This window comes from Clupea harengus, chromosome 25 (assembly GCF_900700415.2).
Source record: "Clupea harengus chromosome 25, Ch_v2.0.2, whole genome shotgun sequence".
Lineage (NCBI taxonomy): Eukaryota > Metazoa > Chordata > Actinopteri > Clupeiformes > Clupeidae > Clupea > Clupea harengus.
This window is the reverse complement of record NC_045176.1, coordinates 7,430,930-7,503,018: the sequence shown is the minus strand read 5'-3', so window position 1 is coordinate 7,503,018 and position 72,089 is coordinate 7,430,930.

Below are 72,089 nucleotides of genomic sequence, written 5' to 3'. Positions count from 1 at the left end.
GTAGTGTGAAGTATAAAATGTTATGGCGCTGTGTTGATGTCACAGTTTGCACGCGCAATGACCAATGCGAAAAGCGTAATGGCGCCTTTACCGCATGCACAGGATGTGAGTCAATGTTTTAGATATGACAGTGACATTTTTCACTTAATAAAATACATGTGATGTCAGTGTTATTGGAAAGATGACTAATAAAGCAACAAAATAAAACGACCTGTCTCGCCCCATGATTAAATACTCATTTTGGGGCTTGTTGACTGCCATAGATAAGCTTGCGAACTTAACGCTATGTCACAAAAAAAATGGCCTTCTCCTGTGGCTTCTCCTCAGTCAAATGCAATCAATTTTTAATGGACTAGTTTAGTTTAGTTGGTGTTGATGTACAGAGAAATGCAGGGTATGGTGTTAATCACCTTCTTCTTGATCACAATGATCTTGGTGGATCATTTTGCCCTGACCTTTAGATCAAGTTTTAAAATCTGTGCCTAATCTTTCTTTTTGTTCCTGATGTGGCCACTGAGAAAGAAAAAAACTTGTTTGTAGGTGTGTTTGCATAGACACAGACAGAACACACACAGAATTACAAAAGTACAAAATCACTAATGCGCTTCTTTATAACTTTAATACTAAGTTACAACATATTGCTTAGAGCTGCAACCTGTATGCTCAGATTTCAATGTACTGTCTCAAACAACTGTATTCAAAACATTGGGCTGTTTGGACACATGGTGATGATCTTGTCCTGGATTTTCTCCAGACTGAGATGTGATACAAGCCCCTACTCTCCCTTTTTCAGACAGCATTAACATGACCTTGCCTTTTCATAATATGTTTTCATATCTGTTGTCACTACAGTAATGCCCAACTAAAGTTTTCAGTGCTTCTGATTTGACTATAAATGTTTTATTTCTGCTGAAAAGAGAACAACAAACATGTTGATGAAATGAAAAATGCTAACGATGGCAATGTTTTAAATTCCTGCCAGAAATTAACCCATCGTTAAGGATGGTTTCTTTTCAAATGCATAATATTCAGACGAGTCATTTTTGTTAATGTTTCTCAAAGGATTAGACAACATGGAAGGACTTGACGAGATCATTTGCAGAGGAGGATGTTACTTAGCGGTTTCGCGTCTCTCTCAGACCTCCGATAACATCACTTTATTGCTGTTTTCCTCTTTCCTCAAGAAGCCTGTAATGAGCATATATTTCCCTTGAGTGAGTGTTGCGCTGCACTTTACTTCAGGAAACTTTATTAAATGAATAAAAGGTTCCGCCCATTGGTTTGCATTCTGACAGCGAAGAAATACAATTAATGGCTCTATAACCATCTCGAAATGAAACCCATACCAATATATTTCTTTCAAAGTCTGAGGGAGGTTCAGCCTTCTCAGGGAAAAACGTACACCCATTTTCATGATGTGCCGTGGCTCAGAAATGTGTTTTTATCATACCAAAGCCTGTTCTCTCCATCGCTGGCTGTAGTGGTCAAAACATCTCCATGTGTTCCGTCTCCTTCCCAGCCACAGTTTAAAGCGTTTGGGAAAGCAGTTCCCCCTCAGGAGAGGAGAGTACCACAGCACTGCATTTATGGGCCATAGGAGGAAGCTCCACAGAACTCTACTCTACAAACTCACACACATACTTGCCCTTGAACAAGGAGTCTCTTGCCATGGTGTGTGTGTGTGTGTGTGTCTGTGTCTGTGTATGTGTGGGTCTGTGTGTGTGTGTGTGTGTGTGTGTGTGTGTGTGTGTGTGTGTGTGTGTGTGTGTGTGTGTGTGTGTGTGTATGAGAGAGAGAGAGCCTTTATTAGATTTGGTCTCCACCAGATAATCACCTCTCCCTTTGATAGAATGAAAGACTCACCGCTGTCAATTATTTATTTATCTTCCGAGACAAAATTCAATATGGAGCTGCAGAAATTAGAGGAGGTAGCCTCAAATGTGATAAATGTGTTGTCACAGGAAGTTATGGAGAACTTGTTCAACACCTGTCCTCAGGAGACCGTGATGGGATGAAGTTCCTCCGCAAGCTGATTACACAAGATGGCTCCTCGCACTGCCCCTCAGTGGGAGAGGGATTTCATCTATAGACAGCTATCGGAAATCGAATCAGCTATTAAAAAGGAGACTGCCACAGGTTTACATAAGAAGTGTGGTCAATGCTTCAAGCCTTTGAAACATGCATCAGACTGTCATATGTAATCTCCATGCAGGAAAAAAACATGAGGATGACATCTGCTCTTTAAAGACCAGAGGAGTCATTTGGCTAAAAGAAAAACACCCAAAAATACTTCCTCTTAGAGCCACCGTGTCCTGCCACCTTTATGTCAGTAATGACTGTTAACAGAAAGATAGATAGTAGTAACAAAGATGCGGTCAGCGCCCTAGTGGTGTTATCCTCTGAGCCCTGTTAGGGTGCAGTTTCCAAGGCAACTATTTTAGTTTACACGGCACGCAATCCATCATCACGCCTCACACTCCAGCCATGTACAAGACATTGCAATTCAACCGGCTTCCTACAAAACACACTCTGCCTCACTCATGCACACACTAACACGTACACAGACGAACACACAGACAGACAGACAGACAGACAGTGCACAGTCAGATATAGAGACAATTCTCAGACTAACCTACAACTTGAAGTTGTGGATTCTACAGAGACAAAGCCAGTAGCCATGTTCTTATGTGTGCTGTCCTCCACCATTGTGAAATGATTTACCTGATGGTCTGAATGCGACATCAGTGTCTTCCAGAGCTTTAATGAGAAAATTAAGAAGTGGGGTTGGGGCTGCTGCTGAGATACCAAAGCAACACGTGCGTACACGCACTCACACGCACACACACACACACACACACGCACGCGCACGTGCTCATGCGTACACGCACGTGCACACCCACACACGCACATGAACACACGCACGCACACACACACACACGCACCAAAGATGTGAAGAACGTGAAAAAAGGCAGCCTATTCTGAGGAGTTGAAGGACAGCAACAGCAAGGCCAATGCTGGGAGGTGAAGGCCGTGTGCTGTATGGGGGTGTCTGTCTGATGCCTGTGTAGTGTGTGAGCAGGTCATGGGTGAGACGGCTGAGAAGGAGACAAAGCAGTGTTCCAGTTCCCAGGGGAGTGACTTGGATTGGGCTGGGCTTACTGACTGAAAAGAGGCGGTGATTATTTCCTGTTTTCCAAATAAAAAGATGTTGTGTCCGCCCACCTCACCCCAGCACCCCTCTGCCTGAGCCCCCAGAGCCATCTGGGACCAGTACACTTCTCCCCTGAGACCTATGTGTGGGTGTGGCTCTCTCTCTGTGTTTGTGTGTGTGTGTGTCTGTGTGTGTGTGTGTGTGTCTGTGTGGGGGTCTAAAGCAATCAGGAAAGCTAAACACATTGAAATGGGTTCCCTGGATATGAGAGTATCTCTGTGATAAGTGGTGTATAACTAATATGAATGATGCATTTGCTGTCCATAGTTCATAATGGCATGTATTATAAAACAAGATGTAATCAGTATGCATCTAAGGTATTGTTTATGTAATATGTAATACCCTCACATGCTACATTAAGACAGTAGAGTAGATCAATGTAATGCATTTGACTCGATTTACATTTTTAAGAACAGGTGATCAATCCATGCCTTACAACACAATCTCCACATCCTTTGTTATTAGCAATTATAGTTTAATATCTAAGTGCCTAGACAGTAATCCATTGAGTAGTGAACAGGCATGTGTCAATATGAGTAATGTGTCTTCACCTGTCCCACAATAATAAAAACATAATACAATTATAATAAAATTCATTTCTGTGACAGTGATATTAAAAATGCATTTCAAATGGGGTGGCCGCAGTCATGAGCAAGCCCCTGCCAAAGCAAAGCTGTGCCATCAATCTGAAGACCACGGAGAGATCAACCTGGCTGAATGACCAAATCCATAAGACAGATTCAAACATGTATTTATCAAATTCGGTTTGAAGTGAAACAAACACTGAAACATTTATTGTGGATTTGTTTCACAGTATCGCAGTTGTCATGGACCACACTGGCAAGTGTCCATGATAAATGTCATTTCATTGTGAAACGTGTTGTCAAGCAACTCGCACGGATGACAGAGGCTCCTTTGTTAGGGTTTTTCTTGTCACACACACGTACCACATGGACATCCAATGGCACACACAGAACAACAAAAAATAAAACATTTGGGAAAGAAAGCTAGCTCTTTTGTATCAGTAATGTGTTTGGGGGGTATTGCATTTGTGGCCTCACCATTTCTAGGCCTGCTTTTCACTGACACAATATCTGACACAATGTTTACAATTATAGTGCTCCTCTCGCCTGGAAATATTCTTCCTTTGAAATGAGTATATCGCACGGTTGTTTGTATGTTGAAGGCATAGCAATAAACTCACATGGGTCTGGGTTTAATTAATATCTGGTCGGATGCTTTCGACTGTGCACTAGCATTGCATGCATTTACATATCATGAATTTCTACCTCTTCTTGTGCATAAAATTCATATAAAATGATTGACACGTGGCAATCTCCACATATCTGTTATTCCTTCAGGATGAATACGAATGGAGTGGTGTGGGGGGGGCGGTCAGTTTGTAAGAGCGGCTTGCTATTGACTGACCAGTGATATAGCGCTGACAGACCACACCGGTCTAACCGCAGTGACACTGACATGAGTGAGGGAGAGAGAGAGAGAGAGAGAGGGGAAGAGGAAGAGATGGGTGCGGTTGGGGTGAGCTGGCCGGCACAAACAGGGGTGAGGCGGCCTGATGTGTCAGTGTCTCTAGGGGAGGCTGGGGCCAGGGAGGGGCCCTCTGATGTGGCTTGAGTCAGGATGATGAATGGGCCTCTCCAAGCAGTTGAGGTGCTGTCATCCCCCTCGTCTTTATTGAGCTGTCTGCTGCCGCCCTGACCAAATACAGCCACATCCCAGACTAAATATAGACACATTTATTTAGATACATAAATATAATATAATAAACATATTTAATCGATTTTCCAATGTTTCCGATTCAATTTTGATCATGGTTGACAACATACCACTCTGCAGTTGATCATCATAGTGTAAAAAAAAAAAGAATGAAATCAGCCACCTTGGTGGCTCCTCAAATTCAATGTATAAGAAAATGAAAGCAATTTCAACAAATGCAACTGATGTAAAACTGAAGTAAAATAAACAACAAAACATCACTGCTGGGCATCCTTGAAGAAAGTGAAGCGTTTTCAGCTGACTGGCCATCAGGTGGAGAAAATCTCATTATTCCAGGTCCTGCTCCCGGGGCGATAGGCGGAATGGTAACGACGACTGAGACTGAATTAAAACTTTGACCCATGTGTTAATTGTGCATGGCAGAGCCTTGGCGAATGGCAGCGGAGCCCCTCGGGGGCTGCTTTGCCAGGCTTGACAAAGCCGCGAAACGGGGCTAGAGGGTGGTTTGACAATGCGATTGGTTCCGTGGCGCCAGGGTCAGGCCCCTGACTTGCCACATGCACTACTGCACATACTAAGGTACATTCAACAGCAAAGCTGCGGCTAACATACTAATGCTCAAGGTTGTTTGTTATTCCTGTTGTAGGGGAATTAATTGCTCACACCCTGTGCAACCTATAACACTGAAAATGACAACTACTCGTGATAAAGAAAAAAAATAACACAAATATCAAAGTGCAAGTATAATCAGTGTTTGATTTTTTTTATAATCAGTGTTTGATTTATTTATTTATTTTCAGACCCATCAGCCCAAGGTGAAAAATTGGCTTGGCAGCCACTGGCTCTCTACAGCGTTGCCTGACAAGCAGCCACTCCACCCCAGAGATTAGAGAGCAATAAAAGTTGATGAGCACACCGGAACGCGTTCAGGGCTTACTGGAAATCAATCCAGCCGTCAGAGACACTGTCCACAGGGCTTTGGGGAAGGGCAGCCGGAGTGAGTGTGAGGAGCCTGGGGGTGGGGGACGGGGGTGGTGGGGGTGGGGTGGTGGGTCCTCTAACAACTTTGGCTCAAAGAAATATCATTGAGTTCCCCTCAGCACCCGAGAGCCAGCTTCTGAAGTCTACTTACGGTTGTTTTCAGGACAAACTGCAGAGGGCTTTTAATATTTCATGTATTGATTCCAGTCTTTTTTTTCACCTTTCACCATTCTTTTTCCCCCATGTTTTACCACTGAAGGGCCCAACCTCTTTGTTCTGGTCCACTGAGTACTCAAGTCCTGACAGTGGGTCCTATTACGATGCTCTAATAGGTGTCAAGAACCAGAACAAATGTTTAAGTTTCACACTTAAAGATAATTTGTACGCCACCTTTTTTGATTACTGGGTTAATTGGGTTCATGAAATTCAATGTGACAGAAATGTTAGCCAATATGCTTAACACGGCATGACCCAAGAAATCAGAGGGTAACATGAGTCATGATTCTAGGCCATTCAGTTTAATAAATGTTTGCCCACATTTGCCCTTTTTGCCACACCAGATTTCATATAGTGGACTTGCAGAGATTACCCTAGGGCACCAATGGCGAGGAGAAAACAATAATAAAACCACGCATCAACGCAGCCTCCTTGCCTGTCGGAACTTGGATGAGTTTCATGTGCAGTATTAGTCATGAGGGAAATGGTTTGAGCCCTATAGCCAAGACAATGACACCCCAACTCACCCCCACACCACCTGTGAGCCCTCCACCGCCCCTCCTCACAGTCGCATGCATGCGTGCCTCCTGGGCTATGAGAAATGATTGACAAGCAGATCCTTAGATACCTAGTCTTTGTCCTTGATATTTGGCAACTGCTATATAGAATGTGGGGAGAATTTCACCAAATATTGTAAATATAACTACATGTTCATAGTGGAAATCGTTGAAGGTATAACTTCAAATGTGAGCTGTCCTTTGACAATAGGCCGCGGGTGTAGTGAAAGGAAGGGAATCGTCACATCACCCAGCCAATGTATTCAGGCTGGCAGCTGGCATAATTTTTTTTTTTTTTTCAATTTCTCTTTCTTTTATCACCAGCCAATTCCAGTGAACAAAACAATGTGCTTTTGTTTAAACTATACACGCGTTCCCACATTAACAGTGCAATGCGTTGTTTAAGACCAGCATGAAACATCCACTAATTCATTATTGAAATCAGTCAAGTTCACTTGACATTAGATGTGGACATTCAAATTGATTTCAGGCTTAATATTTGAGGGCACATCATGTATTTTTCCCCCCTCAAATCAAATTATTTGAGGGTGATGTAAGGCTTTGGGTGTTGTTACGGCGATGGACAATGAAATGTCAGCCCTGACATGATGATATATCAAGGAAATGAGATTAGTGGGCTCATTGCTCACAGGCTGCACCTCCCTGTCATGATTTGTATTTATTTGTTGGGGGCTATGAAAAATATATGTGTGTTTTGGCTACGAAAAAACTGAAGGATGGCTGGAGGCTTTCAAAAGTGAATTTGCTCCGGATACGCCGAAGCATGCTTGTTTGCTTTTACTTTATGGCTGCACTCTCATCGCAAATCAGTGAGACAGCTGTTTCCTCAACACCTGTGTTTTGCATACGTTCAGACAACACTACCATAAAAAAGGGATTTGCTGGAGGATTCCATCCGCTAATAGTTGCCTGGTTGCTGCATTCTATGTGAGGGGCTGAGATGAATAACATCCAGCAGAGCTCAAGCTCAGCACCTACCAAAGTTAATCTAATTTAAGCAGCAGATTTCCGATGGAGTAATTATACAAGCAAGGTACTCGTGGTGCTCCTAAGGTGAGGGAAGGAGTTGGAGGCAAACAGCAGGGTTCTTGAAGTGCAGTTTTATTGCTCATTATCAGCATGTTTATTCAGTAGTTTAATTCATCATAAAAATCTGACCCGTTGAAGACATTAGGATAGTAATAGAAAGCTGCAGATGATAGAATGCTCTCTCTCTCCCTCTGTCAAGACGAACAACACGAGAAAGGCTGAGAGATGAGCTGAACAACACCCATTGTTAGCGCTTCTGACTCTTTGGCGCCTCGGCTTACTCACAACACAAGCTGTTGACTGACACTTTGCCAGACCCACATTGGGTTGCTGGGAAGAAAATAACAACACAATAACACCAACCCCATCAGAGACCACATACTGGGGTGAGTGCTGGCCTCCCAGGGAATCGATGGGAACGTTGCAGCACATCCAAGACTTGTGACCGGCGGTGTGATGCCTCTTCTAAGAAACACTTTGCTAAAAAACCACAACAAAGCTTTCAGGTGTCATCATCTGGTCCTCCAGGGCCTGGGGGTTTGACTAATAAGTGGCAGTAATATATGGTGCTCACCGTGTCGCCAGGGCTGTGTGGGAAATGGGGGTCATTAATGGCTTTCGGTGGGAGGCCCAGGGGTAGCGGCCTAATCCCTCCCACCAGTCAGGTACCTGCTCTCGCCTTAACTGGCCTGCAGTGACTTCATGGGAAGCCCTCACACACAGTGCACACTCCTAATGAAATCAAGCAATGCTTTTTATTGCTCTCTCTCTCTCTCTCTCTCTATCTCTCTCTCTCTCACACACACACACACACAGATACTTACCACGCTTGTCCATTCTATCATTTTTCCCTCTCTTGCATCTTACTCACAATACAAGATATTCCTAAAAAAATGGGCAGATGAACTGATAACATTCAGTAATTGTCTCCAAGAAGGGCAGCTTTTCCTCGGAGCTGAGCGTTTCCTTTCTCTGGCCAGTCAGGTGTCTGAGAGGAATAGCATGAATGCAGAGTGCATCTCCATAAAGCTGCAGCTGAAGGCTAAGCCCAAGGCTAGTGCCACAAATCAAAATGCTCGATGTCTCCTCGTGCAAGGGGGATTCCTTCAATCAGTCCGAGTCTGATTGTTATGCAGTCAGTCTGCAAAGCCCTGCATTCAGAAGCCTTCCCTTCAAAGACATGTCCTGTGGAGAGGATGCTGGCCGTCAACAGCTCCTGTGTAAGGTTTGGAATTGTATTTATTTGGATAAGTGTTGACTCGTTCAGCATTCGTTTACTGCAAAACTGCTAAAAACACTTCCACAACAGTTGAAATGTATAGTTTATTCTTTCTTCTATCCCTAGTGATTTTTTGCGATCAAAATGATGTATTTATGTGATGTAAATATTATACCAAATAATTTCGTACCTCCCAGTGCCAGGGCAGTCTATCTGTAGTGGATATATCTCTGTTGCACTGACCGAGAGTATACTAAAAAAGGTCACTATGTAACACAGTGTGTGACGTCACAGAGGTTAAAATAGTTTGTGTAACACGACAGTCTTCCTCTTATCTCTGTTGATGAGACCGGATAATCTTTCGACTGTGCAGCCCGGTGACTTTGTCAAAGCTACAAACTACTTTGTCTTCTACAGGCCGTGTTTAAACCCACGGCAGCCTCACCTTGAGCCCAGCTCGGTAACATGTTAGCTACAGCCTGAGCCCAAACACGGTAACCCTGCCTTAAGCCCAGCTCAGTAACAGGCTAGTTACAGTCATACAAACACAACAACCTTGCCTTAAGCCCAGCTCGTCTAACAGGTTAGAGTTTCGTCAGTTTATATAGCAGTTATGTATGCACCAGCACAGTGTGCCCAGTGCCCCCATACACAGGATCCCTATGATGGCCATGGTCTTTGCCCATCATGTCTTGGGTTGGATGACCTCCGCAAAGCTCCCATTTACACAATGCATGAATTGTGCAATAATGTCAGCAGCTCAGTGGCAGGTCAGACTGGCAGGCCTTGGTGCTGGATGCAGTGGCAGGTCAGACTGGCAGGCCTTGGTGCTGGATGCAGTGGCAGGTCAGACTGGCAGGCCTTGGTGCTGGATGCAGTGGCAGGTCAGACTGGCAGGCCTTGGTGCTGGGTGCAGTGGCAGGTCAGACTGGCAGGCCTTGGTGCTGGGTGCAGTGGCAGGTCAGACTGGCAGGCCTTGGTGCTGGGTGCAGTGGCAGGTCAGACTGGCAGGCCTTGGTGCTGGGTGCAGTGGCAGGTCAGACTGGCAGGCCTTGGTGCTGGATGCAGTGGCAGGTCAGACTGGCAGGCCTTGGTGCTGGGTGCAGTGGCAGGTCAGACTGGCAGGCCTTGGTGCTGGATGCAGTGGCAGGTCAGACTGGCAGGCCTTGGTGCTGGGTGTGAAAAACGTTGTGAAGTGTCAGGCTGCAGGCTGCAACTCTGCAGTGGCTCATAAAAAGGAAAAGTCCACACTTGGCTTAGAACAGCAGGTGGAATCCCTGTCATCTGATATGGAGCAAATAAAATCTCTCCTGTTGGCATTAAATAAGAGTGCAGTCCATCCCAGCACATCCCACCTGATGTGCCGGAACATTTACCATCTACAGAAGAATTTAATATTGATGTTCTCTCTACTGCTGCTTCAAATGCTGTGTTTCAACATCTCAACAGCTGTCATATTGGGAGAGATTTTGCATAAGTCACTGTTGTTCGATGCCCAGGTCGAGCGTTAGTTCTCTTCAAGATCAACTCTCTTCTGGACAGAGATGCGATAGAAATCGCACACCCTCACGTTCAAATAGAGGGATTTTACTCTATTTTACATTTATTTTCCCTTTCTGCATGCTGCGTACTGCAGATGTTCTCCGCAGTGTTCGCAGAGAAGAATGGTTCACTTCAGTGGACCTAAGACATGCTTATTTTCATATCCCGATTTGCACCAGAGCACAGAAGATCTCTGCACTTTGCATTTCAGGGGACAGTTTATCAGTTCAAGAGCCTTCCATTTGGCCCCAAGAGTATTCACAAGATGCACGCAGGCAGCTTTGTCACCCCTGACATCCCAGGGGTTAAAAATACTGCCCTACTTAGAGGACTGGTTGGTGTGAACTCCCCTCACGAAGCAGACAGTCAGAGACACACACACATTACTTGCTCCTACAGATACACTGGGCCTCACAGTGAACAAAGAAGCGTTTATCTGAAATATGTGCAGCCGCCACATGGTCACCCCCATGTACGTTCTCTTGCTTTTATAAAGTCAATGTCGCCTCATCCGCCAGCTTCACTGGCCTCAGCAGTCTGACTGCTTGCTGCAGTCTCCAGGCCTGGGCTCAGCAGTCTGGCAGCTTGCTGCAGTCTCCAGGCCTGGGCTCAGCAGTCTGACTGCTTGCTGCAGTCTCCAGGCCTGGGCTCAGCAGTCTGGCAGCTTGCTGCAGTCTCCAGGTCTGGGCTCCAACTGAGTCTCTCCTCGTGACATTGTGGGCATTCATTCATCATCCACTGCGAATAGACCGGCCTGGCGGTCAAGAGGTAGAAAACATAACGCTAGTTACGAGAGTAACTGTGGTTATGTGAGTAGTGGACAACCGCCAGGGTTCCTGGTCACTCGGAGTGTGCGAGAAGAGAGCTGTGTCACAGTGTCCTTTTTGGTATACAATTCTCGGACTGTAGCTAGCGCAACAGAGATATATCCACTGCGAATAGAAAGTCCATTTCCGTGAAAGACGGATGGCTGAATAAACTTAAATTATGTCTTAAATTCAATGTGTCACAACCAAATACAAGGCAGAATAACATAATGTGTAAGTAGTTCACTTAACTTTGTGTAAAACATGTGTTAAAGTTGATTTCAAAAACCAATAGTGCACCAACTAGGCCTGATGTTCTACGAGCGAACTCGACTCACCCCCTTTCCCTCCTTTAGGCAGCTAGTTTTACTTCTGGCAGACATCAAGATTTTCTAGACTAGAGCCATAAGTTGCAAATAAAAAAGTATCCCCTCAAACACTATTCAGTTGATAAAACCTGTTTACTCTGTTCAAAGGCAATTCAATATTAACAACAATAACATGGTGACGTTAGCTCGTAGCCAATGACTGTTCCCTTACCTTGCTAGCTAACTCGTTTATAAGCCACTGCTTTAGCAGGTGCTGCTGCTACTATGTGTTGTGCTTCTTTTGTGGGTGTTGTCTCTTTCAATGTTAAATCCAAATTAGATGTAAGATGAAGGGCGTAGTTAGAAAAAATATTAAAGGCTAATGTTAGCTAACCGTAGCTAAAAAGCCAGTTTATGCTAAGCAGCACACAAGAATAAAAAATGAGGTTAACAGTAATCCAGCTGTCATTTGAATATTAGAGTGCTTAAATATCAGAGAATCACAATACCAGCTTTTATGAGTAAACAGAGGCATAGATTAGTGCTGTGTAAAGATCTATTTTTAACTGGGAGATAATAATGTTGAGTCTAAATGGTTCTCGTATCATCCTACCATGGGGCCCAGGGTGGTAGGCCTATTAGGTTACCCACAATGTACTTTTCACCCAGTTTTTTTTTAAGTCAATCTTCAGGGTTCCTTGTTATGTTAGTTTTGCAGCCACCTATCAATTACTTTAATGCCATGAAGTCTAGCCTTTATATGACAGATTTCTGGGACATTGTTGTTAGTTATAGGCTGTTATTTGAGTAAAAATAGGGTATAGGGCAGGTGGGCGTATGAGAGAAGCCGTGATTCATTTCACCTGAAAATGCTAGAAAAAGTGCACGTTTAAATGCTAAAATGGTAAAACACATTCCGCCACTAATTAACACGTGGGCAAAATAGAGTTACCGAACATTTTATCAATACGCAGACCATAAACTGAGTGAATACCATTTCTCCCCCATCAGTTATTGATTAAACCTCCACTGGTTTGGATTCATAGTCTCACCAATGTTTAACTTATCTGCACCGCCAAAGTCAGACCCAGTGGGAGCCCATATACTATAACACTTTATGCTCTCAAATCGATACCACAAAATCGATTCTTCTAACCCTTTTTCTTGCCGTGTGTAGGGAACTGTGTTTACCCATTTGCAAAACACCAGTGACAGTCATTAGATCTGTCCAAATGCATCAGTCCCCATCAGCGGGGGGGGGGGGGGGGGGGGGGGGGGGCATAGACAAGGAGCTGCCGACACTCTCATGGCTGTCTGGTTCCTTAAAAAACCACCAGAATGACAAAACAACAGCAACTTTGTGAGTCTAATTAGAGTCACCCCGGAGTTGGCAAGCCATATGACACCACAAAGCATTTTCTGCCGCATAGTCAACATCTGAGGTAAAATTATTGTCTTTCCACACTGTACATAAACAAACTGACAGCCCATATTGGCAGTAAATAATACAGCAGTGCCCATTAAATAACAATGACAGACCTACACAGGGGAAAGAGAGTTTTTTCATTTTCTGTGTTCATTCAATTATGACTGCTTATAACACTATGAGCACACTGTAGTTATACCTACGAGCTGATACATCTTGTCTGTCTGTCTCTCTCTCTCTCTCTGCATTCCTGCATTGACATTTGTGGGAAAAAAATGTTTGCATAAATTCCTTTGGGTGTTTGTGGATGCAGGGTGAAGTATATGTGCGAATGTATGCATACATTTCTGTGTGCGAGTCTGCTATATTGTTTGTCTGCTAGTGTGTGTGTGCATCCATCCATCACCCACTCAGTCAGCGGGGTGCCCTGCGTCTCTGCTGCCAGTTCCCAGGTTTATTAGCGGCCATCTCTAAGATCATCCCCTCTAATGGCTTGCGCCGATGGCCTGTCACGCGTGTCCCTGCCACACACATTCACTTGATCACACTTGTTAAAGCTGACGCGCGAAGCTCGGCTGTCTAACAAAGTGTTGTCTTCTCTCTCATTTCCACCCCCCCCCCTTTACCCCTCCCTAAGCTTCAGCTAATGTTGTTTGGCTGCTGGAGAAATGAAATGCATCCTGCAGCTGGCAGTAGAGTTTTTTAATTGTGATTACCTTTGAGCGCCCAGAGCTGTGAGGAATTAGAAATAATTTCCTGCTATGCTCCGCTCTGCCGAATCAATCTTTGAGGATTCTCTGTCGTCTCATGCTCTTGCTAAAGATTAGAGAGTTTAAAAAAAAAATGTTTTGATAACAATTGATCTAGTACAGCTCTTTTGGTGGAATACAATACAATGATTAAGACGTTTGAATTTGATTTCCCCCGCCAGTGCACCCATCTTGCTTGAGCACATACTATACCCCCTGCGTCATATCATGAATCTTGCAGAAGCCTACTAGCATAGCTCAGTGGATGCACGTTGAATTGGGCATCTTTCCAGGGCCAACACGTACCTTCAAACAACCTCTCCGGTTCCTACATTAGGGTCACATAGGTGACAGTGAGCTTTATTTACGTGCTGAGAGTGTGGATGACGTCCAGCCTATCTCTGCTAGTCCCCTGTGCATGTGGCTCTCTCTCTGTCTGCAGCCAGAGCTGGAGGAGAGAGCAGCAGGCAGCAGGCCATCCAGAGGAAATCCTCTCAGGCTTAGGATGAAATTATCAAATTTTATGGAGCTCCCTATGGGTGTCTGTCTTTGGTCACCTTAGCTCACTCAGACAAGCTTCTGTCAACACTCTTCTCGCTCTCTGTCTCTCCCTCTCGCTCTCTTTCTCTCCTTTCAGCACTGAATGAGGGGAAATCGCTGTTAACACCAATGAATGTTGCTTCCATGAATGTCTTTTTCTGGTATTGCCTTGACAGTAAATTGACCATAGCACATAATCATTGCAAGACAAGTTGTTACATGTAAATAATAGAAGGCTCAGTGTACATTCCATATCTTTTAGTCTTCAGTGTTCTATAGGAAGGCTTTTTTTCCCGGCTTGATGTGAATGAGCATGAGGTAAGTTTGGAGTGAGTGAGTTTGTGTGTGTGTGTGTGTGTGTGTGTGTGTGTGTGTGTGTGTGTGTGTGTGTGTGTGTGTGTGTGTGTGTGTGTGTGTGTGTGTGTGTGTGTGTGTGTGTGTGTGTGTGTGTGTGTGTGTGTGTGTGGAGGGGGGTGATATTGATTTTAGCACTTTGCAGTGTGAAGAGAATGTAGGTACATTGTGAACCAACAGGAGGCATACATCTACACGGTTTGTACATGAACATCTGGTCGCAATATCCACAGAGATTAGGAAATTAGTCTTACACTTCACTCACTCAGTATTCCACTGTCACCATTGTCTTCATCAATACAAATACAGCTTTCTATCATGCAAAAATAGAGGTAAGAGCATGTATTATTGAATGCCATTTCAGAGCTGATCCTGGTTGATAAATACAGATTAATACTTGTTATGTTATGACAGCACGTAATCATACCCTTAACGATTACATTGAATATGATCAGCAACCTACAAACTGTAAACGCAAGAAGCAACTTTGACAATGTCCATCAAGTGAGTACATGGATTGTGTGTGTGCGTGTGCGTGTGCGTGTGCGTGTGCGTGTGTGTGTGTGTGTGTGTGTTCGTGTCTGTGTATATATGTGTGCGCATGTGTCTGTGCCTTTTAACAGAATGACTGGGAATAGACAGTGACCTTAAAATCTGACGGATGGCTTGTGCGTTGGCTGAATACAAAGCTAGACACGTATCCCCTCTTGGCTCACCTTAAGGTCATCGCCAGTGGCGCCTCTCTGGGTGTGAAAGGACAATTCATTTCCAGTGTCTTCAACTTTAGAGACCTCCATCTCTTAATCGCCCTCCCAGCCCCCCGCAAACGTCAGGTGGAATTAGGAGGGACTTGGAAAGTAATTAATTTCTGAGGGAGCGGTGTTAGACGGTAGAGAGGGTGGTCATTCACGGCTTGATTGGTCCCTCTTGCCAGGCGAGTGAATGGGGAAATAGGATTGTCACACGAGAATTAGGTTTGCAAATATGTGCGCTAGTTTCTGCCGCTCCACTGATCAAGGTACAGAGGGTTTTTTCTCTTCTTAGATACACTTTGTACAAACATCATTCAACTTAGTATATTTGAGGACTTTTCATTTGAGCTTTTTGGTATGGGGAGGTACATTAAGGATTTTGATGTGATTGCCTATGCCTTTGTCTTAGGGCATTTCTCTGATTGGTTTCTAACAGCAGAGGAAGGCCTTTTAAACTTTCATTTTTTTCAATGCCTTAAAAAAAATAAAAAAAGGCACACTCAAGCGTGTAAAGAAAGATTTGTCTGGGCAGCCAGTCTGGGCAAATTCAATCATATAAATGATGTAATGATATAAAGTGATATGTAGTGATAGAGTTAAGAAAGCACCACTGTTTAATGAGCACTTATTAAAGCAGGGGCATCCAGGGAGACTCCCACAGCCCCTAGTCCCAGTCCCAGACTCATACCCCTGCCTGCTCTCGGTGCCAGTCACCCGTCAACAGACCTCATCCCTTTCTCCATTTAAGCACTGCATATTTGCATTACCTCCCCCTTGTATTTTATGATTTGTGATGGGATAATGACCGCAAAACCAACCTCAGAGGGTCTTTGATAGGGCCAGGAGTGGGGCTGTTATGGGGGTGAATGATGTGGACACAGTGGCTGCGTTTGCTCCAGAGGATTTCCACCGTGGGCTGGCTGGGAAACACTGTGATCAGAGGTTGGACCGTAGAGTACTGCCATCCGATCTGCATAACAGTGAAACAGTGTTGTCATGCTTCTGTGATTTTTTTTTTCATCTGAGATTCCACAGAAGCAGGTCAAGAGGGAATAAAGGGGTTTTTGGATGAACCAAAAGGAGAAATGTAGATGAGGACTAGAGCTGCCAAAGGTTAGTCCACCTACAGCCACTGAACTGTCGTAAAGCACACACTGCCTTCAGATGCGTATAAGCACAAGCATAAGACTCAGTCCTTACATTACACACTGTACAGCACATCATAACATAGAAGCACCATATCTACATCAAACATTTGTCAGGATGTGAAGCATAAGGAAAGGTTGTGTAGATTTCTTTAAAAAAATTTAAATAAAAGAATGATAAAACACAAGTTCTTTGTCTTCAGATCAAATTGGCTCGGGTGGAAGGTTTGGAAGGGTTCACAAGATAATCCTAAGAGAGCTAAATCTTTGCGTGTGTGTGTGTGTGTGTGTGTGTGTGTGTGTGTGTGTCTGTAAGTGTACCCAGGGCCATGTGAGGGGATGTGCCATAAGGTGATGTTAGCATGCAACACCGGAGAGAGAGAGAGAGAGAGAGGGGGAGTGTTGGTCTTGATGCGTGTGAGGATATGTACGCCGGCAGGGGTGTGCGTGAGAGAAAATACCTGCCTAAGCTTAGTGTACTTCCTTCCGATGACTCACAAGGCAGACCTGGTTTCCACAAATATGCATGCCTCCAGTAGATGCCACAAATAGGATGCTTTGTAGTTTTAGAAGTGTGACAAGAGCTTCTGTGTGAGCACATCTGGCTGGTCTATGAAACCATGACTGTGAGTGTGCGTTGAGCTGAGCTTGGGGACAAATGGAACACACTGAAGCCTATGTTGTTGGCACAGTGTTTCATGCTTTACCCACAGTACATACAGTGTTTCATGATTTACCCAGAGCGCATTAGCAGTGTTTCATGCTTTACCCAGAGCGCATTAGCAGTGTTTCATGCTTTACCCACAGCGCATTAGCAGTGTTTCATGCTTTACCCACAGCGCATTAGCAGTGTTTCATGCTTTACCCACAGCGCATTATCATGCTAAAGGACTCTCAGAGAAACACACAAAAAAAAAACATTAATGGGTTATTCAACAGATGATGCCCTTGGCCTTAGACGTTTAGAGCAATGTTTGAGAAAATAAGTTATAATAAGAACGTGGTGTAGCGTTTCCCAGCCTCACACCCAGGGGTGTGTGTGTTTCGAGGCCGACTGATGCCTCTCTCTGGCCCCGGCTCATTAATGGCTGGGGAGCGATACCGTGCCTCCCGTGCCTCCCACCATCGTCTCATTAGCAGCACTTTAATGCCATGCAGTCATATGAGGCCACTCAGCCTCGGTAGGGGTGGAGGAAGCCTAGCAGTCGGCCTCTGATTGAAAAGAGCTGATGGCCCACGACCCCCCCCCCCCCACACCCCCAGCCTGGCCAGATTGACAGATGACACACTGAGGATGATGGATTAGGCTCTTCGGTCTCTTGCTCCAATGACATCAACACTGGCGCCTGTGCTCCCTTTGGGATTACAGAAAACCTCAGCGCTCTCGCTCTCTCTCTCTCTCTCTCTCTCTTTCTCCTGCCAATCCCCCCACCTCCCCACCTCCCCACCCCCGCTCTAAAGGCGCAGGACGGCGAACGCCAGAGGCACGTAAATCTGAGGCTGCTGGGAGGCATGAGATCATGGAAGAGACTCGGAGTCCGCAGCTCGAGGCAGACAGCATGTCAGACGTGCATCATCGGCGCTAACACCTCCAGTTAGCTACCATTCATCTCTCTAGTAAAAACATGGGAAAAGGAGAGCAGCTGGGGGCCACGGAGGTGTTTCCAACTGTCTGAAATGTCTGCACAGAAAGAACCACAAATAACTGACCTCAGCCCAGGCTAATTAGCAATGAACTATTCAGCGACAGTTACTGTTATTCTCTTTAGTCTCTGTAGAGAGTGCAACTAATTAAAAGGAGCCACCAGAAGTGAAAATGGACTGTAAAACAACGTGTATGACAGATCTGGATTTCGCAGCTCAAACACTCTGCTGGTGATGATGATAGTGAAATGCCTCTCGTGAAGTTTATGGTGCACTTTGAGGGGCACTGTGAATGTGTGTTCATTATTATCACAGGCATTTCGCAGCACATCACACGTTCTCTGAAATGTCCAGCAGAAATCTCTGGCGACTGAGATGATTGCATATGACATTGTGTCAACAATTCTCATGAACGCCAGGTTCAGTTTAAGGTCAACTCAATCGGAGGAATCAGTTTGCTCTGAGATCCTGGCTGGAACACAGGGCTCCATTACATCCAAAGAACCTTTCAGCTGTATAATATTATCTGGCTTGTCAAGCTTACCACTACTATAATTCATACACTGATCATACAACCATCCAAAGCAGATGCTTGGTGTCAGCACTGTGCATCATAACCATTCACGTCACGTCTCGTCTGACCTATCCCAATCTTTATTTCATACATTCAACAACAAATGAGCTTGTTACAAGAATGGATTTAATCACTTAACATCATACTGTAATTCTACAAGTACAAGAAATCCATTATGAAAGCATTATATAAACAGAGAAAAACATACAATACCAGAGAACCAGATCTTAGAATAGAACTTTGAACTTTGAAAAATCCGGATATATTGATGCGACCATGTTCTACAAATAGAAAGAGAGATGCGCCTTTTCAAAAAGCTATTTACCTTTTTTCATCCAAACGATCATCTGACACCACAGTCAGCCCCCTGCCAGCCACAGGGCTAGTTACAGAGCCGCCGCAAGAGAGTGATTGCTTCATCTCAGGGGACTGAATGTGCAGAGCAGAAATGGTGATCACAGGACAAAAGACCCTTTCCCAAAATAAAACCTAATGGAAATCTGTGGATGTGATGTCCCTCTCTTTTTCTCTCTCCCTCTCCCTCTCTCTCTCTCTCTCTCTCTCTTTATCTCTCTCTCTCTCTGTGCTCTCTGTGCAATACACTGAAAGTAAAATGCCTGAATTCCCAGCATTTCCACAAAATCAACTGGGACTCTATTCTTAACAGAACCAAGTCTGAACTAACGAAGAAGTTGTATGCAATACTGTAAGAATTGTTAAATGTGTTACCCTCCTCCAACAACAACAACAATAACAAAATGTAGTTGATCTTTAATTGAAATTTAATTTGAAATGCATTTGAGACCAATGCAAATTGTTTCCCCTCTACCTCATGCTTTCAAGTCAAACTCTCAGGGATGCGTTAATGTTGTGTAGACAAGGAACTCCGTAGATGTAGATATTGTGTTTGCGTGCCTGCATTCCCAGTAAAGAAAATGATGGTGTGTTAGGGGTAAACACCTGGGACTACAGGTGGAAAATAGCAATCTGCTAGAACCTGGCACAATGCATAGTCTCTTGTTGTACAAGATTAATGTTTTATTGTGCACTGTCCCTGTCTTGAAAAATAAATTAAAATTACAATTACAAATAAACCTGGGTATAAACCTGTGTTCTATCTAAAGCTGTAAAGACTCCAAAATAAGGATTAAGTCAGATGCTTTGTTAATGCTTTAATGGCTTCTGGAATGTTGTAGGACAGCCTGACCAATGTTATTTGAATGGACCTCACGATACCATCCTTACTATGATCAGCCCAACACATCGTATATATTTCATATACTGTACATTTGAGAGAGATGCAACTTTGATGGATTCCAGTCAGGTCCAGTGGCATATTTGAATGAAAATGCTATGATGTGAAACAGTTATATAGGTGCTTTAAAACGTGAGCCCTTGGCTTACATAAAGTAAGCTTTACTTCATGGTGGTGTTTCAGTAGGCTGCCACTAGAGCTCACTCTACATCAAAAATAAAGGATTCATCAGAGTCAGATCCTCAGACACCAATTATATTTGTCCTTGCTCCTTTAAAAGGAAGATGAATATGACTCTGCTCATCCCTTTTGTAATTAACTCCAAGAGACCAGCGTTTGGTTTCTCGTACCTGCCACCTTGAAGTAATTTGAGCTTCACGCAGTATGATCCCATAGGCCTGCAGCAGTCACTAACTCCACAAGCGGTTATGACAGTGACCATAATTCTCCTTCAAAGTCTAAATATCTGTGAATGGCATGATTTGCATCATGTGTACACACAGATATCTGAATAACTTCTGCATCACAGGTTTGTTTTCTTTTCTTCAATACAGCAAGAATCAACTGGACCCTGGGTTAAATAAGCCCATTCCAACATATGTGTTATAATGTGTACGATATACCAGCACACTAGCCTTAATCAGGACTATCACATTTACTGTGGGTGGGTGTGTCTGTACCTTTCAGGCCCATAAAACACGACAGCACCTACCTGTCTGCTCCACAGTTTTAAAAGCTGATATCTCACCGCAGCGCTAAGGTGTTGATGCAACCTTGAAGCTGGGGTTTGCTAATGATAATGGGGAAACCATAGAAACACAAACATTTTCCTGGCATACGTGAAACACTGCCAGAACATTGTATGTGAAAGGAGGGCCTTGAAATGAATACATATTCCTTGATTCAGAAGCACCAAGGACAAACATGACAAATGATGTCCATTGCATTTATAAATGTGTTCCCCTGAAAGTACAAGCCAGCATCTGCAGTCAACCCCCTATCCTTTAATTCAACGTGAGAATGTACAGACATCTGTCCACCACGGTCCCTGAAAATAAATGGATCACTGCAAATAATGAGTTAAGTCTAATGTGATATCTGCTTAAGTCGTGTTGACATGAAAACGAAATGAAAACAGATTATGGGAAACCATACTGCTAGGTCCGCTTCGATTACAGAAAGACCCCTGTGACTTTTAAAGTGGATGCATTATTGGAGAAAATATAGCAGATTTTTCATTGACAAAGACCAGTGATGCAGAACAGTGCGGAAGGTGATGCTATGAAAGATATTTTTACCATGTGGTTGGACCTGTGATGTCTGCATCACTTTGATGTGCAGGCCAGAGAGGCAATTGACTCAACCGACTGCTAATTTCAATCTAGGATTGGAAGAAGCAGTTTCATTACGAACTGCCTGTCCTGGAACGATCCAGAGGCCCTTGTCCAGGAGAAAGCCATATCAATGCCAAACACTATCTGAGTGATTGCTTTCTTCTGGTGTAGACATGTTTGTTTCCTGAGCTTTCATTACTGAGCCTCGAGCACAACTGAAGAACAGTTGTCAGTATAACCCTAAAATCGCAAATAAAGGTTATCCCACGTAGTCCATGTAATGGACATCGTGTAGGCCTATTGCTACGTGAGATTTAAGCTAACGTCGTACATAACTAAGAGAGATCTGTGGAGTGCTGGAGGGACATCCAAATCAGCAGTGTAATGTCCCTCCTTAAGAAAAATGGTCCTTGCGGAGTCCTTTTGAGGGCCATAATGAGCCCATCTGTCTCGGTTATCTTGGTGGAGACTCTGCAACTTCAGCGATAAAATACTGTATGTGTTACCCTTTTTCTTTGCCGTGCTGAAACAGGACAGGAGCCGCCCCTAAAAAGCCCCACTGGTGATTCTCGAGAAGTATTTCCTACACGCTGGGTTGCTTTGAACAAACCATTCACTTTGGCTTTGAACAAACCATTCACTTTGGCTTTGAACAAACCATTCACTTTGGCTTTGAACAAACCATTCACTTTGGCTTTCAACAAACCATTCACTTTGGCTTTCAACAAAGGATTGACTTTGATGTGCCTAGCTCACACCTACCTGGTTTGTATTCACAGTACTGCATTAAAGCAGCAATAAGGAGTATTGTTCCAAAACTAGCAGGCTAACTACCTAAAAGGCATGCAAAAACCTTGCGATCACCACCAACAGCCCAGTTGACACTGATAGAAGCTTGTCGACACACTAACTGGTGTCTTTTGGCAGTATAAATGGCAATGGCATGCTGTAAAAAAGCTTTTCTTCCATTTTTGCAGGGTGTTCCAGCCCGGAAAACACAGAACGACATAGGGCATATCCTGGATGGCTATTGGGAAAGACAGGTGTTTATCTGTCCTTCACATGACCATATGCTATCAAAATGATTTTGAGGATAGTACCAAAACTAGTTGCCTATAAAACCATACCTCAAACAGTGTGCAATTGTTGCACAATGTTACTTAAATGCATTCTGCAAAGTCAGATCCACAGGTCCACGTGAGCAAAAATAAGTCCACGAATCTGATAATCACATCAGTTTGGTTCTTCAATACGTCTGTTCTGATGGTACATACTGCACAACAGGGAATCAGAAAGTGCCAGAGCCTGCAGTCTGTTAGCCTGATTACGAGAACATTTTGTGCAGCCTTCTGCAGAGACACGTGCACCCGCTCCAAAGTGCCTGAACCTCAGAGCTCTACCTGCCTGAGAGTTGTGCTGTCCAAAAACCTCTTCAGTGTCACTTCGTTGTCTTTCATTCTCTACTTTCTGAAGCTGTAAATGGTGGGGGAATGTGGATGTTGGTTTGTGTGAGTGTGTGTGTGTGTGTGTGTGTGTGTGTGTGTTGGGGTGCATACTGTTTGAAGATGGGGGTCACCTTTGCGCTTCAGAGAGGCACTCAATCAGAAACTCAGCAGTGCGACGTGTGTTTCCAGCTCTGTTCCCAAAGACTGGCGGACACGCCCCCAAACCCAAGCCTGTTAAGGCTGTCAGGCGGGGCCCGAGGGCCACAGGGACTCTCCTCGGAGCGAACGAACGAACTCCCAGAGACTTAATAACTCAACTTATGACTGAGTCAATTAAGTCAGCACCTCCATCAAACACAGCAGACTTTAATAAACTGGCCGGAGCGTGAAATCCAATAACCCCTACAATGAATTAAATGTTGTTTTGACAGACAGGTGGAGTGAATCTACCTCTGCGGCCCTGTGGAGTCTGGTGATCCGTGAGAAAACAGCAATTCTACGAACTGCATCCCCAACTTCAATCGTCCACAAACACGGATAAGTCCGCAATTTCCACAGATGCTCTTGACACGTTGTCAGATTGATGGCCCATTGTCAGCGGTGTGCTCTGTTTATAAACTACCTTCAAAGTGATTGGATGTTATCATGCATATTCCCTTGGCAATATATGTATATGTTTGCAAGGCCACTTCCTTGTCAACCACTTCTGAATTCAGTTATTCAATTTCAATAGCTTAAATGATGAAAATATTTAATGAAATGTTTAATGACATCAGCGGAAACAAACATCATCAGTGGCATAATGCCAATGAGTCATGCTGAGCCTAAACACAACAGACTATTGACCAGAACGGTAGCAAATGAGAATGTGGTAGAAAAGTATGGCTAGTATGAAGACACTATTTTGACTTGATGTATCAGCTCAGATGAATGTTTGATGTGTGACCCCCACCCCTTTCCCTCGAGCCGTAATGGCTACCCAGTTTTCTGTATGACTTTTTCATTATCCGTGCAGCCTTGGCTCTCTTTGACAGCAATGCTTGTTTACCTTGAATTACTCAAAAGACCCAAGGCCAGGACTGAAAAGAGAAAAAGGAGATTTAGACTCTCAGCTGCCTTTGAAAAGAACTTGCCATGCATCAGAACCATCACAGACAATTAACATTTGAGTCCCAAGGGGAAAAAAGTGTTTTCTGACAGAAGACAGTGCTGTAAAGCTTGTACTTATTGAAATGATTAAATAGAGAAGCTCCTTGGGTTTAGTTATTTGATGCATTTAACTACAGCCCATCATTTCACTTACCTTTTTAGAAAATATGATTAAATTAAGAAAAAAATCAGAAAGAAAAAACTGCACCGTCTCACTAAACTCTCCTATCAGTGGCTACCTCAATTACTGACCAGAATCTCAACCGCAAAAACTCCGGTCTTTCAAAATGGTGTCTTTAAAACCCAGTGAGCACATCCACCATTTCATTTCTTTGGGTGACTCTAGCACACATCACTGCTTATCAGGGACAAGAGGCATGGCCTGGCAGTAAGTTAGCATGGGGCTAACCCGTACACAGTAAACCACATAAGTAGCTTGTGGATCTCCAAGATACAGTTCAGCATCTGCCAAAGGAAATACATGTACGTAGATGGTCAGCTAGCATCTTGTGGACTAGCATCTTGTGGGTTAGCATCTTGTGGGTTAGCATCTTGTGGGTTAGCATCTTGTGGGTTAGCATCTTGTGGGCTAGCTTGCGCATTCTCAGGGAGCCCTGTTCTTTTGCCTACAAAAAAAAAAGTTTAGTTTAATTGGTTGTTAAAAGAAGCAATGTCTGTTTGGATTAGTGTGATCCATGTTCACCTGACTACCCAAAGAATAATTACTACCTGGTTGTTCCCGCTTGGAATATACATACAGTACATTGCATATAATATTCATTGCATTGAATATACTGTACATACATTGCTTGTAATAAGAAAAGGATTGGGAGCCTCCACATCTGAACTTGACGTCAGTCATCATATCCTTGTCAATAGTTCAAGTCTGATGTCTGGTGTTTGAGAGCCAATGCAATTTCAGAATCAGCAAAGCTCTTCTTTGCATGTCCAAATATGAGTTAATTGCCACACTGGACACTTTGATACAAGAACAAAGAGATCTAGCAGAATTTTTTTAAACTTAATAACACACAAGCTCTTTCTTTGAGATAGTGATATTTGGACTGTGGAGTTCTTCAAAGAAAGAATGAAACAAGTGAATGTGCTTGATCTACATACATGGGAGGAAGAAGGTTTAACAAGGCTGAAAGATGACATATTTATACCTCTTGTGGGGTTGTGCTAGTAAGATATCTACACAACCCACACATCCACAAGACTGATGTGATGAAGGCCAGATCGGGGCACTCCAGTTCACATATGGGTGCAGCAGTGCATCCAGACGGCCAGACAAGCCAACAGATTCAAGGTATCACTTATGACTGCATTCAGGCATTATATTATTATGCTCCTACTGGTAATTGTTAAACGGCTGTAGAAAATACTGGAATGTTCCCCTAAGCTAAACAAAAACTAAAGGGCAGGGAGAGGCCAAAGTAACAACAGAAAATACCTATTTTGAGTGGAATAAAACAAAAGTAGGACAGCAAGGAGCAGGACAAGAGCCAAGAGCAGGCTTATGTTGTTGGACTTATGTTGTTGAAGTCACGCAAAAAACAAATATGAATACAGTGTACAAGTATAATTATATGTGTGTATGTGTGTGTGTGCGTGTGTGTGAGAGATAGGCCTACTTGGAGACGTTATTTTTGTTTGAGTTGGATATTCATCTTTCAGTCAATTAGCATGTAGGCCCTATGAAGTTTAAAAGGCAGCTGTGACGTCACCTGATACCCAATTATGTTGGAAGAATCATTCGTAGAGAACTCTCTTAACTGCTACGATTAGCAGTCATTGGGAAACCTGGCCCAGATCCTTAGCTCTGTATGCAATCACAAAGCTACAAGCTGCTAGTTAGTTGAAAATTCATTTCACTTCCTTTCCCGTTTTGCAGGCACCACACATTGACAGAAACTGCTGACTACTTAGGAAGAGAGGAGAGATCAGAGAAGCAAGGGTTGAAAGTCAGACTCCCTCGGAACAGAGGTGGGGATTCAGCTCTAGCTGAAAGTGACAGGATCTTTTGCCATAGAACAGTGGAGTGGCTCTACGCTGATTTTTGATAGTTTGTCAAGTTTTTATTTTCCACAGATGATCTCTTAAAGTATGAGGAACCTCTCTGAGACATCACCCACTCCAACTGAGGAGAGATGAATCACATGCAAGAGCATGTGCTGTGCTGTGCTGTGCTGTGCTGTTACTGATGGATTTAGTTGGTTTGGCTGATCCAGCATGGGGTCTCACATTCATTCATCTCTTCTTCTTACCCTTTCTCATGATCTTTAAGAGTGGCCGAGGTGGACTTCTGGAGAGTTAGACACATGCTGCAATCTGTTAAATGTGTCACTGATTTTGCTCTCTTGGAACGGTCCCCGTAGCCATCATGTGAGAAGCTGATCACTTGCTTTGTGTTGAGATGAGTCCAAGAATCAAAAGGCAAGACCTACTGCAGTCGGACTGTTTCATCCGGTGATTTGGTACTTATGTGGGTTTTATCTGTGGTCTCATTTCCAGTTCTGAGAACAGTAAGTAGCCACTCTGGTGGCAGGTCCACCTCACCCCAGTTAGATAGGGAATGATGATGAACTATTGCACAGTTGACATCCATGCATACAGCAGAATCATTTTGGATGCATGATTCATTGATCAGTAGCCTCGCGGCGCAGTATCAAGAAAAACTGGATGGATGAGAGTTAACTAACAGTTACCCAATATCAAGAACAGTGGACATCTACACTTAGAATCCAGTGATCCACGTGCGATCACCACGTGACGCGATCACCACGTGCGATCACCACGTGACACGATCACCACGTGCGATCACCACGTGACACGATCACCACGTGACACGATCACCACGAGCGATCACCACGTGCGATCACCACGAGACACGATCACCACGTGCGATCACAACGTGACACGATCACCACGTGCGATCACCACGTGACACGATCACCACGTGACACGATCACCACGAGCGATCACCACGTGCGGTCACCACGAGACACGATCACCACGTGCGATCGTCACGTGACACGATCACCACGAGACACGATCACCACGTGCGATCACCACGTGACACGATCACCACGTGCGATCACCACGTGACACGATCCACAAGTGCTAGTTTGGGTGACTAAAGTGACCAGGGTACATATCCTATTTTATTCCCTTACCCTAATCTGGGTTTGTAAACCCAGGGTGCTCTACCCTCCACAACCTGGGTTCATACTGCTAAGAGGGCGACCCCCAACTCTACCCTTACTCTAACCTGGGTTCATACTGCTGAGGGGGCGACCCCCAACTCTCCCACTCCTTATCCTGGATAGCCTGTGGCATGCCTTAGGATAAAGAGATTGATGTTTAGATAATTAGGCAGGGCATCAGTCAAACATCCTAACCCATCGTGAGTATGGAGGGGGGTGGTTCTGGAATGCCAGACACCACCGTTGAGCCTTTTGGAGGTGTTGTGGGCCTAATTCAACAAACCACTGGTGATAGAAGCTGCCCACTTGAGAACGCTAGCGAAATTCTCACAAAGGCATCTTTGTTGTTGTTGTTAAGTATTGGTACGAGGTTTCTAGTGCAGCGTGTTGTTATAATACTTAGGCTAGGTTGGGTATGATTACTTGCATGTGACAGCATGACATTTGGCCACTGAGGGAAGACACAAGGAATTTAATATCTTTTCTTGAGTATAAATGAAAAAAAAATCAATAGATTAAAGTCTGGGGATCTGAATACAGGTGTGCAGGCTGTTTCTGGCATCTTCGTAAAAAAGAGGCACAAGTAGTTTCAGGCTCCTGGGTGAATATGCATCTCATTTTAACTACAGGTTTGTCTGTGACAGGGGTTGGACAAATGTCTTGCATATAGATTAACATATATTATATGTACTTGACACATAGTTAAATCATCGTATGGATCTCAGTTAATATCCTCTTTATTTGATTGTCCTTGCCCAGAGTTGGAAGGTGTGAATTGTGTATGTGCAGTATGTGCATATATGCATAACAGAGGGAGAGGCTTAGTGGTTTTTAAGGGAAAAAGTCATGACATTATGCATACTTTGTGCTATCCCCCAGCATGTGACTCTAAAGTCACTCAATCAATGAAATCAATTCAACAAATTTACCGCTGCTCTTCACAGTCACCGCAATGTTTGGCTATTACGAATTTTTGGCTCTGCCGAACCATCGGGCACCCTATCATCAACATGCAAATCGCTGTTCCAGCATCGGCAGGAAATTAAAGCTAAATCCCTGTGCCCTTTAAATACAAAAAGATTAGTCTGAGACGTGCCTCGCATGAAATGCTTCATCATGTGTATTAAACAGCCAAGAACAAAGGAAATTGCAGAAGATTTGTATTACATGACTACTGAGTATGACGACTTCATTTTTTGCTCTTCCAAACATGATGACCATACTTATCACTGTACAGTACACCCACTTGAAGGGACTGGTAGAGTGTGATATATCAAATATCCAGCAAACCCCAATCAAACTTTGTATACCGACCGCTGGCCTGGAACGCACAGTGTCTGACATAAGCACTATGCACTGTGCCCATATCAGTACTAAAAAAACTTGTGATCAACCTGGCAAAGATGGTCTATGGTAAACTCTGAACATGGTCTTACTGGACCTGAGGTCAAGAATCCAGAGTCTGTGATATATAAACATATACTGCTTCCTCAGTTGATGTGCCAGTCCTCTAAGTATGGTGTCTGATATAGTATTAATTATTTATGGACACAGATGGCAGACTCTTCTGGGGCTCTCTCTCTCTGTCCCTCTCCATAATGACTACGGGAGCTGTCAGTCTGCTGGTGGTATGCATTTATTTAAGGCTGTTACAGTTAAACCACTGCACCTGTCCACAGGGGGACTAGAAAATGCCTGTTACAGATCTGTCAACTCTAAGCACAGGTGCCCGTCCGTAATGAATTATTGTATAGATAATATCATGTGTTCTATTCGTCCATCTACTGACATCTACATTCTGACTGATTACTACTGCATTGGTATTGACTGTAGCACTTAATTTAAGGAGGTGTAAAGGTACCTTTATTTAATCAAGTTTATGAAATCCATAATGTGTTTAGTGCGTAAGAATATTCATGTCTAATACAGGTGATGCCATGTGCAGTTCATGGTGGTTACCATATTTAAAAGTGTGAAAGAAGTAAGGCAGACAAGCAGCAGGCAATATATTTTTTTTTCTTGCTATTCAGTTGGATTTGTTGTGGAAGACAAGTGAACAAATGACCTGGCCTTGGTGTTGCCAAACAACCAGATACTATTCAATGCAGAAACGACATGTACTTTTGTACCATGTACTTAACAATGAATGGGATGTTTATTTATTTATTTTTGATGGCATAGTCCTTACAAAACAGACATTTCTTTTAAATAGCATAGTTGGATCGATTTCACATTTTGATTTGTATGTGCATCAAGGCCTCACCATTCAACATTCAATAATGTATTAGATATTGCTGTCATGGCAACCTAGCAAGACTTTTCTTCCTTTTGTCAACTCCACAGGCTATAGATTACCTGGATGGTGATCTACTAGAAATCTTCCTTAGACTGTACATTGGTGCATTACACAGTGTGGCCCATATAATCTGCCAGTTTTGTAGAAACCACTCTAGATAGAACAGCTTGAAGACTGGGGTGTTCCCCAGTTTGGCTATTGCTAGTTGGGAAAATGGTAGCTGGCAAAATTAGCAGTAACTTAAACCAGTGCCCTACCAGCCTTCGATGAAGACCATGCCAGAACACTGGCAGACCTGGACTGGGAATAAGACATATGGGCTTGAACCTTCACACACTTCAAATAGTAGACAACCTGTCCTGGCATCTCAGCCCTTCTCTCATGATCAAGACAAAGGTTTATTCAATATCTTGTATGTCTATGTGAAAGTGAAGATTTCCAGGTGAAGAAACACAGTTTTGTGACACTAAAGCAGATTCGTCTTATCTGTGCATTCCAGCATAAGCAGTCCCTCCAGGATCTTGGGAGGGTTTTGTCGTGATTGTTGCGTCCAAAAGTGACTGCATTTGCTGCAGGAATTCAAAAAAATTCTGGTTAAATCCTTGAATTTTCCGTGAATTTGTGAAATCACAAGATCATAAAATCCTGCAGGGACTGGGACAGGGACGAACCTTCTCACGTGCACCAGAGCGCTGCCTTCCTCATGTTCTAGAATGTTCCCTTGAACCGCTCACATATCCTCACACAGGAAAATGTTACCCTCACAAGGACCTGCCAACCTTCCCAACCGTGCAGCTCACCGAGGATGGAGCCCAAGGCTTTTTATCTTAACGATAGAAACTACTGTCTAAAGGGCTAATGTGAAGCCACATCTGAAGGCATCATTCTTAGAGTAAAGTTTAGCTTATTAGTGTTATTAGTCTTTATCGAGGATCCACATATCTTAATTCCTCTTGTTCATTCCATAGACATGCTTAATACCAGTTCACTATTCAGTCAGACTAAGTTCCATTAAGCAACGCATGCTTAGTTGCTTTATATAGAGACACACTTTAGATAAGGACACAGGGATGACACATTTGTTCAATTTCCTTTCTGTGCCAAAATCATTTCTGACAACCTGGTCCTACTAGCTGCCATTTCAAAGATATCAGCAGCAATGTAAGATGCATTTTTTTTCAATCAGAACATGCTTCAGAGAAAATGATTCAGTCGTGTCAGTGTGATTCAGTCGTGTCAGCGTGATTCAGTCGTGTCAGTGTGATTCAGTCGTGTCGGTGTGATTCAGTCGTGTCAGTGTGATTCAGTCGTGTCAGCGTGATTCAGTCGTGTCAGCGTGATTCAGTCATGTCAGCGTGATTCAGTCATGTCAGTGTGATTCAGTCGTGTCAGTGTGATTCAGTCGCTTCAGCGTGATTCAGTCGTGTCAGTGTGATTCAGTTTCTTTGCCAATCACAACCCATGCAACCCATTCCGTCCTCGTCTACTCATGTTTTAGCCGACTCACTGTATCCTAGCAGCGCCAAGATACCGGCTGGACAGAATGTAACAGCATCCAGTATCCACAACACCAGCCCCGCCTTTGTATACATTATCGATGTGTTGTCAGTGCTGTGGGAGTTCGCACTCTCTCAGTTTGACATAAATAATCTGGCATGGTGTAATGAACATAAGGTGTAAACATGTCGAAACCAAATCAACTCAGAAAGTGTTGGAAAATATTTTTTTCTCATGATAGCCAAGGAAATATGGAGATGTGAATAATAATTGCAATGCTGGATTACATGTAAGAGACTCCCAGTATTTCACAAAACAGAAACACTGTTTTGCCAAATGTACAGTTGATGAAAGAGATAGGTTAGGCCTACTAACAGGTAGATGTAATGTAGTTCATGCAAGGGGAGGAAATGTGCACATTTATTGTCGACATCATCCGGGTTGTTTATATTCCTCAAAGTGAGACTGAATGAATATTAAATAAGAAATAAGAACAAACGTTTGCTTTTGCATCGACATATATCTTTTTTTCTGTGTGTATGGCACAGAATAAATGCAGTGTATCCAGTTAGCAGGGATTCTGTCCTTACAGTACAAATGACATCCAGGGGTATGTTTCCCTAAAGCATAGGCTAGCTCATTTATATATAAAGCATAGCTTGCTAACCACTTACACAGTACGAACCATCGTTAAGGCAAACAGGTGTTTCCCAAAACCATAGTTCTTAACTGTTGTTGAGTTTGATCTAGTGTAGTTCGAACTACAGCTCTTGACCTGTGGTCAGAAGCTTAGGTCCAGATGCTTCATGTCTAAGACGTCGCTGGTGTCAGCTATTGGTGTCCAAATTAATCATTATAAATGTATTCCCGTTCTTGGTTGATATTTGACGTAGTTTGATAATCGCCATGAGCAATAAATACGTGATAAAAAGGCCCACTTAGTGAAACGAGCACATGAGGTCAATTCACACCTGCAGAGAACAATGCAAGATCCTACACCTCTGCTCAGTCAGTTGATTGCCATGGTTCAAACGTACATATTGCGATGTTGGTACGACAGTTTTGGTAAACCGTCGTAGTTCATATGTTAATTAACGATGCATACTACTATGTTAGTTCAATGCCAACCTCCGACGTACGGGAAATGCACCCCCGCATGGGAAAAGTTGTCACAGAAGAGGAGGCGGTCTTCTAGAGGTGATACTGTGGCAAACAAGCACAAGGTCAAGGTGCACATTCTCAGACTTTTCATAGGCTTGGAAAAAGAAAATGGTAACACTTTATTTGGAGGGTTGCATAAGTCTGATATCTGTCATGACCATGACATGACACATGTCATGAACCTGAAGGAGTCTTGATGAATGTTTATGACAATGTCAATTTTAATGCAATGCAATTTTTATGTCATTGTAATGCAAAGTTGACATTGTTTGGGACGTCTTTGTTATGACAACTTGACATTAACCAAGAAAACATAACACATGCCATGGCAGGCCTAATTATCGAACCTTAAAGAGACTATTTAGCGTCATGTGTTAACATTACATTAAACTGTCATATGTGGCTGGTTATTGGAAGTGGTAGATGTAAAGGATTGGCTTGAATACACTGTGCTGTCTGTGTTCCTTTCCGGTACACCGTAGGTCATCCATGTTTCTGATCAATTTGAGGTACCTTTGAGCTAGTGCCATAATATTTCTGACTAGTAAGGACCAATAAATAGTAAATAAATGATCATTTATAGTAAAATACAAATTGTTCCATAATGTGTATTATATCTTGTGTGTATTGTAACGCACACACACACACACGACACCCACACACACACACACACACACACACACACACACACACACACACACACACACTAATATACATGCATGGATACATACAAACATGCAGACTGACTTAAGGTCATGGCTGTGTTCACCCTAATCTGTGTAGGGGCTGAGCATCCTCTGGACAAAGTGCTATGGCAGCATGAACAAAACCTCATACTCATTGTGTACACAGTGCTATTGCAGCATGAACTAAACTTCATACACATTGTGTACATGTCAAGTGCACTGTATATGTATATGTGTATGGTTTTATATGTGTATATTTATGTTTCTGCAAGTGCCGTCACTTAGAGACAATGATTCATCAGGGGGCTCTGTGTGTGTGTGTTGTGGACTGTGGATGAGATTCTTGACGAGTCTCTTTAACCTGACTGAAGAGACTTGCCTATGATTGACTGATGGCAATTGACTCTAATGAACTAATTGATGCCAGAGTGAACACGGGATGGGGATAGGTTGGTTCCTTTTATAAAAAGAGCAATTGACAGATGGACGCGAGTTCTTTGGGCAGGCGAGTGAGAAGCCACGTAATGGGAGCGGCCAGGGATAACACTGGAGTGACCGACGTCGGAGAGCGATCAACACAACGCAAGCTAAGTGTTTGATTAAGGAACGTCTGCACTGTTATTCCCCGCATTTGTTGCTTCTATAGCCGCTCGTGTAGTGGCGGAGTGTGCCCTGATTTCCGTGTTGTTTTTAGTGACTGGGAGACCGGCATCTGTCAAGGGCTGCAACCAGGAAGTGGAGCGTGAGGACGAGCGACGGATGATTTGTCTTGCTACGCTCTCAACTCGTCTTGGAAAGGGAAGTAATAGTTCCAGCCTGCTAAATCCCTGCCGTGCCACGGTGTATCTGATCAGCTTGGTATAAGCCTAGCCGCGCACTGAGTTGCTGTGTTGTGCTTCCTTATTCATTGTAGCTTGGAGGCGGATCCTCAAGCCACTGTGCTGCCGTGACGACCAGGGTGCGTTCGCGGTGCTCCAGACTGCGCGATTCCATCTCCGCACAAACGTGACGTCACCGGTCTGGATCCCATGGACTGCAGACACTAATTGGCTATTGGCCAGTGGGTTGGTGGCTGCTTTGTGTGCTTTATATTTGTATTGTTTTATTTACTGGTCGGTAGAGGTCGCCGACCAGTACGGACTTATTTTATATTGTGCAGGACTGTTTATATGGGTCGGGCTGGGGGACATCAAGAACGGTTTACTGCCACCTGCTGACCTTAGGTTAATTGCCTTCCTGCCCCCTCTGGTGTGGAATGAATTCACTATGACATGGTTGCCTTGATGAATTGATGTGGATTTTATATACTTACTTCCATTGTGTGATGTGCCATTTGATGCTGTGTTGTGTCACTTAACTTGCTGTGGGTTGCATGATATTTATATACATTTATATTTATATGTAGGGGCAGAATTGGGTTCTTTAACTTTTGCCTGTTAGTTGGGGGATTAACTGCCGGTGTTGCCCTATTACATCAGTCTACCGTTTTACAGTCCTGTATTTACCTTGTGTTTGTTGAAATAAACCTTTGTGATAAATCTAGTCCATATGTGTGTTGCCTGTGTATGGGTGGATCTGGTTTATATTCTTTTGGAGAGTAACTCCACGGCACGACATTTGGCGTAGTCAGGCAGGATCCACCTAAACGCAGACAACATGCATGAGCAGGCACCACCGGTTGATGCAAGTGTTAGAGAAACCCACAATGTGTTTATGATGCCATGGTTCTTGGGTGGGCCTTGGGTGCCTAAATATGGAGATAAAGATAAACAATCAAGTCTAAAAGATTGGCAAAACCAAATTGAAACGTTGATCCGGGCCCAAAATCTTAATCAACCCCAGCAAGTAGATTTTGTACTGAATGCCCTCGAAGGAGAGGCAAGACGGGAGATCCTGTTACTTGCTGCTGGAGACAGGGACAGCCCGGCAAAGATATTTAAGGCCCTAGAGAATGTGTATGGGGAAGAAATCACAGTGGTCCAGCTGCGGGCCCGTTTCTTTACCTGCAAGCAACAAGCTGGGGAGGAGGTAGGGGCATTTACCTTACGACTTCGTGAGTGTCTTGCTAGGTGGCGGAAGATGGAGGAAGGTGAGGATGATGACGAGATGTTGCAGTCTCAGCTGGTAGCAGGGCTTCGGCCAGGACACCTGCAGACCGAGCTCCAAAAGCTGATACGAAGGAATACCACTCTGACCTTCTCAGAAGTTTGCAAGGAGGCCAAGGCTGTGGAGCAGGAGCAGCACCAACATGCTGAAGAGGCCAGCACAAGACGAGCCTATGTGCCTGCCCCTGCCCCTAAAGCAGCTAAGGCCTCTGATGAATGGCAACAGATGCGGGAGACCCTGAAGGCAGAGGTGTTAGCAGAGATGCAAGATCAGATGTCCACACTCAAAGAGGGTATCCTGGGAGAGATACGGCAACAGTTTCGGGAATGCCAGGCCCTCCAACCGCAGGAAGACCAGCGGGGTTCAAAGAATCGTGGTCGTTGGGAGGCCAGGCATCCACCTACACAACGACGGCGAAACAGAGCTCCAAGGTGGGACGAACAAGGACAGCCGATATGCCTTTACTGCAACCAGCCTGGACATATGCAACGAGAGTGCCCACAACGGCAAGCCCCATCTCAGGGTTTTTGACTGCCTCGGCCGCCGTCGGGCGGGTGGCCGAGGAGGGAACCCAGACAGAATCCCCCCTCAAGCCCGCATTAATTGGACAGTGCCCTGAGGTTGAGGTCACGGTGCGAGGGAAAAATATCCCCTGCATCCTTGACACAGGCTCACAAGTGACCTTATTTAGCCAGTCGTTGTTCCAGAAGTATGTGCAACAGGAGCCCATCCATGAAGCTGGGGAGATACCCTGGCTGACCCTAAAAGCTGCAAATGGGCTGAAGCTACCGTACATTGGCTATGCCATTTTGGACTTCCAGATAGGGGGTGTTGTAGTGCCTGAAAAGGGGGTCCTTGTAGTGGCAGATGACTGCCTGCAGTCAGAATACGGCATCCTAGGGATGAACGTGATAAATCACTGCTGGGAAGCCCTCTTCCAAGATGGCCACCCCGGCCTGTCAGCATTCAAATCGACCATCCCGCAACGTGCCGGCCAGGCGTGGGAGAAGGCCTTTCAGGTGTGCCGACGTGTACAAGCCGTCAGCCCTATGACCGAGTTCCAGAGCACTGCGCGATTGCATTCCCCAGAGCCCATCTTGCTACCCCCTGAGACGGAGATGATGCTGTGGGCATCTGTGCCACAGGCCACTGGCCACTCAAATTGCTGTGTGGTGGTGGAGGACTTGGGGGGTGAGACAAGAGACTGGAGGGTGGGCCGAGCAGTAGTGCAGATGAAGGCCGGCAAGGTGCCCCTCCGGATATGTAACCCACACCCCTATCCCGTGGAACTACCCTCCCGAAAGTCATTGGCCCAAGTCACACAGGTAAGCCCAGCCGATGTCCAAGACCAGAAGCAATTGGTACTACGTCCCAAAGGTGGCTCAGAAATCGAGGTTGACGTACGCCCTGTGTGCACAGAGAACGACAGCAACCACCCTGCCGTTTCCCTACAGGGGGATGGGTTGACCGCAGGCCAGCAAGAAAGACTGACGGACCTGCTCCAAAGATGGTCCTGTGTCTTTGCTGCCCACGAGGAAGACTACGGACAGACCAAAGTGGTGATGCATCAGATCCCAACAGCTGATGCACCCCCAATACGGGAACGCTACAGGCCTGTCCCCCCCAGTTTGTACACTGCGCTGCGCACCCTGCTCCAGGGGATGTTGGCTAGCGGAATAGTCACAGAGAGTTCCAGTCCCTGGGCCGCACCGGTTGTCCTGGTGAAAAAGAAGGACGGCACCTGGCGGTTCTGCGTCGACTATAGGAAGCTCAACGCTGTGACGCATAAAGATGCATTCCCCCTCCCTCGGATCGAGGAATCACTGACAAGCTTGAAGAAAGCCGCTTGGTACTCGACCCTTGACCTGGCCAGTGGCTACTGGCAGGTCGAAGTCGACCCGCAGGACAAGGAGAAGACTGCCTTCGCAACACCTATGGGCCTCTACCAGTGGGAGAGGATGCCATTCGGTCTATGTAATGCACCCGCTACCTTCCAGCGCCTCATGCAAAGGTGTCTGGGGGAGCGGGTCCACGACTTCCTATTAATCTACCTTGACGATGTCATCCTCTATTCCCTGGACTTTGATAGTCATTTGGCCCACCTAGAACAAGTCTTCGAGCGGCTTCACCATCATGGCCTTAAACTGCAACCCCAGAAGTGCCGTCTCTTCCGGCGGGAGGTGACCTACCTTGGCCACATTGTGAGTAAGGAGGGAGTAGCGGTGGATCCGGAGAAGACTGCAGCCGTGCGGGAGTGGCCTGTCCCCACCACAGTCAAAGATGTCCGCTCCTTCTTGGGATTCGCGGGATATTACAGACGTTTTGTTAAGGGATTCTCCAAGATTGCGTTGCCACTGAATAACTTGCTTCAGGGTACGGGAGGGAAGAAGACAGCAGCCGTCACTTGGACACCGGACTGTCAAGCGGCATTTGAGAAACTCAAGGGGGTTCTCCTCCAGGCCCCTGTCCTGGCATATGCAGATTTCAAGGCCCCCTTTCGTCTCTATACAGATGCAAGCTTCCAAGGCCTAGGGGCTGTGCTCTCTCAGGTGCAGGAGGGGAAGGAAAGGGTGATCGCCTACGCAAGTCGCAGCCTCCAACCGGCGGAGCGGAACGATAGAAACTATAGTTCCTTTAAACTGGAGTTGCTTGCCCTAAAGTGGGCGATCACAGATAAATTTAAGGATTACCTGTGGGGAGCAACGTTTAAAGTCTTCACGGATAACCGCCCCTTGACTCACCTCCAGACAGCAAATTTGGGAGCAACCGAGCAACGTTGGGCGGCCCAGTTGGCCAATTTCAATTTTGACATCAGCTACAGGCCTGGGTCCTCCAACCAGAACGCGGATGCTCTGTCCCGAGTGCCTGTAGAGGTTGGTAGCCACCTCGTTAATGCACAAGCCCTGCCCCAAAATTCAATAGAGGCAGACCCTAGCGTAACCTTGGAAGGGAACCATCCTGAGGCCGATTGGCCCACCCTGCAGGAAGCAGACGCTGATCTTGGATTGATCCGCCAGTGGAAGACCGAAGGTAGAACACAGCAGCAGGTGAACGCTCAGTCCCTTTCAGCCACTGGTCGGAGACTGCTTCGGGAGTGGGAACGCCTGCGACTGTGCGAAGGGATCCTAGTTCGGGCAAGCCGGGACCCAAATACAGGACACCTATTGACCCCAGCCGTGGTGCCGACGGCTGCCCAGCGGGAGACCTGGGGTGCCTACCATCAGGCTCTTGGCCATGCACGAGGCCAGAGGATGGTGCAGGCCCTCAGAGGCCGAGTCTACTGGGATGGCATGGCTCGAGACTCGGGGAGGTGGGCAGGCGAATGTCAGCAGTGCGTGCTCGGCCATGCGGGACCACAGGTGAGAGCTCCCTTACACCCAGTGGTGAGTCAGTACCCATTCGAGATCCTGGCCCTGGATTACTTGTCACTCGGGCGGGTCAATGATGCATTTCCCTACATACTGGTAATTACTGACCTGTTTTCCAGGTACGCGGTGGCGGTCCCCACGAAAGACCAGACGGCCCAGACCACCGTGAAGGCTCTCTGGCGGCACGTCATCCAACTTTTTGGTTGCCCCGAGCGCATCCTAACGGATCGGGGGGGTGCGTTTGAATCCGAGCTAGTGAGAGAGCTTTGCCGAGTGTACGGCTGCACCAAGAGCCGGACGACCCCATACCACCCTCAAGGCAATGGGGCTTGTGAGCGGTTTAACCAGACCCTCTTGGGCTTGTTAAACACGTTAGACCAGGAGGGCCAAGCACAATGGGTCGATCGCCTGCCATACCTGCTGCAGGCCTATAACAACACACCGCACAGCTCTACAGGTCTCACACCCTTCTATGTCCTCTATGGGAGGCATGCTCGGCTACCAGTAGACATGGCCCAGGGTATCTCCCTACCGCAACTACAGGGTAGTATGGACAGTTGGGTGGTACAGCACCGGAAGCAGTTGGTGGCAGCTTATCAGCAAGTGCAAGGGCATGCCCAACGGCGGCAAGACTGGGATCAGCGTCGCTACAACCGCAGGGCCAAGGCCCTCCCCCTACTACCTGGAGAACGGGTGCTCTGCAAGAACTTTAGGCGGAGGGCCAGAGGGAAGTTGGGCCCTTTTTGGGTTCCAACGCCTTTTGTGGTGGTCTCCCAGCTTAACCGGGAACAACCTGTTTATGAGATTCGGCCAGAAGGCAAAGACGGACCCACACGCACCATCCACCGTAACAACCTGCGCCCCTGTCCTGGGGGCTGGACAATGGACAGGGAAGAGGACCGACCCAGAGCGGCTGTGCAGAATGAGGTAGGGTTTTGGCCTATTAATCTCCAATATAGCACAAGGCGCCCAGGTCCTACCCAAAACCAAGACCAGACCGGGGTGGAAGTACAGGTAGCCGATCCAGTGGAACAAGGGGGTGATCTAGCAGAGGCAGCAGAGGCTGAGGGTCTTGTGCCTGTGCTCAGGCGCTCTGAAAGACCCAGCCGCGGGGTGCCTCCTGCAAGATTTGGGCATTAGCATGACGGATGGTCGGGACGACCATTGTTTAAGGGGGGAGGAGATTGCCTGTCAAGTGCCATGGGCCACTTCTGTGTGAGGTTGGCCAGAGTACGATGGTCGGGACGACCATTGTTAAAGGGGGGAGGAATGTCAAGTGCACTGTATATGTATATGTGTATGGTTTTATATGTGTATATTTATGTTTCTGCAAGTGCCGTCACTTAGAGACAATGATTCATCAGGGGGCTCTGTGTGTGTGTGTTGTGGACTGTGGATGAGATTCTTGACGAGTCTCTTTAACGTGACTGAAGAGACTTGCCTATGATTGACTGATGGCAATTGACTCTAATGAACTAATTGATGCCAGAGTGAACACGGGATGGGGATAGGTTGGTTCCTTTTATAAAAAGAGCAATTGACAGATGGACGGGAGTTCTTTGGGCAGGCGAGTGAGAAGCCACGTAATGGGAGCGGCCAGGGATAACACTGGAGTGACCGACGTCGGAGAGCGATCAACACAACGCAAGCTAAGTGTTTGATTAAGGAACGTCTGCACTGTTATTCCCCGCATTTGTTGCTTCTATAGCCGCTCGTGTAGTGGCGGAGTGTGCCCTGATTTCCGTGTTGTTTTTAGTGACTGGGAGACCGGCATCTGTCAAGGGCTGCAACCAGGAAGTGGAGCGTGAGGACGAGCGACGGATGATTTGTCTTGCTACGCTCTCAACTCGTCTTGGAAAGGGAAGTAATAGTTCCAGCCTGCTAAATCCCTGCCGTGCCACGGTGTATCTGATCAGCTTGGTATAAGCCTAGCCGCGCACTGAGTTGCTGTGTTGTGCTTCCTTATTCATTGTAGCTTGGAGGCGGATCCTCAAGCCACTGTGCTGCCGTGACGACCAGGGTGCGTTCGCGGTGCTCCAGACTGCGCGATTCCATCTCCGCACAAACGTGACGTCACCGGTCTGGATCCCATGGACTGCAGACACTAATTGGCTATTGGCCAGTGGGTTGGTGGCTGCTTTGTGTGCTTTATATTTGTATTGTTTTATTTACTGGTCGGTAGAGGTCGCCGACCAGTACGGACTTATTTTATATTGTGCAGGACTGTTTATATGGGTCGGGCTGGGGGACATCAAGAACGGTTTACTGCCACCTGCTGACCTTAGGTTAATTGCCTTCCTGCCCCCTCTGGTGTGGAATGAATTCACTATGACATGGTTGCCTTGATGAATTGATGTGGATTTTATATACTTACTTCCATTGTGTGATGTGCCATTTGATGCTGTGTTGTGTCACTTAACTTGCTGTGGGTTGCATGATATTTATATACATTTATATTTATATGTAGGGGCAGAATTGGGTTCTTTAACTTTTGCCTGTTAGTTGGGGGATTAACTGCCGGTGTTGCCCTATTACATCAGTCTACCGTTTTACAGTCCTGTATTTACCTTGTGTTTGTTGAAATAAACCTTTGTGATAAATCTAGTCCATATGTGTGTTGCCTGTGTATGGGTGGATCTGGTTTATATTCTTTTGGAGAGTAACTCCACGGCACGACATACACAGTGGGTTATTCACATCTGTGGCCGACTCTTTTATGTTTTATTTCTTGTTTTAGAATATTATTCAAGGAAACACTGTATTACTGTGTTAGACACTGCACTGTGTTACTCATCACTTGGAGGAAAGGGAGTGAAGTTACATGTCACTAGAATAGATCTTCGAGATGTGCATGTGCACTTACTCATACTTTCTCTCTCTTTCTCTCTCTCTCTCTCTCACACACACACACGCACGCACGCACACACACACACACACACCACACACTAATATTAGATCACTGAGCTCATGTTTTAAATAGCTAATGTTCTTTTCTCATTGGAAGTAATCAGCTTTCTGAAATGAGACCTATCAGTTCCCCTGTCCCTTGGGGGATATTTAATATCAATGGCTACTGGAAAAGCCCAAATGCACGCCTGGAGAGAGTGTGTGCCTGCACTGTGCTAATCCATTACAGAGATTAAAATACCAAACTTGACTTGAGTTTTGACGTGTTGCTTGATTAGGGTGGTACTTGCAATCATCTAATCAAGTCAGGTGACCTACTGTATGAGAATTACATTTTCTAATCTGGGAAAGAGAAAATGGTCTGTAATTGTTACTGGAGTTGTAAAAGCCCATACCAGAGATAATGGTTACGCTCATCTGATGTGTGGCAACATTTATTTGTGTTTACAGCTACTCAATTATTTGAACAAACATTGCAAGCAGACCATTCAGTGTTAAAGACCTGTTTACCGTTGTGTCACAATTGCTATGGAGGATTTTTTTTTTTTCATGAAATCTGAACAAACAGCCTGCGTGTAAATAATAAATAATAATTTTGAAAATATAGATTTCAGCCGCTGACAGTGACAGGTTCTACTTGAATAATAAATATGACGAACTTCTGGTGAATTTTGTAATGACTGAATTGGGCATTTGGAGGTGGAGATGCATTGTTTGGTTTGTGAAGGAATCTTTTTAATGGAGCATAGTTTTGTCTGAATCTTTTTAATGGAGCATAGTGTTGTCTAGACTGATATTTGCTCCATGCCCACGTAACATTTCATTAGTGAAGCCCTCGTTGTGAAATCCATTAAAATGGAGCTCATGGCAAAGGTTATGTTGCAGTGAGTGGCAGCTAAATTACAACCCTCTTTAGAGTGTAGTCTTTTGTCAAAATACAGAGTGAATTGTTATCGCAGTGGCATGAATGTCGCATAAGAAGCTCATTTAATGAAGTGTTTCCCTTCATCTTCCAAATTAACATAAGAGAGAAAACTTTTAAGGGTTAAAACGACTGACTTTATTCACTGCTGTGTGACACAGGGAACTTTTAAAGGCTCTCCATACATTTTGTAATGTTGATTTTCCCCCCAAGTCTTCTGCCCTGGATCCAAGTGAATTTATCGCCATGGCATCTGATAGCTGCACACAGATCTGTTTCCATGGTATCTGCTTGCTCCTTGCAGAATAGTTTCGAAGGCATTCCACAGCTTCACCTGTATTTGTGAACCTTGCAATGATAGTGTTATATTTCATTGTTATCATGTTATCGGTGTTATCATACCTAAGGATTGTATTGTGTCACTTTGCCAATTCAAATAAGACAGAGGGGAAAAAGTATTCTATTCAGAAGCTTAAAATACATTCATGTGGATATTATTATTATCAATGTTATCATACCTAATGGAGGATATCGTACATGGTCAAATCATTGGACTCTTCGTTGTTGTTGTTGTTGTTGTTGTTGTTGTTTGTGTTTCAGGCTTCTTCACAGATGTGACCAGTGTCTAGACGGAACAAGGCTCTCCACTAGGTGGCCGAGGTAGCAGTAACAGAGGTAGTGGTGTAGAGTAACACCTATAACACACGTGTCTATCCTCTGCCTGCTGCAGTAGACCATGCAGAAACAGACTGTGGGAGTAAAATCAAATTACTGCTTGATAAGAGTACCAGAAATAATACGAAATCACGCTCATAATCAATTAAGTTCTCGTGATCAAAGGGGCCCGAGCTGAAATCCCCTAGATATTGGCTATTTACTCATATTCAGAATCCAAGTTGCAGTGAAATGAATGGGAATGCCTCAGAGACTGAATGGCAAAATTACTCTCGACAGTAGCTCAAACAATTCTGCAATTGCAAGTAAAATGGTCCCTTGTTGTTTGTTCTGATTTCATAGCTTCTCTATGACAGCATGAATGTGAAAACCAACGGTTCTGATGATCAGCCAATTAACATGGTGGATGTAAGCCAGCGAAATTTGGTCTCTCTGTGCCTCACCGTTTTCACGCCCCAGACACTTTTACCAAAGAATCTTGAAAATTACAAGAGGATTGCAGCAGCTTGTCTACTTGGACGCCTAATGGCAGGCCAAGCACAGTTGGATACACTGCATCTAAAACAGCAATATGAGAAGACAAGAGTACACATGTTAGGACAGCTGTTGGTGTTGAGAGTGTCTGTACGATGCTAACACAATCGGCTTACCTTTTATCACGTCTACCATTTTCTGTCTGAGTCAGGTGTGACGACCCCACCTCTTTTGGTTGCTGGGCGAGCTGTTTGTCTTTGTCTGTGTGTTTGTGTTGCAGGTGCCCAGCAGGTGTGCCGGCTGGTCAGTTATTGGGAACACCTGGGACCAGTGTTCCCAGTACTATAAGAGCACGTCCCACCGATTCAGATGGAGAGCTTCAGACAGAGATTCAGAGAGAGAGAGAGAGAGAGAGAGAGAGAGAGAGAGAGAGAAAGAGAGAAAGGGAAAGAGAGAAAGAGAAAGGGGAAACTTTGCTCTCTACGCTCTCCTCGCGCCATGCTCCTCGTTGCGTACTTCGTAACACTCCACTTATTGACCTAGCATGCAGGCATACACGCAAGCCCTACTGATTCACTGACTGCCCCTCACCATAGTTTTGCCTGTTAGTGTCCTGGTTAGTTACCAATAAACTAATAGTGTTTTGGGTGTTAACTTTGTGTGAACTTCTCTTAGCCGGACATGACACAAGCTAAACTCCCCAAGCTGATAATTCCCTCACATATTGAAGTGAAATACCCCCATGGTTTTCCCAAGACACAGATTGCAATATAAGGGTGTATAAATATACATCTTCCTGCTCTCATGGACATTAATATGGACTGTGGGTTCCTTAGGTGGCTGAGATACGGTACTCTTTGTGTGGAAGGCAAAGATGTCTAGCACCTACTAACGTTAAGGTCTAGGTATTTAGCAGACACTTTTATCCAAAGTGACTTACAAAAATATAAACATTTTTGAAACTTGGCAATATCAAATGTTGATAAAAACAATAAATAATTATAGAAACATTATCATTCACAAATACTATTAATAACAAAAATAGCTTTGAAGAGATGGTTCTTCAAATTAATCTTGAGAACAACAAGACTTTCTCCTGATCTTATGGAACTGGTTAGCTCATTCCACTGCAGAGGTACCAGAAATGAAAAGAAAAGTCTGGATTCAATCTCTTTTTGCGAGGGAGTGCACCGGTCATCAGTGATGGATGAGCGAGGGAGCAGGTAGATGGATGCCAATCTGGTGGCTGCTCTGTAGGCAAGAGTAGGAGACTTTAATTTAATTCCACCAGCTACAGGAAGCGAGTGAAGGGCAATCAGCAGATAAGTGACATGTGTTCTCTTTGGCTGATCGAGGATCAGACACATCGCCACACACAAGACCAGCATCTGCTTACAGCTCATGCACGCAGGCAGGCCTAGTTAGAGTAGCATTGTAATAGTCTATTCTAGAGATGGCCAGGGGAGTTCGGTAGCATGGGTGAAGTAGGGTCTGATCTACCTTACATTACTTGAGAGTGAAGTGGCACAACCTTGAGACAGAAGCCACATGCTCAGAGAAGGTCTGTCATCCGTCAGGACACCCCAAGATTATTGCAGGCTTAAGTGTGGGGTCAAAGAAGAAGAGACAAGTTGGATACTGATAGTTTGTGGGACAGCCAAATTGGCTGGGAATACCAGCAGCTCAGTCCTCAACAAATTGAGATTGAGATGGTAGGTGAGCTAGACCTCTGCTGGGAGCTGCAGCCCTAAAACAGGATCCTCATTCTGCAAAGCTAAAAAAAAAACTGTCAGGCAGTCCGACTTTGTCTTGCAACACCCATTTTTGTGGGGTCCAAAAATATGTCAGAGGGTTGTCATCAGTGTAGACAAGGAGGTCATGAGTGAATATTTTGGTTATTGCCTCAATCGATGCTTCACCATATTTTGCTCCAGTCCCCTCAGTACATGTTTCTCTACAGATGCAGTGACACAGACGATGAGAAAGCAATGTTATAATCCCAATACTTACTGCAGGGGTTGACTGCCAAATCTCCATTCCATAATCCCTGGGACGTTCCAAAGGCAACCCATGAACCAAAATTCTAATTTTCAAACTTGAACAGACCAAAAGATCTGCTAAAGGCTGTTTGTCCTATATTGTGTAAGGCACCTGATTATCGCCACTAACTCAACCAAGCCTGGAGCACCACTGCTCACCTGCTGAGGCATCCAGTGACTCTGATGCAGGGCTGTAGATGACCATCGCTCCCAGGCTGTTGAGCACCACTAGCTAAACTGCACAGAAAAAATATTACTCTGTCCATAACAAAAATGAAAATCACAAGCAGAAAGATGTCATCTGTCCAAAGCTAAGCATTCACTGTTTGCAGACAAGAAATTAGAAACATTCTGATCACATAAATGTAAGAGCAGTAAGATGTAGCTAATCTTAACCTAAAGCAACCAAGAGTCAGTTTCCCATAGGTGAACCCTCTTTTATACGCTGCCTTCACCAGACATTAGCACCTGATCCTAATAAGCCAATTGTGTATCACAAAACCACCACTATGCACATACCAACCCACGAGCACACAACGATTTATTCAAAACTATACCCTCATTTATTTGAAAATTGAAAAAGACAAAAAGTGAACTCTGTGCAGTTATGCGTCATCCACTAAAAAAAAGAAAATAAAGAAAATCCTAATTAAAACACCCCAGAGGGGAAAATATGTTCTTCACAGTGAGACAGAGGACATGGTTCATCTTTATACCCTGTAGGCAGCGCTAAGAGGAAAAAGACTAAATGTTTGAGAGAAACTGGTGACTTCAAAGACAAAAGCTAGTTTAACATAAAGGCCATTCAAAGTTCTTCCATCAGTATATCCTGCATCAGTGTTATTAGTTGGACCCATGCGCCTTCAATATTTTATCAGTATAAAGGACAGCTCTGACAATGAGAAATGAACCAACAATAGTGATTACTCTTTGGACAGGGATCATTCTTTCTTTCTCCAAAGAAACAGCGTATAGCATCCACTGTACCTGATCAATGGTCTCTGGTTGATAGAAAGTCATGCAAAATTCATTGTTAAAAACAATTTGTTTTCAAAGTTGTTGTTGTGGTGTTGTTGGTGAGCATATTTCACTCCTCGCCCACCATGGTGAAAGAAATAGCACCTATACCAGCATGGTGCAATCAGCATGTTGGCTGTTGTGAAATCTATCTACCAGAGAAATAGCTCACAATATTACATTTTATTGCAATATCTTTTCTTATCTTTATGCGTCACCATCAACAAATTGTATAAATTCACTTTATAATACCACTCAACATCACTCATGTACTGTATATTCAGTTTGTGCTGGTTAATCAGCAAAACAATCCCAGAAATCTTTAGGCACTGGAGAAGATTTGTTTTAGCAGAGTGTGTTGACAGTTGAGTGCAGTAAGGTGAGTGCTTTTGATCCGAATCTTCCCGAATCTGTACTTAGTGGTCTTTGAATATCCTGTGGTTATTTGACCTAAGACAGCTGAAAATGTCACAGCCTTCATCTTGGCTCGTAGAGGTGAAGAAGGAATCCTCCGTGGTGGCATGTATTGAGAAAGAAAAAAAAAACAGATGATGTTTTTCAGAACGATAATGTACTTGGACAGCCCCTAGAAATGTGTTGGCACTAGACATGTGAATGCCAGAATGATCATATGTGAGTCATGATTAATCCACACATGTTCTATGCAGATGCTAAGGCAGAGTAAAATGTGTTGTTAACCAATACTAAGTTCTTGTTTGTTAAGCATACTAAATAGGCATGTGTACTTTCATCACCTATTGACATCTCCTGCAAATATATAGTCTCAAATAGCTATTCTCTATACTGACACCGTAATTTGGTTATGGACACCATCCTGTACATATGTCCAGATGCACTCTCCTGGGTACCTGTTGTCTGGGTACCTGTTGTCTGGGTACCTTACTTATCTCCGTTCATCTCTTCAGGCCACAGTTTGAATGGAATTGTAAATAAATTGTTACTTAATCGAAAAATTAGATGTTGGGCAAGGGCTCTTCCATTAATAAGTAATCCCATGTGTCATATGATGTGAGGTCATCATGATGGTACTGTTGTTCTCATACATAGATATGGAATACACTGGATACGGTAGGTCTATGTTCTCATATAATGAAATAGTTATATACAGGAAAGGTTGTAATCTATTGAAAATGTACCACTACTGTGTTACTTGTGCAATGCAAACTGGAGTGCCTTATACTGTATGTCCAGTGGTATATTTTTAATGTAATTATATTCAAAGTGTTTATTGATTTTTCATACATACACCTCACATTTAACATCACATTAACATTCTGCACTATACACACACTACACAGCAATCAGGGCAATTGAGACAGAAAAATAGAAAAATGTTCAATGTAATTAGATTATTGCTGTATTATTGATTTATCCACACCTTTAACCAAAGATTAAACTAGGCTTTTCATACTGTGGTTGCTAAGGAGACATGTGAGTAGTTTCACCAGCTGGTCTAGAGTGTTGTGAGTTTCAAGCTAAATGCTCATGCTAAAGGGTACAATGGTAGCACTGGAGGAATTGATACAATAACAGTGAAATGCAGAGCATGAGAGTGCGCTATAGAGATCATACCACTGTAGACCTCAATACATTGTAATTCTTAGGATTTAGACCAAAAGTTTTTTTTACTTTTTATTAACAGTGCGAAATGGTGTGTTCTGTGAGAATACCGCAGGTTGCTCACAAGATATGTATATTGCCATGACTGAAACAGGACCATTAATTGTTCTGCGGAAATCTCTGGCTGAAACCTCCACAGGCCGAACTGGACTAATCAAAAAGGAAGCCGTTTCCCAGTCTCCATCCTTCCACCTCCTGTTGAAGAACCAGTGGCATTCACAACAGATGCCGGCTAATCTGTTGCTTTGTGTTAAATCTTAATTTTAATTTTCAGTGAGCCATTCCATCTGTTTCTGTGTGATGTAAAGTGTCTTTTGAAAATCCCTTTCTTATCCTATCTTATTAGGTAATAAACATGTGGCAGCTGGACAGAAATACTGCATGTCTAATCTTTTTTCCAGTTAGAATAGGTTACAATGAAGGAAAGTTGATGGAGGGTTTTATGATAATATGAGGAATGCATTAGGCTTAATTTCCATTATAGAATTGTGCACGCAACCTAATAACCCCCCCCATAATAAAACAATAACAAGAAGTTATGAATGAGCCTGTGTCTGCACAATAAAGCATAAAACTCTACTTATACTGTTGCCGCAGGCAAAGGACAATATGACAGCACTCCAACCTATCATGTTGTATTTATAAAACATATTACCAAAAAATTGCTGCCCAGCGCCCCCATCCTAGGGCAGACACACGATTGGACCCTGGAAAGTAAAACCATCTGTCTGCCTGAGAGCCCACCATCACCTCCGTGGCCACAAAGGAGACAGAGGCGAGCCGGTGACAGACGAGGATAATTGGCACAATTGGAGTGACGCAGCACAGGCCCGCGTAGCAGTGGGGGCAAGGATGGATGGTTTCACACCTCCCACCAGGCTGCCTCTCGGCCGTGCTGCAGCCACCATAATGGGAAACGCAAGGAAAGAGCACGAGGCTGGACTAAGATGGATGCGCAAACCAGAGGAGCAATCCCATACCGGTCATACACACCCTTTTAAGGACAGTAAGCCGCTGACCTTCGATGTAGCACGGATGAAACATTTTCAGTTCAATTCAATTCAATTTCATTTATTCAAATAGCACTGTTTGACACTGAACATTGGTTAATTAAACATAGAAATATTTGCACGATTATATCCCGCCTCAACATACTGTATATGACCAAGACAATTTACTTGAGTAAACAATACCAGTTAGGATCAAGCGATAAACAAAGAATAATGTATCTGCCTGACCTGTTCTTTCATCCATCTGTCCATGTTGTTATAGAACTGGTTTAGACCGTTCTAGATTAGCTTGTTACATGTAAATTAAAGACCATGCTTGAAAAGATGTGTGTGTTTCTGCCTTGGTGGCCACCTGTTGAGTATGGATGTTCAAGGCTGACTGGAGACCAAAGGCAAAACACTATTACTATATGACACAGATAATGTAACAGCAGCTTGGTTTTCAACAGGGATGCATAGGCCCAGAGATATAGTTGAAGATCAAATAGAATATAAAATGGAAGATAAAACGTTTAACATTGAAGCGTTAGAGTTGAGACAGACCATGGTCTATGGCTTAAGTGTGAAACAGTGGGGTGATGCACTTTGATTATCTGACACTTTAATGCTGAGACCTCAAGGTTGTTTTGTCTGTGAGCAATGTCCATTCTATTTATTTTCCACTTTGTTCACATTTGTTTGTTATTGCGTTTGTAATTTGTGTGCTCCATCAGATTATACATGCCAACGTTTTTCTTGAACTGAGAAGTAAAAACATGTTCGTAAAACTCAACGCAATGTGCAGGTTTGCTGAGAGGGATGCAGATGCTACAGGATTCTACCCCCCTCCTGATAACGTCCCTTCTAGGCTGACTCTGATCATCATATTCAGTGGGATATCCTGCACATTCTATTTGTATCTTTTGGTGCATATAAATCAGTCTTTTCTGTGCGGTGGAAAAGGGGAGGTTGTGTTATTTTTGCTGAAGACAGAAGAAGCAGTGAAATAAATATCCCCACTGCCTATTAAACTGGAAGGATTCTAACCTCGCTGTGAAGTGTCTATATATAGGCAATTCACAGATATCTCTCTCTCTCTCTCTCTCTCTCTCTCTCTCTCTCTCTCTCTCTCTCTCTCTCTCACTCACTCACTCACTCACTCACTCACTCACTCACTCACTCAATATATATATATATAAGTATGTAAAGGTATGTAAAGTATGTAAAGGTGTGTAAATGATTCCTAGATACAGGGGCATTGCATTGCATTGAGGCAGCTGTAGTTTCATATTGTGTATAAAACACTGACTTGTCCTGCACAGTCTGAAAAGAATGTTGGTGTTGGATCTGACTCTGTGGCATGGTATGAGGTGTAGGCTATACTGTTTCTCAGGTCACATCTGTATTTTTCATCCTCTAAACCGCCTGGCACCGATAACTGGATACGCTAACAGCTAGCCAAAACAGCTAGTGTTGAATTGTGCAGCCACAGGTACAAGGTGACCCCCAGTTGCCTCTCTACTTTCAACTTTGGACGACCCTTCAGAATTACAACTGTCCATTGGCAGTGGTGCTGCCCCTGTGGTATAGAGTGACCTGCTCACTGTGAAATTGAAGATGAGGGTCGATGAGTGTTTTCATCAAACTGGATGTGACTGCCTCATGCTGCTCTGAATAGCACCCTGCGGCTCTGAATAGCACCCTATGAAATGGCAAGTGCTTTAAACATCTTGAGACCCACGTGGGCGGAAATCACCATTAGTAAGTAAGTATGTTAAAAAAAACAAGTATGTTAGAAAAAAAAACCCATCTGTTACTTTTACTGTGTGGACCACCTCCATAACCACCTTGTAAAACAGGACATGAATTACTGTTTAAAGCACAACATGGTTCTGGGTTTGGCCCCAGAGTTGTGTGAACCCCCGTGTGCAGGTGTGATTTGCATGGATATTAAAGACGATAGCCATCTGTTAAGGTCTGTACCACCGATGGCTCCTTCAGACTGATCAGAAGTGAGGGAGACGGAGAGAAGGACACGATGTTGGCTGTCACACACGATTGTGTGGACTCACCGTGTGGCAGAGTGACTGTGAGAGACCGGGGGCAGACTGAAAGCGCACTCACAATGGATTGCTTTCTTTGTCTCTAAAACACGAGGCACGCTGCTAATATTGCTAAATGTGAGCGTTAAAAATATGCCAGGTGGAAATTGTGTTTGTAGTTGCTATGATATGTTATAGTTAGCTTGATAGCTAGCTATCTGACATAGCATAGACAGGTAGCTAAGCAATAACTAATAGCTGTAATAAATGTGACAGCTGAACTGTTTTTAACTTGGAGCGCCAGGCGCCTCGTTTCTTTGTGTAATCAGAGTGGTTAGGTTAGCCTATCAGTCAAGGGGATCAAGGTTAGAGATGTCTCATTTAGTTTGTGTAATCAGAGTGGTTAGGTTAGCCTATCAGTCAAGGGAATCAGGGTTAGAGAAGTCTCATTTAGTTTGTGTAATCAGAGTGGTTAGGTTAGCTTATCACAGTCAAGGGGGTGAGGGTTAGAGATGTATAATTTAGTTTGGTGCCCTGTGGCATGAAGAAGGCTGTTCAAATGAAATGTGTGGTTTAGGGAGGTGTGGTCAGGTCTTGACTGCAAAGATGCGACGTGCAGTACCTCTCAGGGCCAAACAGCTGGCCAGGTACCAAAGGCAGCCTTCAGACAGAGAGGACTGAATCACCTAGTCCAGCCTGTGGGAGTAGTCAGCACAGTCCCGAGTGTGAGTACACCTGGATCACCTGGACCATGAGAGTCAGAGTTGCACTCAGAGCCTGCGATGCCTTTCCAACTTCTCAGGTGTAGCCCAGTCCGTCTGTGGCACTCCGGGCCAGATTCGAAGTGAAGATTCTGCACTGTAGACTGTCTGTGCAAGCATTCTTACACGGCATAAGGTCACTCGTCGTCATGGACAACTGAGACAACCACAATGGGGGCTGCCAGTAAGGATTCAAATGGTAGGAGAACAACAAGGCTGACAAAATGGAGACCAAGTGGGTATTGTCGCCTACACGCTTTAATTATACAGCATTAAACGTCTGAGGAAACATATTAAGTCAGTGCTTTGTGCCAGGTGTGTAGGTCTTTCAAAAAACCGAGACAATAGGTGCATTCAGGCTTCTCACAAAAGAAGAGGCTTTGCTCTTAAGCTATGCAGAATTTCCATTTATGGCTGTGCACAATTCAAGGTTCCAGTTAAACACAAGAATCGAGTTCATCCAAGGACAAACAGTTGGTCTCCACAAAAGCATTGGCAGCCATAGTGAAGTTTGTGTCCATTCTGTGTAGCAAGGCTTGAGTGTGGGACAGATGAGACGCACATTGACCGGTATCGCCACTGTGATGAGATGTGTCATAGGTGGAGAGACACGTGCCTGTGGGCACCATCGCTCCCTGGGTACAGACACACACACCCACACAAGAAAAAGAAAGCATTGAGACACCTTGCAGTCCCCTGCTTTACCTGATAGTTGAACAGCCTCCACTACTCACCAAGTATTCAGGTGAGGAGACAACAGATGTAGATGTGGTGCAGGCAACTGGATCTCTTCCTTCCTCCATGCCACATAATCACACAACACAACACATCGCAACACAACACAACACAGCATGCAATTTTCTGCAAACAGAGACCAAGATGTATAGATTGAGTCATTTTGTGCTGCCTTGCAGACAGGAAAAACAGAAGTATTTTATAACTTAGATCCCTTACATTTGCCTGAACTGTGCATATTTTAAACGAAAATGTATTCTATTCAATCCCCTGAGTCAGTTTTACATTAAGCTGACCTCTTCATTCCCTTGGAGATGTGAAGGCACAAGAGAATCACTCATCATTCTGTCTTTGAACATAGTCTGTGTTTAAATTTAGAATACAACACATTAATGTTGTTAGTTATTCATGAGAGTGAATAATTTGTGATTACATAAATTTAGAACACGGACATTTTTCATGCCAAGCAAAAGAGTAATAAAGTGAGACGAAAATCCCTGCGAGTGAGGATGAGTTATTTATCCTGTCACAGATACATCACAGCTTTCCCAAGCAAACCACTCTTTATTTATACGAAATCAATGGTGAAGTGCACTTTAATTCCCTAGTAATAAAACAACGAGCCAAACAGACTCGTCCAACATTAGAAAATAAGATGTAAATATATTGCACTTCTCGCTTTCCGCTAGGGAACAGAATGGGTGGCAGGGCGCAGCCCAACTGGGACCTCTGGAGAGGAAGCTGCTGGGGATGAGTCACTCTCATGGCTGCCTCAAGCCTGCTGGGTTCCATTAATAACCATCTGAACCCTGTTTGAGCTATACCCTGTCCAATATCTGCAGCCTCTGCCCCCCCAAAAAGAGAGAATATCCGGCTCCAGACACCTTAAAAAAAAAAATTCACATTGTACTTTTAGGCAGACTGTCATCTCTAGAACATTTCTGTCCCTTCGATTTATTCATACACGTATATCTTACAAAAAAAGGTTAATGATACCAGCTCTTACTGATCAGAAGTTCCAGCGTCACACAAGCAGTCCCTCTCACATAACAAATATGACTGATTCTTCATATTGATTGAGTCACATTGAGGGGAATGAAGTTATTGAATGTGTGTGTGGTGAAACCAGGCATGATGGCTGCAAATATTTTGCGACCCAGAGTGATTTCTCTACATGAACCCCACAGATTTGGTGCTGATTGGGTTATCTATTTGTGTATCTGTGTGGGAAGCCTTGGCTGAGTATTTATGAAATATCTCCAAAAGCTGCACAGCGGGTGACTAAACAAGACCCAAAGTCAGTCACTGAGGCTTGGCTCTGTAATGCTGCCCAAAGCAGCTGAACAAACCCCATACTTAGAGTTGGGTTTTTGCTTTTTTTAAATAGTTTTCCCCAACCGGAGGACACAACAGAAGGACAGCTTTGACTCTGCATCAGAACACAGACCGACACACAACTAGTCTTTCGCCATGGGAGAGACTCAGTACAACAATAGCGCAATGTTCAACGCCAGGCAGACACTGTCTGACTCCGCAGTCCCATGAGACCTTCCTTCAAATACCTTTTTTGTTCTTCCCTTAAAGCTTGTATTTATTTTACATTTCCCACTAAACCCTGGCCTTTGCATAAAGAAAAAGTAACGTACCTTAGCGTTAGCATTATTTGATGGGGAAAGGTGTCCCTGTGGCTTCATTGGTATTAGCACATTTGTGTCTTATATTTACACCTTCAAATATTTTTTGGTCAAGGCCAAGTTCTCAAAGGCAGGCACTGGACTGTGACAGACATGTGAATGCATTGAATCGACACTAAAGATGTGCAGGGGCTAGACTATTAAATCCCCAGCCTCAGTCTTCCAATCTCCTTTCAGTGCCTGATCCTTGAGATTGCCCTCAGCAGGCCACTTCCCTGACTCGATGTGAGGACCTCCACCAGAGAGGCTCCACCGGTCGGCAGCGTGATGATGCATTGTGTCTCATTACTGCCAGCCTCAATGAATTTAACATGTTAACAATCCCCTTTTTAGATTAAGGGGAGGAGAGGGATGAGGACGGGTGTCAGAAGCCATTTATTCTAAAGCCTCTTTAGTAGACTGCTCTCTTCCCAGTGTGGCTCCTTGGGTGTGACATCATAGAGTCCAGATGAGGCAGATGTAAAATGGGAGATGAAGCAATGACATATTAATGAGATGGGTGTAGGAGAGAGAGACGGTGGCTAAAATGCCTGAATCTGAGGGGGATTTATCAAACTAGGTGACATACACTTCAACAAGGTGTGGCTACTGCAGAGAGTTGACGTTGCCTGTCTGGGCAAATGGCCTCTTCTGGTGCAACTTCGATCTTTAATTTGCTCTGCCTACTTCAAGCACATATCCCATGATGACCCAGGGAACTTAAACTTTGGCACAAGATGAGTTTTTGTACTTTTTTTCCCAATGGACAGAATTAATCAGTAACCAGTCACCAAGACAGGAAATTGAACTTTACATGTATGAAATGTAAATTTACAAATACATTTCACACGATTCACAAATCATTGTCACGTAATTCACAAATGTATTTTCGGATTCACAAATGTTAACGCTGTTAAATTTATTTACAGACTATCGAAGGTGCAGTTACAAACTGCTTGCCATTTGTGAACATCCCTGCATCTATTTGTGGACTTTTGACACTTTCCTAATGTGTCTTGATTCACAAATGCATTTTTGTGAATCATCTGACAGCATAGCACATATCAGCCTATCATATGTCTCTTTCTATCACATAAACATCAAATTAAGGGTACGTTTGAATGTGACCACACTGTGTTACATCTGCGTCAATAACACATAATAGACATCTGCATACACAAAGAGGAATCCGTGTTTCAAAGGCGTCTGGTAGCTGCTCACCAATTGAGAATATAACGTGTTTAGCTTGTTATACCCTTTGTCATACGTGATTGAACATGCTATATCAGGCTAACACTATATGGCGTTATATACATTTGTATATTTGTTTTTAATCAAGAACACATTGTCTTTATTCCTGATTAACCCATCTCATATTTTGTCTCAAACTATCAAGCTAACTAACTTTGGGAAAATGCTACTTTTTATATAGTATAGTTGATAAACAGTTTGTTCTCACAGTTATGGTTAGAAATATTTTACACGTTACCTTCAGGGATTTCTATAGGGTTTTGATTGAGCGTTTTGGAAGTTCTGGAATTCTCCATCTCAAACTCGATGATTCCAAGATGAAGCTGTGACACTCCAACTACCAATACAGCGAGAAAGTCATACAGTGAGAAAAATACGAACTATTACCGCAACCCAGACCAGCCACTATATCAGTCGAATATGGCTGCCGCTGAGCGGTATGGGGTCAAGGGGCATCATAGGGTGTGATCAATGAGAAATTGAAATGAACGCATTATTTTGACAACCCTAGTTTTTACACATAGAAAAATTAATATCATGCTTTGTGTCTAGTGTATCTGCTGCCTTTTTTCAGGTAAGTGGACATGATTTACTGTATAATTGGAAATATATTCTGACAGATCTAACAGGTGGGTGTTTTAGAGTTGGCCTACTCTTAAAGTATGTAAGATCACAGACTCTGTATTGCCTGTATGAGTCTCCATATCTTTTAGACAGCACAGTTGTTAACACATTTACATGAATCTTCCATGACAGTGATGGCTGATGAGAATGACATCAGGTCTAGATAGAGTTTGTAACAGTAAAGCTGACGTATGATTCTAGAAATCACTGCGCAAATAAGACAGGTCTTGCTAAACAGACAATTACTTTATAGATAGCACATATTATGAAATAAACAATTGAAGTTCATAAAAGGTTGATGTGGAACTTTGACTTTTTTTGCAATCTTATTGTCGTGTAATGGACTATAGCTTCCGTGCTGCTGTGTTGGTGGACAGACCTGTGCTCAACATGAAAACCACACACAATATTTAACTTAACAATATTTTATTGGTGAAAGTCCTTAAGAACTTGAGCTGTGTCACACTACTGTAATGAGGTTCGAGACCTGTTCACATTGGAAAAGATAATATTCAGAATCTCTAATGGCTGTTATCATGCCCTTATCCCATTCGTTTTTCACACCGGTGCAGGTCGACACAGAGGTCAGTCTTCCCATGTCCAGATGCATCTCCTGGAGAAATGAGGCACCCCTGTTGAGGACACCCAGCAGGAGTGACCCGATTCTCCCCCCTGCTCACCAGGTCGCCACAAACAGCAAATAACCTTCCCAGAGGAAGCAAATAACACTCAGAGATCGGCTCACATGCCACTGTGTATGTTTGTGTTTGTATGTGAGTGTGTTTATGTGTGTTTGCCTGTGTGATTCATAAACATTTGACTGTCTTGTATAACTTTAACACGTCACTGTGACACTGCCCCTGAACATGTGAAAGTTGAATTAGCAGCGGGATCATTGATTTCTGTATTCCTCACAGTAGGCATACCGCAGCTTGGGTCACCAGATTTATTTCTGTCAGTGTTGGCGTTTCATTCATCAGTGTGATCAATGATTTTTACCAAATCTAGGATAAAGAACAAACCAATTAGAGGATCAATACATTAAGAACTTCGAAAATAACTCCATACGATCATTGGCGTATGTTTCAAATGAAATTCCCCTCCTCCTTTCAGACACTCTACCTGCGAGTTGATGTTAGGCTGCAAAGCCTCTGGCTTGATCTGACAGATTGTTCCTTGACATTCCCTACCGTACCTGTCTTGTTTCACACACAGCTTAGATTTTGCCATAGTTAAAGCGCCTCGTCTTCTCTCCACCGCTGAGTTGTCTGAACACACGACTTGAGGCATACTTACTGCCACTCGTGATGCATTACCACTTTGAAAAAAGGAACCTTTGGAAACCTCTTTGTCATCCACAGTTAATTTGTTCTGACAGACAAGTGGAAAGACGTCCGCCCTTAACCATAGCCTAGATGAAAAGAGTTCAGCTTGTTATTGTAGTTAAATACTTTCACTCATCAACCCATCCGCCCCCCTTAAATCACTAGCACGAACTTAAGTTTGGAAATCAACATCAGGCACCGGAAAAAGTCTATTCTGTTATTTAGTCCCCTTGGAACACCACAGTTATTCTATGGCATTTTTATGAGACAATTACAGCAAACATGTCACAAGATAGAGTGGGTGGGCTCTGTTTTGAGCCCAGAACACTCATAGTTGCCTCTCCAAATATAAAAGTGTTTTAACATAGATTTTTCTGTTTACTCTGTTTCTGTTAGTCTCTGTCTGCAACACAATAGTTTATTTAAGCTGGCCTGAGGGGTCAACTCTTTTATTTGTCAAAAAACTCATTTCAAGAAGGTAAACAATAATAATGATCCTATGCCACTCCTGGCATGTGAATCTTAATTGGGTAGCTAGGGACGGACTACCTTTAATTGGAGTGACTACTGGACTTTGGACAATGAAATGTCTGCCTGACCAGCTATCTGTGGTGGCAGGAGATTCACAGCATATCTGAATGAGGTATTCCTTGCTTGTACCTTTGTTTGCCCCCTGTAGTTTTTATCCTGGTTAAAGTGGTTAAAGTGTTTCTTTTCCTACCTGGCTTGAGTTACAGGTCTGAAACTCAAGTTGTCTTTTAAATGTGTTTGTATTTAAGTCTGCATGGATATGTTTCAGATTGAATTGTTCTTCAAAGTTCGAAGAATATGCTATATGACCTAATATGGGAGACTGAAGGGGTACAGTATAGGCTGTGGTTTGGTAATTGTAAAATCGTGATTTGAGGAAAAACTCCCCTAACACAAACACCTATGCTGTGGTAAGTAGTAAAGCAAGTGGTAAAGCCTGAAACTAGTCACAAATTGCTATTTTATACTTTAAATTGTAAACTTCAATAACACCTCATCATCTCAGTGTCAAAATAACAACATCCGAATGCCGTTAAAATTCATATCTATATCCAAATCCACCATATCAAATGATTGGTTACTTTCACTCTATAGAGAGAGGCAGTCTGTGCATTCTTTTGAAATAGACTGCCATGAGAAACAAATAATATGCACACAGCAGGCCAGGCTGGAGGGAGTCTGCAGAAGGAAGTGCACAAGTCGATGGCAAATGTGTGATACAAATAGGCTTGGCTAATGAGGACAGTGTGGAAGAGAAATCACAATCTCTGGGTAAGACGTGAAAAGAATGTTCAAACAGACAGAAACTATAAGGCAAACAACATATGAATCAGGATTCTGTCAAGTCAATACACAACAAGCCTCCATGGTCTATCACTGTGTGTTTCGATAGTGGATTAGAACAGTTACACTGTCTCTGATTACTCTCTGTCAATATTCTTTAAAGCTGCATTTTCATCATTATCATGTAAATGATTTGTTAGATTGGAGAGTTTCATTTTAAATTATGGAAGAATACTTAATATCTTCATACCCCAACACGTTCACGTGACGCAGGAAAAGACCATCAGTTTTCACGTGCACACTGCTCACAGTGTGACTGTGCACCCAATCAGTGATTTCCCATGAGGCACCTTTTTCATGAATATCTTTGCAAAAAGGATCATCCTGCTGATTCTTCCTTGGTCTGGTCCTCTCTAATCATTAAAGAGAGAACGAATCAGAAGCCCCTTGGCGGATCTGCTATTTACTCACAGTAATCACCAATGCGATGACAAGATAAATACACAACAAGCATCTCTGCATGCTAACAAGGGGCAGGACATCAAACACTGACTGGGGCCTTGACCTGTTTGTATGACCTTTATACTAACGCTACATAACATGATTCACCAGAGCTGAGTGTACCTGCTACAGCTAGGTGTATGTGAATGGAAAATAGACATTGGTACGCCCACAGGATCAGGCACACATGAAGGACAGAGCTCCTTTACGTTCTTAATGCTAACAGGAATACGCATCCCCAAAGGTCACTAGTTCGCCCCATCGGGATGCTTAATTTAGAATGCTAATAATGTGCATGTTTGGCTTGGTAGCTGGCCGTGGTCCTGGTATGCCTAAAGCGGAGATCCTGTGAGTGCTGTCCGCTGACACCAGCTTATGGATAAGGGGTAATGTGAGCTCAAAGCTATTAGTGAAATGGAGGAGAATGGGGTGGGATGCTTTGCTACGCCACAGCATGTGACGTAGGAAGAGGTAAGGGGAGGGAGAGACAGCTGTCAATCATCCCATTACATTTACATTTAGTCATTTAGCAGACGCTTTTATCCAAAGCGACTTACAAGGTATACACATTTTACATTTACACTGATGGCACACTGCACATCAGGAGCAATTAGGGGTTCAGTGTCTTGCTCAAGGATGCTTCGACAGGGAATCGAACTAGCAACCTTCTGATTACTAAACGACTTCTCTACCTCCTGTACCACTGTCCCCATAGGCTCCTCCCAAGCTTTGCTTCGAAAACATGCAGGGTCAAGATGCAGGGTAATTGCTGTAAGAAGGAAGACATGGGATATTCCTACCCACATGTGCTGAAACCCCAGGCATGCATTTCTGTGTTTATTGCTCAAAGTCCTCATTCACGCTGAGTGAAGGAGGGGGTGTTTCCCTTCTAAGCATTCCATTAGGAAGGGAATACAGCAGGGTACTATCAATCATCTGAACCGAGGGAAGGGTGTGAGTGTCGAAGTACGGTTAATGGATCTTAATTCATTCTCTGCCCTTGAACCATCCCAAAGTCCCTGCCTTTAAAATTCCCTTATTTATGTCTTCATTTTCCTCTTTGCGCTATTCCCCGACTTTCAAGCACACACACACCCACTTCTATTGCTTCTCTTCTATGTGTCTGTCTCTCTCACTCTCACTCCCTCCCTCTCTTTCTTTCTTTCTCTCTCTCTCTCTCTCTCTCTCTCTCTCTCTCTCTCTCACACACACACACACCATGCTTTCTTTCTGTCAAACCAAAGGCAGGGCATGGTTATTTGTATTTCATCCATCACTCTTACCTTGGAGACACCAGCACAGAGACCCTTATACATGAAAACAGAGGGTTTAATCGTTCAACGAGGCCTTTGATAACAGCCCTGGAGAGCGGCGAACAGCAATGAAAACGCTAGAAGGGCAGAGAGAGAGAGAGGGAGAGACAGCCACGGAGAAAGTGAGAGAGGGAGAGAGAGCGAGTGAGGGAAAGAGAGCAAGTGAGAGAGAGCAAGGGAGAGAGAGTGAGGGAGAGAGAGTGAGGACGAAAGTGAAGAATGTAAGGTAGACAAATGGAGAGAAAGGGAAGGCAGATGAAGAGTGGCCTTTCTTTGAAAGAGAAAATCATATTGAAAAAGGGAGATTAATTCATGGCCATGTGAGGTTCTGGGATTAGAGCAAACTGACCCATACTCTTCCTCCCACCTTGTTCTTCCTGGAAAGGAACTTTAATCTTTGCTGAAGAGCAGGATCAGCACCTGTGTGAGGAGAGAGATGATGAAAGATAAATAGATCAAATGTCTTTGATATTAATATACAAACTATATCATATCACAGGCCCTTTTTTAATCAGCCCACACCGGCTCCTCCCAGTGAAGGAGGAAGCAGTGAGTAAAGGGTAGAAAACGTGTGTTTGCACAGGCCCTACATTTAGCAATACTACGGTTATCCAATCTTAGAATTAAATCCTAAAAAATATGACAGTAAGTGGCTCTGTGAGGGCTATGCAATATGAGTCACAGGGTCTGAGATCACAGTCATTCCAGGCCACTAAAATCTAAAAGCCACAGCGCTGGTCCGATTAGATTACACAGATTCAAGTGTAATCTGAGTATTGTAGCATTGTAGGCTTATTTTCTGAAAGACAAAAGAACAGTACCTGCTTTTACAAAACCATAGAAAATCATAATTGTACAGACACCGCAAGATCCATGGCGTCCCACCCATGCTCCAAGGCTAAGAGCAGCACATTTCTGTGTGAACTCATTGGCCAAATATGAGCAGTAACCAAGGTGTCTGTGTAAAGATGAAGGAAAGCCAGAGTAATGTTTGGATCAGACCATAGTGGGTTTCGACATCAATATGTTCCATGTCTATACCCTTGAATGCAACGTCATTTTAAGACATAAAACTGACTAACTAAGTGTTGTCCTCAGCCATATGCTTCCTAAAATGAGAGAATCACATATGGTGTCCAGTAAATAAGAGCACTGAAAACTGTGTTACCCAGATGCTGTAGTCAAGTTTCCAAATAGATCAGAGATGAGAGTCCAGGATGAAAATCTAGGTTTTATGGATCCCAAATCCATAGCCCCCTTTCGACCCCTAGCTGAAGAAAATGAATAAATGCATCACCTCATAGAATCTTTCTTAGGGAGCTCCATATGTTTTATGACATTTCTGAATGTGCCCTACCTTGCTGACCCTTGGAATTGATTGGATAAATGTATGCATTGGGGAAGTTAAATATGACTATAGAAATATATAGTACATTAAATGATATGCATGTATGAATTTAATGATAATTAAGGTCACTATTTCTGCCATGAAGTAGATATTATGTCTGACCTTGCTGCCCTTCCTGCGGCATCACAGTAAAACTATTGTCTTAAGTAAGGACTTTGAGTTCAACAAAATACTTATATATATATTTTAAATACATACCGGTATCAATATATGTATATATCTTTAAAGTTAATAATAATGTTGAAATTAATATATATCTTATTTCCCAGTTTAGTCGCAGACCTTTTAAATATACCTCAATTAATGTGTGATCAGTATTTTGCTGAAAATGTAACACCAGCATATATAATCAAAATTAGACTCCGTTCAGCATCATAGAAATAGAGCCAAGATTGCCCTTATAATACTGAAATATTAAACAGTTAGTTATTACATTATTAGTTGTATAATGCCTACAAATAATAAAACATTATTGCATGAAATGCAATGCCAGATTGACATTTGAAATATTGATCTATTACTCATTTGTCTATTGCTCCCTTTAACAAACGTAGCTGCTATCCTAAGCTAGCTTTGTAATCGATGGGAGTTGAGGCTTCCTTTCAAACCTTCAAGCACTAAAGTGGCGAGTGAACATGTCTGGCTTGATTTGCTCACCACTATTTTTAGATTAGCCCTGCAACTGACCCCAGCTAAAAGACGGGGACAAATCTCCTGCATGTATCCAGTCAGACACGCATCAGCACAGTGCCAACACGAACCATTGCCCTTTATGCACATTACTGGATCGATTACTTTGGGCTTCTACTTTGTTTTGATTACCATTTTGCAGTCCTTTTTGTCCATAGACAATGGAGAGACAAACAGGCCTAAACTAAAATTTCGGTTCGACAAAGATAGGTAGGGTGAGAGTTAGTTGAAAACTAGCGGGTAGTTAGATGATCATTACCTTATTGCTAGTTTAGAGGATTTAGGATCTAGTATACAGGATAAGATGTAGGTTTAGGACTTAGGAGAGGAAATAGTTCTGAAAGGATGTATGTGTTTTTATAACCAAATGCAGTGTGAAATAAAGTGTAAAAATAGAATCTAGTGTCAAATCAAATCTAGTGAAGTGTAAATTAACACCTTTTTTATTCTAAGGAGATTAATTATCAGTATAAAGTACATACTTATATGTGTAGCAGAATAAGTATTATTATTATCTCATATTTGAAAGGCAGAAAGCAATGTCTCACCTCATGGTCCCTACTTCATATTTGCCTGCAGATATCAATCTGTTTAATGTGTTTTTTTAGGATGTAAATCTATGTGTCACTGTTTCATGTATGGCTATATAACACTTGTGTTGTCATTTATTACACACCATAGCAAAAATAATGGAGATGTGGTTGGTTTGCAGTTTGTCTGATGAAGAATCTCCACGTTCAATCACTGAGAGAAGTGGAGATAGCCACATATATATTGCATCTTTCCCGGTAACTTCAGATCATCTGAATGTAATATCAGTTTTCTGCTCTAATGTGTTGTCTTATAGCAGTGAGAAACCTGGAGAGCAGTGCTTGTATTACATTTGGCTTAGGATCTGTACAACATATCACCTCTCTTCAATAACTGAATGATATTGAACCCATCAAACACAATAAATGGTCTGTGATGACACACCAAATGCTTTTGCTGTTTTACAGTCTAGTTTGTGTGTGATGTTGCCCTTCTTCTGTTTCTTGAGCGAGAAAAAGTGAAAAACACAAGATAAACAATCATAACATATCTGCCAAAGGGTAAATACGATGTTGCCCAAAGATCAATAATGAGCTTCAGGGAACCCAAACTCTGAAAAAAACAGGCTTTTATAATGTTCAAAGCTCCTCTTCTGCGGCCTCCTAATGCAAGCGCGCACTGTTCACAATCTCCCGGATGACAACACACCTCTAAATCGTATTAATTTGTGTCTGTGGAGGTGACAGAAAATGTGAGATCAGTTCTTCCCGAGATGCTGGTGGTGATTCCCGTATCCAATTAGAGCGCCGCTGTCCTGTGAGGTACCACCTTACTTCGCTGTCCCTGTCAGCTTCCTTAGAGGTCAGGTGTCAGAACCCTGCTTCACCTCCGAGACCCAGTGTCAGCTTCCAGCTCCAGCCCCCACTCCCAGTCATCAGCGGAGCAATGAATGGCCTCATTAGTGCCTTCCTGGCATTTGGCTTTGCCTTTAAAACATGTTTTAGTAAATTGTCCTCCTCACAGCTAAATAAGCACTAAATGGAACGTTAAAGGCAAGTTAAAAAGCCTGTGCGGCTTTAAGCTATCGCTGCCCTGCTGTTTGGTTTCAATAAATGTTTCTAGTAGCAGTCAGGCATTAGAGAGAGAGAGAGAGAGAGAGAGAGAGAAAGAGAGAGAGAGAGAGAGACAGAGAGAGAGAAAGCGAAAGACACAGAGGCGGTGATAGATAGATAGATAGATAGATAGAGAAATAGAAATTTAATTTCTGAGTAAAACTACTGCTTTAGCCTCAACTAAGCAACAGAAGCTCAAAGTCCAGAACTAGGCACACGGTATGTTGGTCAAACATGGGAAGTCAGGTGATGAGCTGGACAGAAAAGGACGATTGCAGGGAGAAAAGGATTAGTGCAGGGAGAAAAGGACGATTGCAGGGAGAAAAGGATTAATGCAGGGAGAAAATGATAAGTGCAGAGAGAAGTGGAGATGAGTGAAGAAGTTTGCATATTTGCAGGCTTCGCAACTTGTAGCTTAAGAAAACATTAGGCACAGAACCGGTTACACTGGAAATGGAATGTAGCTGCCTGACATCTCCCAAAAGTGCTGCATTTATCACAAGTCCACTTGAACTTCTGCTGTCACATGACACCAGGCAGAGGAAGAGGTACAGACCAAATCAGTGTCGGGCTAAGCTGACTACAGACTCCTTACTTTTTGCCATGAAAAATTGAAATGCTAATGATATTTGAGTCATTCAGTCAGTCTCATTGTCTCTCTCTCAGACACAGAGGATGCAGAGTGCCTCTGATCCCTGTTGAGTTATTGGGAGTTTCTGATTTAATTGTTTTGTAATGCATGGTGTTCCTGAGCATGAGTCATCACCGGGGGGAATGCAAATGGCACAGAAACTACGAGTATAAGGGGGGCGGGGGGCGGGATGGGGTGTCTTAGGGAGGGTAGGCATCAGTTGTAAACTAGGAAATGTTCTGTCTTCCCACAGGAAAGTCTATTTTTAGGGGGTTAAAAAAACCAGTTAGCTGCCGCTCAGATTTTGTTTGATGTCTGGCTCTCTTTCCCAAGTTTCCCAAACACATTTCTGTAAAGGTGTCACACAGCACATTTATAAATAGGTGCAATTTATGAGCTGTAACTTGCAGTTATTCTCGGGAATTTGAAGAGGCTGCTAATTTATGTACATAAAATTCATTTAAAATCCTTGTAGAATATTATGGATGTAGACTGAAACACTCACACTGTAGAGATTAGCTATTGACCCACAGACTAAACTAAAGAACTAAAACAGGTTCCACAATTTGTGATTCCCTTTCCCTGACTAAATACTTTTCTGGTCTTTTGGTATTTTGGTAAATATCTTAAATTTCAGAGTGTATCAACAAATATTAGGAACCATCTGAGGTAATTTCCTTGACATTCCAGGCAGAGTTCTAACATGCAGTAGGCCCATGATGTCAAATGAGAACACTTGAAAACAAACATCAACCACCAATGCAGTACACAGATGTGAACATTATATGGAGTTAATCAAAGTTAAACCAAACATTATGATAAGGAGGGGCAGAATAGTATGCAAGTAACCATAAGGACTTAACCTATGTAAGTTATTCCAGATAGGCCACGGTCTGCCTACTATAATCTATATATGTATATGTGTCTGTGTGTGTGCATATATATATATGTTCATATAATGAATTTCACAGTTTAACTATATGAACACCCATACCTAATTGTCAAAACAGGTTATTTTTGTCAATGTTTTTTACCCATGTCCATTAAAATGGTATGACATTTTGTTCAAATTACGTTGTAAATGTGAACACCCATTAAACATCTGAACTCTTCTATCTTGATTACAAAGCAGCTCATGTAACAGCTACTGTTTACAAAGAAGCCATTTAGTTCTTTAAAATCCAATTCATCCCTTTGAATTTAGTCTTTTTTTGAGCTGCAGTCAACATTCATCTTTCTTCAGTGTCAAGACAGTCATGAGGGCAAACACCCAATTTATTGTACTTTACTTCATTTTTATATAAAACTCAATAGTAATATTGCATTTGTATTACATAGCAGACATTATGTAAAAATAGGTCTTATAGACAGATGTTGTTCTGTTTACAAGCCTGTTCAGTTACTATAACGGCCTATGCCACATACTACACACAACAATAAGCTGTCACAGTATCAAACGTAATGACAGTTGTCATGGTAACTACTATCATAGCATGACACTGTTATAGAACTGTAAATTATCCATTGTGAAAACGTATGACGGCATGTGGGGTGACCAGATGCAAACCAACCAAATGTGAGATGAGTAGTGAGTTTATGTGGGTAACCTAAAACTTTGATATGTCTATCTTGCTGAACAAGAAACCTGCCCAAGTAATCTGCATTTTAGCTCATAAATACCTGTGTAAGTTTGAACGTTTTTATGACGTAGCAGAGGAGTTTACTGAGCCCACATCTGCCCAGTTTGATTGACGACCCTCACAGCCTTAATGAATGCCTTCACTGCTGTCTTCTCAGTCACTGGATGAAAACCAGGCTTTTAGAAAAGCTTGGCTCTGTTGCATTTGTATGAGCCATGTTGCTGTTTTTTGCTATTAAATTGTGTAGTAACTATGGCGTGACGGCATCAGCGGCTCATGTGCTGGGCGGGTAAAAAAACCACATCTATGTGTTGTTATTTCTGACAATTAAAATCCACGTTACCAATGAAAATGCATGGCATTATCTCAATGCGGTATGTGGGACAAAGGGGCAAACACATCAATGCGGAAAATTAGCTCACAATTCTTCCCCCTCCTTTCACTTTCAGGGTACCTTCAAACACCAGCTACTGCTGCTATTGATCAGAGGCCCTTCTCAGAGAACATTAACATTGTGGTGACGGATAGGAAATCAGTGTGAAAAGTTTTACAGAGTCATCCTTTATTAGTTAGATGTAGCAGACCACTAGATGCGATCACTAAGTGAACTGAGTCGAGCAGAGAGATTTAAGTAATGTTCAAATTCTCCTTTTATTTGTCACTGCTGTTTCTGTCCTGAAAATACCTACTGCTGTTTTACGCTTGGACATTTTTCTGTGCCCAGTTATTCTTGTCTTTGTTGTATCCTTTTCCAAAGACAGGATTTCAATTATTTATTTAACAGTGCTGCGAGAGAAAATGTTTTATACATTGGACCTCTCAGGGTCCCCTGCGACACTGAAGGGTAACAGATCAATCTATGGCGGAGCCAGTTTCTTTCTGCCTCTAACAAAGAATTCAATACCCTTCATTCGGCAGAGGAAAAAGTTAAAGGTTTTATTATCTCTAACACTAGTTCAAACATGTGTTATACCAGGCTGCATGATGTTATCTGAGATGAGGAAACAGAGCCTAAAAATAGATTTTTGCATTTGTTTTTGTATACAAAAACAAATGCAAAAATCTATATCTAATATGTACGTATATTTGTGTGTTTTTGCGTTAGTTTCAGTGCCCGGATCTAGTGCTGTACGTGGTCTCTCTAATGCAGCTCGCTAGATGCGAAGTCAGCCCTGTAAGAGAAGGAGGTGTTTAGTTTTTATCTCTGTATTAGCTTGGCACAATCTATGTTTGAAGTGATGTCACACAATGAAGTCCTTAACACAACAGCATTTCCTTTGGACATCTAATTATGTTAAATGTCTGTATGTGTCGAGTGTGTGTGTGTGTATGTTTGTGTGTGTGTGTACATGTGTGTGTGTGTGGGATAGCGTGCATGCCCTGTCTTTTCATCATACTCATAATCGCACGTGGGCTGCTGGCTTCTCATTAGTTGACCTCCTCGTTATTTTCCCACCAGTCTCGTGCAGTTCCTGTGCCGTCTCATGCACAAAAATACCTCAACTCTGCCAGATTCCTTTGCTACGCGCAGTTTACCCAAAGGCACCATACTGCTGCTAATTACCGTCCTCCCTTTACGGCTGCTTTATCGGCCAATCCTAATTGCATCTATTGAGGATATTAGGAGAGAGCACCAGAGGTGTGGGCACGGTGGGACCCGCTATTGCTTTTCTTTTTTCTTCTTATTCTTATTGAATGATGGATAAGAGGAAATGTACCTGTCATAGTCAGAATATTCTCGCTAATTTTGACCACATGGCAGGTGTATATGTTTTTTTTTTTTTTTCATATCTTCCTCATGACGGATATCCGTGAAAAGTCCCCCGTCCCATCCTGTTCAAATTAATCTTGCTTTGCAATGCTATGCTTTCCTGACAGAATCGATTGTGACAAAATGCGGGTTAGCGCATGAGCGGTACGGCTCACTGCCCTCCTAGCTTACTGCCGTCTGCCGCCGGTGCGTAGTAAAGCTCCAGATGTACACTGAGCATGATTTATTGGCCCTCACGACATGTGGGGGTATCAGGGTATTTGTGGGATAATTTACCCGTGCAGATTCATCAGTGTCCCTGGCTGCTGGAAATGTGCCCGCCGGTCTCATTTAGGATGTCAGTCTTGTCCCTGGTTACGGGGCGAGGCCGTGCCTCATTAGGCTGTGTAAATGAAGGACTCAATCAGTCTCAGGTCATGAGGCAACATATGGAGAGCAGGCCCACATCGTTTTTATTTCCGCCTCAGTGGAGGGCGCCAATGAGGAACATGTGCTCCGAATCCAATTTTATTACTAATTAAGGAGGGATAAAATAAGAAAGTTCAGCAGATATTAACTGTGATTATTCTAGTAAAACAAGACAAATGACGTTCTCACCCAACGAGTGTGTGTTTGCAATTGTGTGTATGTTTGTGTGTGTGTGCGCGCATCTTTGGGAATTAACATCTAATAGCCCAGCCCAGGTTATGTATGCCTCCCAGTTAAATTAACATTCTAGTAATTAGCTTGGATGTTTACTGACAGAGCATGCAGCTTTCAAAGTGTCGTGGCTCTTTCATCCTGACTCGTCATGCAAGGGAGAGGTGTGACTGCGCGCACCAGCTAATTACTCATACATGAAACACAGAGAGGGCGGATCTTTGACATCCACACACCGGTGAGCAAGCAGCAGGAGACCATGCACTGGTGCTAGCCCATTAGCACAGGCTCACTGGGACAACGTGACTGCCCCCCTTAAAGGCTGTGGCTGTTTTTTTCAGTCAGATCATTTCAGCTCTCTAATGTGTGACCCAGAGGGTACAGGGTTAGGGCGTGGCACTGATGGAGAGACCCCACCCCTTTCTTCCTTAGCAGCCATCTTGGACATAAAGACAAAAGAAAAAAAATGGCAAACACACAGTAGTTGGAAATTAAATGCATTCAAAAGATTGTGTGGCTGTCTACATCTTAGGCGTTTGAATTTAATAGAAATCCTCTAACCCCTTGTATTCTTTATTTATTTATTTTCCCCTCTGCTTTGATAATTCGGATGAAAGGACGTGCTACAGCAAATATTGTGCTGAATTCCTAATAGCCAACCACCCCCACCCCCTTTCCCCGTCTGTGTTTATTGTGTGATATTCAGTAAGAAAATTCTTGGCATGAAGTGAAAAGCAGGCTGTTGGTGAATGAAAGGGTGATAACAGCTGTGAGAGGGCAGGGTGAGACCTACTCCTGGATGGTGTCCTTGATTGTGTCCTGGATGGTGTCCTTGAGAGGACAAATAAGAACCGAGTGGGCTTCAGGGGCTGTCAGGCTAAAATCCCTGCTCAATCATGGCTTCCTGAATGCAGACAGCCATCATAAATTGGTCCAGATTCGTAATATGATTTTTCTAACACTATCAGCAGACCTGCCTTATGAACATTTGATAAACAAATCCACAAAAACTATCCAAATGTAATATAAAAGAGCATCCTTGTCACGTGACTGGGGAGCTTGAGTCAGGTGCATCTGCACAGAGGATGGAGCTACTGTGAAATGAGCCAGGGAAAACTTGCTTTCGTTTATTTACTTAGTGGGTCTGAGACCTAAAATTGGCTTATTCAGTCATGCCCCTTAAGGGCACAGGGATGAGGTATCACGGCACAGCTTCACCTGGTTGGAGAGCTCTGATGTCATTGGGCATTGCCCCAGCCGAATGGTGTAATGGCACACCGCGGCTCTCTGGCCCTCCGCTGGGGAGGCCCTGCCAGATCTGTGTGGACACACCCGGGGCTTGAGCCCTGACTCACAGGGACAAGGTCAGCCAGAAAAACACTGCCAGTGAGAACCAACTGCCATACATGGCAAGGCAAAAAGCTTGGATTCAATGTCTAAAGGAGCACATCCTCTGGTTTTCAGCTGTGCAATGAAGGTACTGTTGGGAAATGAAACACATACATTCTTAGACAGATCAGATTTCTTTCACTTTTTTATATTTTTAAATGTTGGAATCATTTATTATGGTGGAAGAGGATTCCAGTCGAGTTATTAAAACCCAGTCACTGCATAACAGTGTAATCAATGTCCTAAGAGCAAGGCCACTGGAACATGAATTTAACAAGCTACTATATGCACAGATGCTGTTACATTGCTAACCAATTATAGCCCAGTGCAGATTTTTTTTTTTAAATAACTCAACTCATCACAAAGGGGGCATGTTTATATCATCTTCTGTTTAAAGAAACATTATGGAGTTTTGGTCTACAACTAGCGAGCTAGCTACCTACCTAAAAAGCATGCAACAACCTTGCAAACACAATCAACAGCCTAGTTGACACTGATAAAAGCTTGCTAACATGCTGACATTTTTGGTGATATTGTCGGAGCTGTTGTGCTGTGAAGGCTTTTCTTACATTCTCCCTACCTGAGGTCCGGGTTTTACGAAGTGCCTGGCTTGGAGAGCTAGAGGGAATGGTGTATTTAACTGTCCTCCACATTACTATATTCTATCACAATCAATTTGAAGAAGGTACCAAAAGTAGTTGCTCATAAAAACAAACCTCAAAAAGGGGCAAGTGGCATTGTTGCATAGTGTTGCTTTAAGAATTAAAAGAATCAGACACGGTTGACTATTATTTAAATTGCAATCCATTTACTCTTGGCATGAGACATATACAAGTTAGTAAGGGAGGCAAGATAAATTCTTAAGGCCTACCAACAGTCTTAGGCTGTGTTCACACATAGTGTCTTTTTTGAAGCTGTCAAATTATTGTTTTACATTATAATCCCATGGAGTAGACAGTAGCCTGTGTTTTCACAAACTTCCTGAGCAGTGCTTTTAACCACCGGCGCTGTTTTTCTGCAGCTTTTGTTCCAGTTTCAGTTCAAGTTCTCAGAAGAAGAAAAAAATTGCCCTAGTGTTATTTTGACAACCCTATATATACCAATATTACAACACATGGCTGCAACCAATGAACAAATATTTAATATTGCACAAGCGCACATTTAGTCTTTTCATTACCACACTAAAACTAACCAGTAATTAGATGATGTGGTCAACCGCGGTATAATCAGACAGACTGCAGTTATTTCTGTAGTTTTTTGTTTGCTTGGTTTTCCCAGAAAAAATCCCCAAACTGTGCTTGACATCAAGGCCAATGCCAGAGACACTATAGCTAACTTTATGCATTAATGAATTCACATGCAGAAAAGATGTCTTTTTTCAACAGTATCATGTGGTCATTGTCACTACAGAATCATAAGACTACTTTAGTTTCCAGCAATTGAGTTTGCATTCCACACAAACTGAAATGGTGAGAATATTTACTGCAGAATAGCTCTGGGTACCAAATGAAGCCTATACTTAAGCTTAGCTGTCTGGAGCAGAGATATAACTAGTGGTGCAAATACGGTATGTAGGCTTTAATGTTTAAACGTGCAACATAAGCCTTCTTGCATGACTTCACATTACTATTGACCAACTATCTAACACTAGACTTGGTGTGCCCTTTCAAGGAACGTCAGTGTGTGAAATGTGATTGTCTGCCAGACTTCTAGGATAAACGGCATGTTCACGGGCCTATAGAGATCCCTTCCAGGACAGAC